Source organism: Salmo salar, chromosome 29, assembly GCF_965601325.2.
Source record: "Salmo salar chromosome 29, fSalSal1, whole genome shotgun sequence".
In the NCBI taxonomy this organism is placed as follows: Eukaryota; Metazoa; Chordata; class Actinopteri; order Salmoniformes; family Salmonidae; genus Salmo; species Salmo salar.
In genome coordinates, this window is record NC_138319.1 from 2,881,194 (window position 1) to 2,953,282 (window position 72,089).

Here is a 72,089-nt window from a genome sequence, read left to right on the forward strand (position 1 = left end):
TCTAGAGCTGATTATTGTCCATTAGTCTGTTTAGGGCACTGTGGTGGGGCACAACACGATTACAGCTGATTCAAAGAGACTGAAATGGGGATTTTAAGAATCATCTATGTGTGTGTGATAAGGTTTTTGTGCAAGACTGATGCAACATTTTGTCTCTCATTAGTCTTAGCAATCCATGCTCCCTGTTCTGGGTTAGCTAAGTGACTCTGTTGTTGCTAGCGATATTATGCAACTATGCAAACATGGCACCCTCATGAAAGTATTCTGACCTCAATGAGACTTGGTTAAATAAAAACAGACAAGCCAATGTTATGTGCTTAGTAGACTAAGTTCTTAGTAGACTAAGATCAGTGGTTTAAAACTTCTTCGGGATAGGGGGCGGTATTTTGACGTCCGGATGAAAAGCGTGTCCAAAGTACACTGCCTGCTACTCAGTCCCAGAAGCTAGGATATGCATATAGATTTGGATAGAAAACACTCTAAAGTTTCTAAAACTGTTAAAATGATGTCTGTGAGTATAACAGAACTTATTTGGCTGGCGAAACCCCGAGGACAAACCATCCAGGAATTTATTTTTTGAGTTGACTGTGTTTTCAATTGGTTTTCTATGGTAAACTAGATTTATGAGGCACCTGCTTGCAGCTCCTATGGCTTCCACTAGATGTCAACAGTCTTTAGAAATTGGTTGATGTTTTTCCTTTGAGAAATTAAGAAGTAGCCCTTTCCTTTCTGAGTGTCAAGCCAAGTGGACTCTTTTGTTTGGGGCGTGCGACCTGCAGCTCGCTCACTTTGATTTTATCCGCTATTAAACACAGTATATTCCGTCTTAAAATGTATTGATTATTTATGTTTTAGGATACCTAAGGATGGATTCGGAAAGTTGTTTGAACTGTTTGGACAAAGTTTACAGGTAACTTATTAGATCATTTGTTGTCATGTTGGGCGAGTTGGAACCGATGTTTTTCTGAATCAAACGCGCCAAATAAATGGACATTTTGGGGATATAAAAAGGAGTTTATCGAACAAATAGACCATTCGTGATGTTTCTGGGACATATTGGAGTGCCAACAGAAGAAGATCTTCAAAGGTAAGGCATGAATTATATCAATATTTCTGACTTTTGTGTCGCCACCTGCCTGGTCGAAAATGATTGTTATGCATTTGTATGGTGGGGTGCTGTCCTCAGATAATCGCATGGTTTGCTTTCGCCGTAAAGCCTTTTTGAAACCTGACACCGCGGCTGGATTAACAAGAAGTTAAGCTTTATTTTGACATATTGCATGTGTATTTTCAAGAATGTTAAATATTTACAATTCTGTAGTTTGAATTTGGCGCCCTGCACTTTCACTGCACTTTCACGCCCTGCACTTCCACCTAGCCTAGAGAGGTTTTAAGATCAGGGAGGACAATTATATTTTTTATGAGCATGGCCTTTTTTCTATTACAGCATATTGGATGACTGTCATTCATATTCCATTCACCCAGCTCAATGTAACATCGATAGGTTTGGGCTACTAAATGATACTATAATTTGCCCTAGACCCGTCATGAGGTTGCTACAACCTATGAATGACAAGGTTGAGAGTCAAATTGGAGTAATCAAGGTGACAGACAGTAACACATTCAATACCACCGTGCACACTCTTGCCTGCATCTAGCTGATCTGGGGTGTAATCATTAGTCTAAAATTAGAGTTTCTATTCGACAAATTCAGTTATGTCCCTCCTTATTTGGTTCCTTTCGCTTCCGTTTAAGAAATGTTTTGCAACAGAATCGACGGAATGAAGACACTGCTTATCACCCACACACAAAGTTCACTTACATAGCGTCCACATAGAGCATCATGACTTTGCTCAGACAACAAACCCGAACTAACGCTTTAGTAAACCCACAATCCAATACATGTGTACAATCACACAGTACTTTGTGCAGCAATTGACAGGTATAATTGACATGTAAACTAAGAAGAAAAAATACACTGAAAGGTTTTGGTTTTGTATTGAAGTCAATGTACCCACATTAGGATGGAAAATAGATGTCCTCCGGCTACACCATGGTGCTTCCCTAGATGGTACTGTTGAACATACTGATACTTGATTGCAAAACAGTATGTTTTAATCAGTTATTAGGTGACGTGAATATATTTAGTATATTTGTGTCTAAAAAGGACAACATTTTTCATGTTTTACTATTTACATTTTATTAAATTCACTGGTCTAGATCTACAAGCAATCTGGCGTTTGCTTATTTATCCTTTAATCATATCCTTTTTCTGAATAAACACCAAAACATTAAAGTCTGGTGTCCCGGACAAAGATTAATCCCAGTTCTACTCTAAAAAGCATGCTAAACAGAGAATCTCCATTGGAAGTACTTTTTGTCAAGGACTAAGTTTAGACCTAGCAGTATGTGTTGAAGTGGTTATCATCCGAATACTGAGTATACTGAGTATATTGTGTCATATATGGATAGTGTTGACGAATCGAAACATAGCTACTATATGTGCACCTCCTGGTTTGGATTGCAACCGTAGTAAAAGACACAAAGGCCTCAGTGTGAAATGTACAAATTCTTGTCACACCTCGGCAGAGGCAGAGGCTACAAACACTCTAATGAGTGTCTATTTAGTAGAGGACAACTTGTCTTCTCCCCTTCAACACAGGGGAAAAGCTACTGTGAGACTCTCTGTGGTCCAACCAGCAACCAACCTTATCATTGCTGAGAGCAATTCTGCAGGATTTAGCTACAAACACACACACACACACACACACACACACACACACACACACACACACACACACACACACACACACACACACACACACACACACACACACACACACACACACACACACACACACAAATCAAATCGCATTTTTTTGTCACATGACCCGAATACAACAGGTGTAGACCTGCTTAATTACAAGCGATTAACCAACTATTTTTTTAAACAGTAAGTAAGAAAATACTTTAAATAAATAATAACAATAACTAAAGCAAGAAAAAAAAAGTAACACAATATAATAACAATAACAAGGTTAAAAACAGGGGGTGCCAGTACCGAGTCAATGTGCAGGGGTACAGGTTAGTCGAGGAGATTGAGGTAACATGAACAGTGCATTCTGAAAATATTCAGACCCCTTGCCTTTTCCATATTTTGTTACGTTACAGCCTTGTTTTAAAAGGCTGTGATAATGACAAAGCAAAAACAGGCTTTTAGAAATGTTTGCAAATTAAAAAATGTACATAAGTATTCAGACCCTTTCTTCAGTACTTTGTTGAAGGACCTTTGGCTGCAATTACAGCTGAGAGTCTTCTTGAGTATGAGGCTACAAGCTTGGCACACCTGAGTTTCTCCCATTCTTCTCTGCAGATCCTCTCAAGCTCTGTCAGGTTGGATTGGGAGAGTCGCTGCACAGCTATTTACAGGTCTCTTCAGAGATGTTAGATCAGGTTCAAGTCCAGGCTCTGGCTAGGCTTCTCAATGACATTCAGAGACTAGCCCCGAAGCCACTCCTGCATTGTCCTGGCTGTGTGCTTAGGGTCATTGTCCTGTTGGAAGGTGAACCTTCGCCCCAGTCTGAGGTAATCATCAATGATCTCTCTGTACTTTGCTCCATTCATCTTTCCCTCGATCCTGACAAGTCTCCCAGTACCTTCCACCGGAAAAAATCCTCACATCATGATGCTGCCACAACCCTGCTTCACCGTAGGGATTGTGCCAGCTTTCCTCCAGATGTGACGCTTGAGTTCAATCTTGGATTCATCAGACCAGAAAATCTTGTTTCTCACGGTCTGAGAGTTCTTTAGAGCTGTCTTGTGCCGTTTACTGAGGAGTGACTTCTGTCTGGCCACACTACCATAGAAGGCCTGATTGGTGGAGGGCTGCAGAGATGATTGTTCTTCTGGAATGTTCTCCCATCTCCACAGAGGAACTCTGGAGCTCTGTCAGAGTGACCATCGAGTTTTTTGTCACCTCTCTGACCAAGGCCCTTCTCCCCTGATTGCTCAGTTTGGCCTGGCGGTCAACTTCTTCCATTTAAGAATTATGGAAGCCACTGTGTTCTTGGGAACCTTCAATGCTGCAGAAATGTTTTGGTACCCTTCCCCACAAGTGTGCCTCGACACAATCCTGTCTTGGAGCTCTACGGACAATTCTTTCGACCTCATTGCTTGGTTTTTGCTCTGACATGCACTGTCAACTGTGGGACCTTATATAGACATGTGTGTGCCTTTCCAAATCATGTCCAATCGATTGAATTTACCACAGGTTGACTCCAATCAAGTTGTAGAAACATCTCAAGGATGACCAATGGAAACAGGATGCAACTGAGTTCAATTTCTGTTTATTTTGCTTTGTCATTTTGGAGTATTTTTTGTAGATTGATGAGGAAAAAAATGTAATCAATTTTAGAATAAGACCGTAACGTAACAAAATGTGGAAAAAGGGAAGGGGTTTAAATAATACACTGTACATGTAGGTCGGGTAAAGTGACTTTGCATTGATAATAAACAGTGATTAGCGGCAGCGTAAAAATGGGTCAATGAAAATAGTCCAGGTAGCCATTAGATTAACTGTTTAGCAGTCTTTTGGCTTGGTGGTAGAAGCTGTTAAGGAGCCTTTTGGACATAATTCGTAATTGTTTGCAAGCCCTGCACATCCTACGAGCGTCAGAGTCGGTGTAGTAGGATTTAATCTTAGTCCTGTATTGCCGCTTTGCCTGTTTGATGGTTCGTCTGAGGTCATAGCAGGATTTCTTTCCGGATTAGTGTCCCCGCTCCTTGAAAGCGGAAACTCTAGCCTTTAGCTCAGTGTGGTTGTTGCCTATAATCCATGGCTTCTGGCTGCAATATGTACTTGCTTTCACTGTCGGAACAACATCGTCAACGCACTTATTGATGAAGCCTGATGTGACTGATGTGTTGTACTCCACAATACTTAGCATCCACATCATCAGACCACTTCCGTATTGAGCGAGTCACTGCTACTTCCTGCTTGAGTTTTTGCTTGTAAGCAGGAATCAGGATGATAGAATTATGTTCAGATTTACCAAATGGAGGGCGAGGGTCTCTGTGTGTTGAGTAAAGGTGGTCTAGAGTTTTTCTTCCTCTGGTTGCACATGTAACATGCTGGTAGAAATGAGTTAAAACGGATTGAAGTTTTCCTGCATTAAAGTCCCCAGCCACTAGGAGCGCCACTTCTGGGTGAGCATTCTCTTGTTTTCTTATGGCCTTATACAGCTCGTTGAGAGCGGTCTTAGTGCCTGCATCAGTTTGTGGTGGTACAGTGGCTTGTGAAAGTATTCACTCCCTTTGGCATTTTTCCTATTTTGTTGCCTTTTGTTGCCTTGGCATTTTTCCTATTTTGTTGCCTTGTTGCCTATTTTGTTGTCTTACAAAATAGATTTTGGGGGGTTTTGTATCATTTGATTTACACAACATGCCTGCTACTTTGAAGTTGCAAAATATTTTCATTGTGAAACAAACAATAAATAAAACTTGAGCGTGCATAACTATTCACCCCCCCCCCCCCAAAGTCAATACTTTGTAGAGCCACCTTTTGCAGCAATTACAGCTGAAAGTCTCTTGGGGGTATGTCTCTATAAGCTTGGCACATCTAGCCACTGGGATTTTTGCCCATTCTTCAAGGCAAAACTGCTCCAGCTCCTTCAAGTTGGATGGGTTCCGCTGGTGTACAGCGATCTTTAAGTCATACCACAGATTCTCAATTGGACTGAGGTCTGGGCTTTGATGAGGATATTCTAAGACATTTAATAGTTTCCCCTTAAACCACTCGAGTGTTGCTTTAGCAGTATGCTTAGGGTCATTGTCCTGCTGGAAGGTGAACCTCCATCACATTCTCAAATCTCTGGAAGACTGAAACAGGTTTCCCACAAGAATTTTTAGCGCCATCCATCATTCCTTCAATTCTGACCAATTTCCCAGTCCCTGCTGATGAAAAACATCCCCACAGCATGATGCTGCCACCACCATGCTTCACTGTGGGGATGGGGTTCTCGGGGTGATGAGAGGTGTTGGGTTTGCGCCAGACATAGCTGTTTCTTTGATGGCCAAAAAGCTCAATTTTAGTCTCATCTGACCAAAGTACCTTCTTCCATATGTTTGGGGAGTCTCCCACATGCCTTTTGGCGAACACCAAACGTGTATGCTTATTTTCTTCTTTAAGCAATGGATTTTTTTCTGGCTGCTCCTCAATAAAGCCCAGCTCTGTGGAGTATACAGCTTTAAGTGGTCCTATGGACAGATACTCCAATCTCCACTGTGGAGCTTTGCAGGTCCTTCAGGGTTATCTTTGGTGTCTTTGTTGCCTCGCTGATTAATGCCCTTCTTGCCTGGTCTGTGAGTTTTGGTGGGCGGCCCTCTCATGGCAGGTTTTTGTTGTTGTGCCATATTCTTTCCATTTTTTATAATGTATTTAATGGTGCTTCGTGGAATGTTCAATGTTTCAGATATTTTTTTATAACCCAACCCTGATCTGTAATTCTCCACAACTTTGTCCCAGACCTGTTTGGAGAGCTCCTTGGTCTTCATGGTGCCGCTTGCTTGGTGGTGCCCCTTGCTTAGTGGTGTTGCAGACTCTAGGACCTTTAAGAACAGGTGTATATATGCTGAGATCATGGGACAGATCATGTGACACTTAGATTGCACACAGGTGGACATTTTTTAACTAATTATGTGACTTCTGAAGGTAATTGGTTGCACCAGGGCTTGTTTGGGGGCTTCATAGTCAAGGGGGTGAATACATATGCACGTACCACTTTTCCGTTTGACATTTTTTCGAATTTTAGAATTTTTTTCATTTCACCAATTTAGACTATTTTGTGTATGTCCATTACATGAAATCCAAATAAAATTACAGGTTGTAATGCAACAAAATAAGAAATACGCCAAGGGGGATGAATACTTTTGCAAGGCACTGTAAATAGACACCTACAAAAATATAGATTAAAACTTTCAGAGTAAATAGTGTGGTCTACAGCTTATCATAAGGTACTCTACCTCAGGCGAGCAAAACCTCGACCACACACACACATACACGCAGTGTGGAAGGAAGGTGTTAGGAAAGTCTATGACATCCCTGTCAATACCTCCTCAGGGAGAATCTAAAACTTTTACATCTAGTCTGGCTGACTATCTGAAAACCATCTTTGTCCCACAGTCCTCTTTCCTCTTACATTGACTCTCTCCATTGGTCATGTTAAAACCATTACTGTCTCTTTGTACAGAAAAATGTCACCTCAAAAGATGATAGTATGTGTCACACTTTAACCTGTTGGGTCTAGGGGGCAGCATTTGCACGTCTGGATAAAAAAAATGTACCCGATTTAATCTGGTTACTAATCCTACCCAGTAACTAGAATATGCATATACTTATTATATATGGATAGAAAACACTCTAAAGTTTCCAAAACTGTTTGAATGGTGTCTGTGAGTATAACAGAACTCATTTGGCAGGCAAAACCCTGAGACATTTTCTGACAGGAAGTGGATACCTGATGTGTTGTATTGACTTTAAACCTATCCCATTGAAAAACACAGGGGTTTAGGAATATTTTGGCACTTCCTATTGCTTCCACTAGATGTCACCAGCCTTTACAAAGTGTTTTGAGTCTTCTGGAGGGAGATCTGACCGAACAAGAGCCATGGAACGGTGATGTCCCATTAGACACCTGGCGCGCTACTTCATGTTGGGTACCCTCGTTCCAATACGTTATAAAAGACTATGCATTCGTCCACCTTGAATATTATTCATGTTCTGGTTAAAAAAGGCCCTAATGATTTATGCTATACAACGTTTGACATGTTTGAACGAACGGAAATATATTTTTTCCCCTCGTTCATGACGAGAAGTCCGGCTGGCTTACATCATGTGCTAACGAGACGGAGATTTTTGGACATAAATGATGAGCTTTTTTGAACAAAACTACATTCGTTATGGACCTGTGATACCTGGAAGTGACATCTGATGAAGAGAATCAAAGGTAATGGATTATTTACATAGTATTTTCGATTTTAGATCTCCCCAACATGACGTCTAGTCTGTATCGCAACGCGTATTTTTCTGGGCACAGTGCTCAGATTATTGCAAAGTGTGATTTCCCAGTAAGGTTATTTTTAAATCTGGCAAGTTGATTGCGTTCAAAAGATGTAAATCTATAATTCTTTAAATGACAATATAATATTTTACCAATGTTTTCTAATTTTAATTATTTAATTTGTGACGCTGACTTGACTGCCGGTTATTGGAGGGAAACGATTTCCTCAACATCAATGCCATAGTAAAACGCTGTTTTTGGATATAAATATCAACTTGATAGAACTAAAAATGAATGCATTGTCTAACATAATGTCCTAGGAGTGTCATCTGATGGAGATTGTAAAAGGTTAGTGTATCATTTTAGCTGGTTTTATGGTTTTGGTGACCCTGTCTTTGACTTGACAAAACATTACACACAACTCTTGTAAATGTACTGTCCTAACATACTCTAAATTTATGCTTTCGCCGTAAAACCTTTTTGAAATCGTAAAACGTGGTTAGATTAAGGAGATGTTTATCTTTCAAATGGTGTAACATAGTTGTATTTTTGAAAAATTTGAATTTTGACATTTATTTGGATTCAAATTTGCCGCTCTTGAAATGCACCTGCTGTTGATGGAGTGCACCACGGGTGGCACGCTAGCGTCCCACCTAGCCCCAAGAGGTTAACATTAAAGAAAAGGAAACAGAAGAGGTATTTTCCTCATCTGGATGTGTTTGTCATTGGGAATGAGAGGTCCACATCGACGGGACCACAGTGGAGAAGGTGGAAAGCTTCAAATTTCATGGCGTTCAAATCACTGACGATCTGAAATGGTCCATCCACATAGACAGTTTGGTGAAGAAGATGCAACACAGCCTCTTTAACCTCAGGAAGCTGAGGATATTTGTCTTGGCCACTAAATCCCTCACATACTTTTAACCTGTTGGGTCTAGGGGGCAGCATTTGCACGTCTGGATAAAAAAAATGTACCCGATTTAATCTGGTTACTAATCCTACCCAGTAACTAGAATATGCATATACTTATTATATATGGATAGAAAACACTCTAAAGTTTCCAAAACTGTTTGAATGGTGTCTGTGAGTATAACAGAACTCATTTGGCAGGCAAAACCCTGAGACATTTTCTGACAGGAAGTGGATACCTGATGTGTTGTATTGACTTTAAACCTATCCCATTGAAAAACACAGGGGTTTAGGAATATTTTGGCACTTCCTATTGCTTCCACTAGATGTCACCAGCCTTTACAAAGTGTTTTGAGTCTTCTGGAGGGAGATCTGACCGAACAAGAGCCATGGAACGATGATGGCCCATTAGACACCTTGCGCGCGAGTTCATGTTGGGTACCCTCGTTCCAATACGTTATAAAAGAGTATGCATTCGTCCACCTTGAATATTATTCATGTTCTGGTTAAAAAAGGCCCTAATGATTTATGCTATACAACGTTTGACATGTTTGAACGAACGGAAATATATTTTTTCCCCTCGTTCATGACGAGAAGTCCGGCTGGCTTACATCATGTGCTAACGAGACGGAGATTTTTGGACATAAATGATGAGCTTTTTTGAACAAAACTACATTCGTTATGGACCTGTGATACCTGGAAGTGACATCTGATGAAGAGAATCAAAGGTAATGGATTATTTACATAGTATTTTCGATTTTAGATCTCCCCAACATGACGTCTAGTCTGTATCGCAACGCGTATTTTTCTGGGCGCAGTGCTCAGATTATTGCAAAGTGTGATTTCCCAGTAAGGTTATTTTTAAATCTGGCAAGTTGATTGCGTTCAAGAGATGTAAATCTATAATTCTTTAAATGACAATATAATATTTTACCAATGTTTTCTAATTTTAATTATTTAATTTGTTACGCTGACTTGACTGCCGGTTATTGGAGGGAAACGATTTCCTCAACATCAATGCCATAGTAAAACGCTGTTTTTGGATATAAATATGAACTTGATAGAACTAAAAATGCATGCATTGTCTAACATAATGTCCTAGGAGTGTCATCTGATGGAGATTGTAAAAGGTTAGTGCATCATTTTAGCTGGTTTTATGGTTTTGGTGACCCTGTCTTTGACTTGACAAAACATTACACACAACTCTTGTAAATGTACTGTCCTAACATACTCTAAATTTATGCTTTCGCCGTAAAACCTTTTTGAAATCGTAAAACGTGGTTAGATTAAGGAGATGTTTATCTTTCAAATGGTGTAACATAGTTGTATTTTTGAAAAATTTGAATTTTGACATTTATTTGGATTCAAATTTGCCGCTCTTGAAATGCACCTGCTGTTGATGGAGTGCACCACGGGTGGCACGCTAGCGTCCCACCTAGCCCCAAGAGGTTAAAGACAGACAATTGAGAGCCTGGTATGGCAACTGCTCCCTCTGCAACTGCAGGGCTCTCCAAAGGGTGGTCTGCACAACGCATCACAGGGGTCAAACTACCTGCCCTCCAAGACACCTACAGCACCCGATGTCACAGGAAGGCCAAAAAAATCATCTTGGACATCAACCACTCGAGCCCCGGCCTGTTCACCCCGCTGTCATCCAGAAGGCGAGGACAGTACAGGTGCATCAAAGCTGGCACCGAGAGACTGAAAATCATCTTCTGTCTTAAAACTTCTTAGGGCTAGGGTCCTTTTTTCAGAATTTCCGCCTGACTCACTTGCCCAAAGTTAACTGCCTGTTACTCAGGCCCAGAAGCCAGGACATGCATATAATTGGTACCATTGGATAGACAACACTTTGAAGTTTGTAGAATTGTTTTGGGGAGATCCCATGGTCTTTCAATGGAAAGCTATGGGTCCTGTGCAATTCCAGCTCCCAGATTGCAATTCCTATGGCTTCGACTAGATGTCAACAGTCTTTGTTCAAGGTTTCAGGCTTGTTTCTTCCAAAACAAGGAAGTATTTTGAGGTTTGGTACAAGGAGTCACAGTCGGAAGTCCGTGTGTTGGCGTGCAATGAAGAGGACGCGTACTTGCTAATTTTACTTTTCTATTGAACATACTTCTATCCGTATGAAATTTGATAGTTTAATTTGATTTTAGGGTACCTGAGGATTGAATAGAAACATAGTTTGACTTGTTTTAACAAAGTTTAGTGGTAGCTTTTTGGATTCCTTTGTCTGCGGGTTGAACGAGTGGATTACTGAAATTGATGGCGTCAAACTAAACTGACTTTTTGGGATATAAAGAAGGATTTTATCTAACAAAAAGTAAGTGATTATTTAATCGCTATTTGTGATTTTATGAACCCTGTGCTGGTTGAAAAATATTTTGATGTGGGGCGCCGTCCTCAAACAATCGCATGGTATGCTTTCGCTGTAAAGCCTATTGTAAATCGAACAATGCAGCTAGATTAATACGAATTTTAGCTTTTAACCGATATAAGATACTTGTATGTTCATAAATGTTTAATATTACAATTATTTATTTGAATTGCGTGCCCTCCAATTTCACAGGATGTTGTCAAATAGCCATCACTAGCCGTCTTCCACCCGGTTTCGCAACCCTGCACCTTAGAGGCTGTTGCCCTGTATACATAGACTTGGAATCACTGGCCACTTTAATAATGGAACACTAGTCACTTTAATAATGTTTAATTATGGTTTTACTCATCTCATATCTATATACTGTATTCTATTCTACTGTATTTTAGTCAATGCCACTCCGACATTGCTCAATCTAATATTTATATATTTCTTAGTTCCATTCTTTTACTTTTACATTTGTGTGTAATGTTGTGAATTGTTTTTAGATACTACTGCACTGTTGGAGCTAGGAACAGAAGTATTTTGCTACAACCGCAATAACATCTGCTAAATATGTGTATGTGACCAATACAATTTGATTTGATTTTATGTTACTACCCTGTTTGACTGAAGGGCAGCACAGAAACTCTGACCTGTAGTGAGAGCTAGTGACAGGACTAATAGATGGACTGCTAGGTTCATCTGGACTGAGTGACTCCCTCCCCATCTTTTTAATTACCTGATGTTTTTATTTGCTGGCTTTCTCAAGATCTACGCTAGGATGTATAAAACAATGTGTTATATAAAACAACGTTTAGAGATCCGATGAATCGATGTTATTCGTCAAGACAGCTTTGTCAAGACATAACATCTCCACTCAAATTAAACAGTGTATGAAATGATATATTCAATTAAACAATGTTTAGAGACCCGGTTATAAATCCCTGTTACACTGCATTTGTCAGATTATGAGAAAATGAGTCCCAAATGGCACACTATTCCCTATGGGCCCTGGTCAAAAGTAGTGCACTATACAGGGAATTTGGAATTTACCCCCTGTTTGTACGAGTTATAAAAAACAGACCGACAGGACCAGTTTATTGTTCTCACCTCATAACAGTCACTGTGATACAGTATTAACTTTTCTCAGAGCCCCTTTTGTCAGGGTGTTGACAAAATAACTAGCCTCATTATATTCCTTCCCACACTGTCTCCATATAACCTTGAGGAGGAATAAAAATACTGACTGTGAGGGTTTAGATTCTAAAGACACCAGGTTTAAAGGTGTTGGGAAGGAAAGAGAGAAAAAAGCTGTTGTCCTTGAGTATCCATGGTTACCTTGGCTTTATCACTGTTTGTCTTGGAGAGCCAACGCAATGCAATAAAAGTCCAGGAGAGGAATGCTTGGTCTGGTTGCTGGGCGAGAGGAGTGTGATTGCAGAAACCGGGTTGGTTGATTTCTTCACACAAAACACAGTTAGGTTGGGAGACAATGCAAGGCAAAGGCCAAGGTTCTGTACACTCTCTCTGTCTGTCAGAGGTATGTAAGGGGCCCGGCCAACTCTCAAATCAGCCCCATCTGGTTTACATGTTTATTACTGCCACGATTGGATTGGATAGCCTCTGAACAGTCTAGAGCTTCTCGACTCACACCATATTTCAGCCAGCATTTTCCAATTACGATTTAGAGGCTTCATCTAGGACTCTCAGGTTGTTATTAAAAAAATGAAATGGAAAATTAAGTGTCTCTCTCAGCAGCATAGCACCCTTGATCAGGCTCGGCCGTGGTAAGTGATAATGAAATATTGAGGTGGTAACTCCCTTCCCATGGAGGGAGTGGCAGGGAGAAGAGGGAGTGAGGGGAGGAGAGAGGGATATATGGGCTGCCCACACACCGCCCGTCGTCTCCAGGTGCAATGGCAATCTTGCTTGTTGTCAGGTCCCGTGCAGTCAGCAATTTTCCATGCTCAAACCTCTTCCTCCTCATCCTCTTACCCTTTCAAATCAAATGTTATTGGTCACATGCTTCGTAAACAACAGGTGTGCTTTAAAAGTGAAATGCTTACGGGCCCTTCCCAACAATGCAGAGAGAAAGAAAATAGAGAAATAATAGAAAAGTAAAACATGTAATAATAAAAGTAATAATAGATACAAAGTGAGTAACGATAACTTGGCTATATACAAGGAGTACCAGTACAGAGTCAGAGTTTTAGCAAGAGAGCCCTTGTATATACAAGGAGTACCAGTACAGAGTCAGAGTTTTAGCAAGAGAGCCCTTGTATAGCCTAAGAAAGTAGCAGAAATTTGCAGAAAGTAGTTTTGAATGCATTTTATTGAACAATAACAGTCTTGAACTTTTTTGGCAACATAGTGATATATTCCTATATACTGTACAATGAGGAATTAAACTACAAAATACCAGTCTTCTCCCATTTTATGAACCATTGCCCCCACCCACAAGGTGTATAAACAACAACAATAAATACAAATAAAATAAAAACGTGAAGAACATAAATCAATCAACTCTAATTAGCACATGTAGGACAGTATGCAAATGTGTGTGCATGGAATTTGCAGATGTATTTCTCACATGTGCAGCACATAGTATTTGTTTTATAGTCCTTCTTTGGGGGACAGAATTGGCATCTCCTCCTCTTGCCTGCCCCAGCTACAGCCTTAGGTGGATCAGGACAAGATTCAGCCCCCTGAACAGCTTTCACAAGTGCTGCAGAGGCTGCTGTGTGGGGCAGGTGCTCCCTTGTTTTAATGTGTTGGGTTACAAATGCCTTTCCCAGCTGCTCCAGGAAAACCCTCCTCTTGTTCCCCTTATCAGGCATCCAGGTAGGGTTGATCGTGTTCCATATAACGAATGCATTATATGACGACACTTCAATTATGTTATGGAAGATGACCAGGGGCCAGTGGACAGTCATCCTCCTGCAGCTGTAAGTTCCAATCACCTTGTCCAGGTTGTCCACGCCTACTTTGCTGTGGTTTTAGTCCAGGATGATGGCTGGCTTCCTGTCCTCACGATCACTGATCTCACCCATTTTGTGTTCCTCTCTGGGAGGTAAGAAACTAGAGTGGTGGTGGGGATGAAGGCAAACATTGATGAGAAGGTCTCTCTCCCCCTTATTGTGAGGAGTGCAGGGGGGAGCTCAGGCTTGCTCTTTCTAACTGTGCCAACCATGGTGATCTTCCTCCTCAGGAGCTGTGGGCTGAGTTCATAAGAGGTGAAGAAATTGTCACACATGACATTGTGCCCCGTCAATCCATCTGTCACATCAAGCACAACTCGCATCCCCTGGTTCTTCTCCGGGCCTCCACTTGTCAGTTTCCATTTGTAGACTTGCATCTTCCAAGCGTAGCTAGATTGTGCGTCACAGGCCACCCCTATTTTGATGCCGTATTTTGTTTCCTTGCTGGCAATATACTGCTGGAAAGGACTGTGACCTTTTGACAAAAGAAATTACTATCAGTAATTAGTATCACCGTCACAGAAAACAATCACATAAATCAATGATGTCACAGCAATACATAATCAAATCAACGGTGAAAATCACTTGCATTACAGATATGAAAATAAAAATGTACCTCTGAATGGTTCCAGTTGCTCATCCACTGTTACTTCAGGCCCAGGGTTGTGGAGGTATGGCAGACGCTCCACTAATTTCTCCCAGACCTCTCTTATGGCTGCCAGTTTGTCTCTCACATGTCTTTCAGATCTTGACTCACGTTCAAATCGTAGCATTCTTGAGAAAATGTGGAATACTTTCAGTGGCATCGTGGCATGGAAAATCGCCCTTCCACTCTCTGCATCCCAAACCCGCTAAAATTAGCAGCCCTATGTAGGCATGCAGGTCAATCTCATCCATCCATTTTCCAGTTGTCTCCATATTAACGGGAACCCTCCAAATTTGTCATCTCCAGGATGATTTTTTCGATGGCTGGTGTGATGAACATGTAGAATGTTGAGGTGAGGTCCTGGGCATGGGCAACTGCATGTCTTGTGGGCCCTGGGGTCACCCTTATGATATTTTGCGCTGCCATCCTGCCCAGATTGTCATATGGTGACAAGGACCATGTTATTTTGCTGTTCTTTGACAAAAATGTATCTTTCAGCTTGTTGGATTTCTTCTTCATCTGAAGATGATGCATCATGCGCTGGGTTGTATTCTTCCCCATCTTCTTCTTCAGATACCACCTCCTCTTCTAAATCATTGTTATTTTGACGTAATAAAAAGTAAGTTTGAATGACACTGAGGGGCAAGGATTTTACAGCTAATGCCGGTTTGCCTGAGGCTGATGCCGTGCAGGTGTTTGTACACATGCAGATACACACACTCTCATTCAAATAAACACATACACGGACACACACGCATGTAATATATGTCGTGTCTTTGGGGTACCATTAAACTGAAGACATGTTTATCAATTAACTCCCTGTAATTATTATCACGCGATTAAACTGATTAACCTCTCTGGGCTAGGCAGGACGAATTCGTCCCACCTACGCAACAGCCAGTTGAATCCCGTGGCGCGATTTTCAAATACCTTACAAATGCTATTACTTCAATTTCTCAAACATATGACTATTTTACAGCATTTTAAAGACAAGACTCTCGTTAATCTAACCACACTGTCCGATTTCAAAAAGGCTTTACAACGAAAGCAAAACATTAGATTATGTCAGCAGAGTACCCAGCCAGAAATAATCACACACCCATTTTTCAAGCTAGCATATAATGTCACATAAACCCAAACCACAGCTAAATGCAGCACTAACCTTTGATGATCTTCATCAGATGACACACCTAGGACATTATGTTATACAATACATGCATGTTTTGTTCAATCAAGTTCATATTTACATCAAAAACCAGCTTTTTACATTAGCATGTGACGTTCAGAACTAGCGGGGGGCAAACCTCCGGTGAATTTACTAAATTACTCACGATAAACGTTCACAAAAAACATAACAATTATTTTAAGAATTATAGATACAGAACTCCTTTGTGCAATCGAGGTGTCCGATTTTAAAATAGCTTTTCGGTGAAAGCACATTTTGCAATATTCTCAGTAGATAGCCCAGCCATCACGGCTAGCCATTTAGACACCCACCAAGTTTAGCCCTGACCAAACTCCGATTTACTATTACAAAAGTTTGATTACCTTTGTTGTCTTCGTCAGAATGCACTCCCAGGACTGCTACTTCAATAACAAATGTTGGTTTGGTTCAAAATAATCCATCGTTATATCCAAATAGCGGCGTTTTGTTTGTGCGTTCCAGACACTATCCGAAATGGTAAATCAGGGTTACGAGCATGGCGCAATTCATGACAAAAAAATTCTAAATATTCCATTACCGTACTTCGAAGCATGTCAACCGCTGTTTAAAATCCATTTTTATGCCATTTTTCTCGTAAAAAAGCGATAATATTCCGACCGGGAATCTGCGTTTAGGTAAACAGAGGAAAGAAAACAAAGCATTCGGTCGACGCGGGCACGCGCCTGAGTCTCACAGTACTGTAACCAGCCACTACCCAAACGCGCTACTTTGTTTCAACCAGAGCCTGCAAAGCCACGATTCAGCTTTTTGCCGCCTTCTGAGAGCCCATTGGAGCTGTAGGAAGTGTCACGTAACAGCAGAGATCCTTTGTTTTGGATAGAGATGACAAAGAAGGCCAAGAAATGGTCAGACAGGGTACTTCCTGTACAGAATCTTCTCAGGTTTTGACCTGCCATTTGAGTTATGTTATACTCACAGACACCATTGAAACTGTTTTAGAAACTTTGGTGTGTTTTCTATCCAAAGCCAATAATTATATGCATATTCTAGTTACTGGGCAGGAGTAGTAACCAGATTAAATCGGGTACGTTTTTTATCCAGCCGTGTCAATACTGCCCCCTAGCCCTAACAGGTTAATCGTTTAATTGTAATTAGCTAGGAGATCGGGGCACCAAGGAAAATATTCAGATTACAAAGCTATAATTTTCCTAATATAACTTTCCTACATTATAACATTATATATTATAATCTATTATAGTATAGGCCGATTATCTTCTGGTTTAAATGGTGTATTTTACCTCGCGTCCAGTCTCATTCCAAATGTCGTGAATTGTTGTATCTGCACGAACCCAGTCTTTACTAAGAGTCATCCATACATCAATTGTCTTAAAATCATTTATTTACTAAACTAAGTAAATCACATAAAGTATACAAACAGTAATTATCATCACAAAGAATTGGTAGGGTAATGTGTCCTAGTGAGTTAAAACAGGCATGGCTGGTCTGTTAGACAATGGGTCATAAACGGTCAGCTGAGGAGGTACACAGAGTTCATTAATATTAACAATTGACAATTGAATGCTCACTCATTCGGGAACAATTGCAATCAATATATATTTACGCTCAGCGTGTCGTCGGGATCCTTGTTGGAGCGTCGTTCTATTGGAGAGTTCTCTCTCTCTCTCTCTCTCTCGGTTAGAATGGATGTTTCAAAGCGACATTCATTAATGTCGTCATAGAATGGATGTTTTGTTGGTCTTCGCGTTCAATGATATAATTTACTTAGCTGCAGACTAATAATTAATATCAAAGACTTGTTCTTATTCTGTCGGTATCGATAGTCTAAAAGTTAACCACGTGGTATAGTTCACTTTCAGTAGAGTACTTGGATGGTCAAACCTATTGGCCAACTCGCAATGGAGTGGAGGCCGGGTCTGAAGAAAGTAGATCAGGCTATGGTTTTATAGTGAACATGTCACATGACACCTGGTCCTGTCTGTGTCCCTGGGGGCGTGCCGATGACTGAGTTAAGCTTGGTACAGAAATATAATTCTATCACATTAACATCAGTACATAGCATCTCAATGTATTACAAATAGCTTTATCCTTATTAATACATTCTATAAAACCATGTGAATTCAAGTCTCAAGGCTGAGGCTATTATATAAACAGTTTTATGGTAATATGGCTATATTGTCTCTTCTGAGTATCACAAAATTGTACCAAGCGGACCAGTTCGTAGCTGGATTCTTCACCAGTCTTCCATACCTTCTCCAGAACACAAATGTCGCTTGGCTCCCCAATTCTGTGAGTTGGAAGAATTTCCTGTGTCTCTCTATGGGCCATGTGGCCAGAGACTCTCCTGGAATTTTACCACTCCTTCACACAGGGACTGGGTGGGGGAAGGTAGGTTGGGGGATGGTGCAAAGGGGGGGAGGGGGTCAACGTGCCTCCCTGTACTCAAAGAGGCCAACGTCATGACATAGTGCCAGACATGCACTCAAACATATACAGTTGGCATTGCTGTTATGATTTTAGATGTCCTTGATGTCCTTTGACAGCTATTGGGGAACTGTGGGGGGGATCTTGGAGGGTTCGGGTCCCCGGTTTTTTGGCCTGGTGGGAGATCTGTCGACGTGCCCTTGAGCAGAATGTTGACCCTGGATTCTTCGGTGTGTTGCTCTGAGTGTGAGTCTGTTGGATGACTTGTGTGGTGTAGTTGATGAGCGGCTTACCTGGAAGTATATTGTATGTTTTGGATATATATATATTTTTTAAAGCATAAAAAATTATAATCATTGTTCTCTTGTTCCTCCTGGACATTGTTCCTCTACGACCTGTTGGGCACTGAAATGTGCGCTCATGGCTTCAGCAAAGAGAGAACTGGGGGGACTGTCATCTGCAGCACTTTTATAGCCTCTGACTGCATTCCCCATTAGTGAACAATACATTCAAAAAATGTTTGTCTGAAATTTTGTTTATTTTGTATGAAATTTTGTTCATTTTGTCTGTGAACTTGAGTCATGTGTGGGGTTGTGGAGTTCAATCAGTGGCAAACAATGTCAATTTCTTGTGTGTGTGTGTGTCTTTGTGGTTTTTGTAATGTGTAAATGATTTTATAAATGCAGGGTCAAAAATGACCCTAAGACAATTTTTGTACCCTGGTGGTGTACAGCTTTCATGGAAATGTGAACAAAGGTGATCTTTCACTTTTTCTAATGTTGGGGTCACTCTAGGAAATGTCATCAAATTTCAAGTTTAAAAAATACAATTTAGGGGGTTTTCTCTGCTGTTAAACATAGTGGCGGGTCATTTTTGATCCTTAAGACAACACAAGGGCTAAAGGTCTTATTCACGTCGGCTACAGAGAACGTGATCACACTGTCCTCCAGAACAGCTGGTGGTCTCAAGCATGGTTTGATTTGAAATGGTAAGAGGAGGAGGAGGAGGAAGAGGATCCTTGGATTATACACCTACCTCTGCAACTGGATCCTGGACTTCCTGAAGGGCCGCCCCCAGGTGGTAAGGGTAGGCAACAAAACATCTGCTATGCTGATCCTCAACACGGGGGCTTCTCAGGGGTGCTTACATTGTCCCCTCCTATACTCCCTGTTCACCCATTACTGCGTGGTCACGCACGACTCCAACACCATCTTTAAGTTTGCTAACAAAACAACGGTGGTAGGCCTGATCACCGACAAGGATGAGAAAGAGGTGTGAGCATGGTTCAGTGTTGCTTGCCTCGATGTTAGCATAGAAGGCATTTAGCTTGTATGGTAGGCTCACATCACTGGGCAGCTCACGACTGGGTTTCCCTTTGTAATCTGTGATAGTTTGCAAGCCCTGCCACATCCAACGAGCTTCAGAGGATTCAATCTTAGTCGTGTATTGATGCTTTGCCTGTTTGATTGTTTGTCAGAGGACATAGCGAGATTTTCATATAAGCATCTGGGCTAGTGTCCCGCTCCTTGAAAGTGGCAGATCTAGCCTTTAGCTTTGATCAGATGTTGCCTGTAATCCATGGCTTCTGGTTGGGGTATGAACATACGATCACTGTGGGGACAATGTCATTGATACACTTATTAATGAAGCCAGTGACTGATGTGGTAAACTCTTCAATGCGAGGAGGATTGTTCAAGTGGATGGGCTGATGCCAAACAGCATCAGTCTATTTTCTTCGCTTTTTTCTTTCTCTCCGACTCTCCGTCGGTCGGCGCCTTAGTGAATGTTAAATTAAATAAAGACAGAAAGAAATGTTTCACCCCACGGTGGTCCTGCCAGTTCCATATTCTAGGCTGCAGGCTCCAAAGGAGGGACATTATCTCCTATGGTGTGGCTGACTTAAACATCATCTCCCCCACCTCCATCCCACCCTCCATCCTCTCTAAAGTGACTGGAGAAAATTGGACAATCAGCTATTATTAGCTAGTGAAAAGACACTGTTTAGAGGAGCCATTTGCTGAAAACTGGAGAAGGGAAGAGAAGGAGGGAGCGAGGGAGGGAGGGAGATTATTTCCCCCTTTCATTTTCTGCATGGATATAAATAAAAAATAAATCCCTGGAAAACATGGTGGGGCCATACTTGCAAACAATTGGAAATGTTTAAATTTAATCTGGACCTCCGTCTCAAAATGCGCATCAGCCAATTAAAGTTGTCGATTTACTTACACTTGGTAGAATGCTACATTGTAGCTGGTCCCATCAGATAACCTGACACACGTTAGCCCTATGCTAACCTCACCAGGTGGCAGTGATTATTTCCTGTAACAAATTCCGAGTCATCCTATTAAAGATTTAAACTTTTTTTCCGCAAACCAATAGCAATTCTTAACCTGTTGGGGCTAGGGGGCAGTATTTTCACGGCTGGATAAAAAAACGTACCCGATTTAATCTGGTTACTAATCCTACCCAGTAACTAGAATATGCATATACTTATTATATATGGATAGAAAACACCCTAAAGTTTCTAAAACTGTTTGAATGGTGTCTGTGAGTATAACAGAACTCATTTGGCAGGCAAAACCCTGAGACATTTTCTGACAGAAAGTGGATACCTGATGTGTTGAATTACCTTTAAGCCTATGCCATTGAAACACACAGGGGTTGATTAATGTTTTGGCACTTCCTATTGCTTCCACTAGATGTCACCAGCCTTTACAAAGTGTTTTGAGTCTTTTACTGTGAGATCTGACCGAACAAGAGCCATGGAACGGTGATGGCCGATTAGACTCTGGCGCGCGAGTTCATGTTGGGTACCCTCGTTCCAATACGTTATAAAAGAGAATGCATTCGTCCACCTTGAATATTATTCATGTTCTGGTTAAAAAAGGCACTAATGATTTATGCTATACAACGTTTGACATGTTTGAACGAACGTAAATATATTTTTTCCCCTCGTTCATGACGAGAAGTCCGGCTGGCTTAGATCATGTGCTAACAACACGGATCTTTTTGGATATAAATGATGAGCTTTTTTGAACAAAACTACATTCGTTATGGACCTGGGATTCCTGGAAGTGACATCTGATGAAGAGAATCAAAGGTAATGGATTATTTACATAGTATTTTCGATTTTAGATCTCTCCAACATGGCCGTTTGTCTGTATAGCAAAGCATATTTTTCTGGGCGCAGTGCTCAGATTATTGCAAAGTGTGATTTCCCAGTAAGGTTATTTTTAAATCTGGCAAGTTGATTGCGTTCAAGAGATGTAAATCTATAATTCTTTAAATGACAATATAATATTTTACCAATGTTTTCTAATTTTAATTATTTAATTTGTGGTGCTGACTTGACTGCCGGTTATTGGAGGGAAACGATTTCCTCAACATCAATGCCATAGTAAAACGCTGTTTTTGGATATAAATATGAACTTGATAGAACTAAAAATGCATGCATTGTCTAACATAATGTCCTAGGAGTGTCATCTGATGGAGATTGTAAAAGGTTAGTGCATCATTTTAGCTGGTTTTATGGTTTTGGTGACCCTGTCTTTGAATTGACAAAACATTACACACAGCTATTGTCAATGTACTCTCCTAACATAATCTAACTTCATGCTTTCGCCGTAAAACCTTTTTGAAATCGGACAACGTGGTTAGATTAAGGAGATGTTTATCTTTCAAAGGGTGTAAGATAGTTGTATGTTTGAAAAATTTGAATTTTGACATTTATTTGGTTTCAAATTTGCCGCTCTTGAAATGCACCTGCTGTTGATAGGGTGCACCACGGGTGGCACGCTAGCGTCCCACATAGCCCCAAGAAGTTAAAATAGGTCAACTATATTTAAACCTCCAAATTCCTCTCCTGTCTGCTACTTTTGTTCCTCTTCATTTGGTCTGTCTCAAGTGAAGAGTGTCAATATTGCATGATCCTAGCATCCTGACTAGGTTTCTAACCTGTTGGGGATAGGGGGCAGTATTTGCACGGCCGGATAAAAAACGTACCCGATTTAATCTGGTTAATCTGGATAGAAAACACCCTAAAGTTTCTAAAACTGTTTGAATGGTGTCTGTGAGTATAACAGAACTCATATGGCAGTCAAAACCCTGAGACAAATCCTGACAGGAAACTGAAATCTGATGTGTGGATATCACTTCAAACATTTGCCATTGAAACACACAGGGGCTTGTGAATCATTTAGCACTTCCTATGGCTTCCACTAGATGTCCCCAGTCTTTACAGTGTGGTTTGAGTCTCCTACTATCACAATTGACTGAAAGAGAGGCTGTGGAACTTGGTCACAGGGAATGGGACATTACCATTGTGACGTCGGCGCCCATGGGTACTCTCCCTTTTCGAAACGTTTTGAAAAACAATGCAACCGTCCCAATGGAATATTATTGAAGCCCTGGTTGAAAAAGCCCCTAAAGATTTATGTTATACAACGTTTGACATGTTTGAACGAACTTAAATATATTTTTTTTGCTCATTCCTGACGACAAGTCAGACGCACACGGTACATTTTCACTAGCCTTCGGAGCGCGCTAACACTATTGGGACATAAATTATTTACTTTTTTGAACAAAACTACATTTGTTATGGACCTGGGATTCCTAGAAGTGCCTTCTGATAAAGATAATCAAAGGTAAGGGATTATTTACAATAGTATTTTTGATGGTTGATCGTTCCAAGATGGCTCCAACATTTATAGCCTAGACTTTTTTTCTGGGCATACCACGTCGTTTATTGCAAAGTGTGATTTCCCAGTAAAGTTATTTTTAAATCTGGCAAAGCGATGGCATTCAAGACATGTTAATCTATAAGTCTTTGAATGACAATATTACATTTTAACAATGTTTTCGAATAGTAATTTTGTAAATTGTAGCGCTAATTCACCGGAAGCATTTGAGGGAAAAGATTTTCTGAATGTCATGCGCCGATGTAAAATGCTGTTTTTATATATAAATATGAACTTTATCGAACAAAAAATGCATGTGTTGTGTAACATGATGTCCTAGGAGTGTCATCTGATGAAGGTTGTCAAAGGTTAGTGCTGCATTTAGCTGTGTTTTGGGTATTTGTGATGCATGCTAGTTGCTTTGAAAATGTCTGTGTGATTATTTCTGGCTGGGTACTCTGCTGACATAATCTAATGTTTTGCTTTTGCTGTAAAGCCTTTTTGAAATCGGACAACGTGGTTCGATTCAGGAGAGGTGTATCTATAAAACGGTGTAAAATAGTCATATGTTTGAGAAATTGAAGTTATAGCATTTATGAGGTTTTGCATTTAGCGCGACGCGATTCCACTGGCTGTTGATTAGGGTAGGATGCAAGCGTCCCACTGGCCCAGACAGGCTAACTAACGTTATACAATGCTAGTTTTTGCCCATCCATTTCACACACATTCACACACAGCAATAAAGATATAGAAGGATTATACAACATGTATATATTCGTTTATACAACATGTATATATAAAGTTTATATTAGTATATCGTAAAAAAAATACGCTCATGGTGTAAAATAGCTGTAATTTACCCCTTATTGCTATCACTAATTGGTGGTGGTAAGCCCAGATACAGCGACATACGATGGACGGAGTTTGAATAGCCCTCGGGTCAAGGTTTTTATTTGAGGAAAAATGCTCCACTGTTGGCCCTCAAGTCAAATAACACATATGTGATTAAGTAAATGGTTATAAAAAATGTATATAAAGTGTTGTACATGTACTGTAAGTGTAAGAATGTACATCTATGTAATAAAGTCTATAGTAGTAACAACTATTTATGTGTCGGTCTGCAAGAGGGACTCCAACAAGAAGCTCCTCATTAAATGTATTCGTAATCTTCATTTACAAGGTTTAGGCTGCACTTCACAACACGCTAACACAATAAATGTAAATCTACATTTCATAGGAAAAAACATCTCAACTGGTATTAAAAAATCACCAGGACCCAGGCTCGCAACACTGAGGTAATCGTCCAGTTAAAAAATGTTATGTATTTTAGTAACTTTGATTAGCAGATGGTGCCGTTTGACTGCTGTAAAGGACACTCTCATGGAAAAGTGTTCTATCATGTCCAACTACATCGACAATTTTTATTGGCTAACACAGAATTTTAACCGGATACAATCACGGCCACCTGGTGAGGTTAGCATAGGGCTAAATTGACCAGGTTATTTAATTGTCACAGCTAACATTTAGCCTTTGATCACCTGCAACTATTTCAACAATTTGAATTTGAACTAAAACTTCCCTATTCTGTGTGTTCCCCATATTTCAGAACTGTACAGTTGGGGACATGAGGTTGAACCCTAACATACTCCATCTCCCTGTGCTATTCCAAGTTTCTGTTATATACTGTATACCATTTAGCATTATATAATTGTATTCCAATTAGCAGACGCCGTTACTGTTCGAGTCTGAGATGATTGCTACAATATTGCCGTCACTCTTCTTGGATTTATTTGGATATGATATAACTGGATATGTTGGATACTTAGATAATTGGATATACTTGGATATTATTTTCAATTGAAACTTATAATTGAAAATTATAAATACTTATAGCAGCATGTCTTAATAGACCACACATTGGCATTCGTTTCGGCTTGCTCCCTCCTCAGTGCATGTTACAGTTCCAGTCCCAGACCATCATTACAGTTTGGCTTCATCAGGCAGAGTGTGTCACCATTAGGGAATGGAACCCGGGGGACCAGCAGCTGATGACACACCAGTATCGTTATTTTTAAACTGTCCCCAGGGGAACTCTGACTTCCTGATGTGACAGGGCCTGGGCCAACTGTTACCATAAACAATAACCCATCAAAATAAAAAGCATCATTACTACTATGTGTTTGTGCAATTACTGTGTGTTATGTTTTTGTGTAATTATCAGTCCTGTGAGTGTTTCGGCTTTCTGTGTGACTTGTTTATTCACTTTCCTCATGCAGACAATAGCAAGAGTTATCAAGCTAACCCATGTCATCGCTCAAGCTGAAGGAAGGTTAGACAAATTGGACTGGCTAAGTGTCTCTCCAATTATACAGCAGCATCTCTGCAACAGCATTACAAGTGACTGCATTGATCATCTCAGTCCAGTAGCATTTATCAAACCAGAAACTGACAACAGTGTCAGGCATACAAATACTCTGAATAAAACGCAGCCACTCATCTCACTACATGAGTTTACCACAGACAGACAAACCACAAAAAATTGCTCTGCCAGTCGATCGAAATGAGTTGTTGTAATTGATGCTCCTACATAAAAATTTTACTTTCAAATCAAAAAGGGAAGACAAGGAGACAAACTGTTTAAATGTGTAACTTGTATCAGTTGATGTATTATCTCTTAGGCCCTGTAGTGGAGGCATTATCCAGGTTAGTCATGACAAAGGGGTGTGTGACTACAAATAATTACCAGGCCTGCAGTATCTCTATAATCTTATACTATTATATTTTTCAATTCTGACAAACCTCAAGGTAATCCTGATCACTTGTCATAGATCTGAGCATCCCAAGTAGCACCCTATTCCCCATGCAGTGCACTACTTTTGCCAGGACCCTGTGGGATAAACTATGCAGACAATTTATTTCCTGTCAGGACCTTTGTCTGTAGGGTAAGCTATTTTTTATTGGCTATCTCAAACCTCTGAGCAGTGGTGGCTGGTGGCATGCTATCAGGCTGGCCCCGCCTGGCTTTCAGACACACACATACACACACACACACAACACCCACACACACAAAACACTCAGCTGTCTGGCTTTGGCCACCTGTCTGCTGTCACTAGTATCTTAGGACCATGAGCAGCCATCGCAAACATACCCTACTTTCTTTTCTTTCCTCTCTCCTTCTCTCTGTGTCTATGTCTCTATCTCTCCCTGTCTCTTCCCTCCAGCGGAGTCCATCAAACCTGTACCAAGATCTAGGGTGTTCACTCACTGCTCTAGAATGAAGTGAAATACAGGTAATTTCAAGAGGGTGCTACTAAATGATTGTCTAAACCTAGTTATGAATCACAAAAAAACTCAGATTGTTCTCTACAATTTGACAACCTTAACCTCTATGGGCTAGGTGGTAACATTAGGAGGCATTTCCGCGCTTTGGACCAATCAAAAGCAAATTGATAACCTCTTCATTTTTATCTCCAGAGCCGTAGCGTTTGGTTCCTCTAACCTCTGTCTATCAATGTGAGAGGGGGCGTTTCTATGATAATTTAAAGGGGAAGACTCAGAAATTCTCAATTGGACAGCCTCAATTTGTCAGGGCATGGTTTTGAAAGGGTTCCACATGGATGCTAACCCATGTTGACTCCAATGTTTCCCACAGTTGTGTGAAGTTGGCTGGATGTCCTTTGGGTGGTGGACCATTCTTGATAGACACGGGAAACTGTTGAGATTGAAAAACCCAGCAGCATTGCAGTTCTTGACACAAACCGGTGCACCTGTCACTTACTACCATACCTTGTTCAAAGGCACTTAGGAACAGATTTACATTTATTGGGGGAAAGGGTGGTCCAACATAGGCGAGGGTTGTCAAACTTTTTTTTCAGCTTTGGGGAGGGTTGTGTGGGTTGTTATTGGGCACAGGGGAGGGTAGTGCATTTGTTCCTTGGTTTACATTACAGTCTGTTTCAGGCCTACCAGAGTTACTCCTATAATCTAAAAATATAATGCTCATCTTTATAAAAAATATTTGGATCGAATATGTACAAATTAGCATCCTTCTGTATGTCTATATCTACAGTTAAAGACGGAAGTTTACATACACCTTAGCCAAATATATTTAAACTCAGTTTCACAATTCCTGACATTTAATCCTAGTAAAAATTCCCTGTCTTACGTCAGTTAGGATCACCACTTTATTTTAAGAATGCGAAATGTCAGCATAATAGTAGAGAGAATGATTTATTTCAGCTTTTATTTCTTTCATCACATTCCCAGTGGGTCAGAAGTTTACATACACTCAATTAGTATTTGGTAGCATTGCCTTTAAATTGTTTAACCTCTTGGGGCTAGGTGGGACGCTAGCGTGCCACCTGTGGTGCACTCCATCAACAGCAGGTGCATTTCAAGAGCGGCAAATTTGAATCCAAATAAATGTCAAAATTCAAATTTTTCAAAAATACAACTATGTTACACCATTTGAAAGATAAACATCTCCTTAATCTAACCACGTTTTACGATTTCAAAAAGGTTTTACGGCGAAAGCATAAATTTAGAGTATGTTAGGACAGTACATTTACAAGAGTTGTGTGTAATGTTTTGTCAAGTCAAAGACAGGGTCACCAAAACCATAAAACCAGCTAAAATGATACACTAACCTTTTACAATCTCCATCAGATGACACTCCTAGGACATTATGTTAGACAATGCATGCATTTTTAGTTCTATCAAGTTCATATTTATATACAAAAACAGCGTTTTACTATGGCATTGATGTTGAGGAAATCGTTTCCCTCCAATAACCGGCAGTCAAGTCAGCGTCACAAATTAAATAATTAAAATTAGAAAACATTGGTAAAATATTATATTGTCATTTAAAGAATTATAGATTTACATCTTTTGAACGCAATCAACTTGCCAGATTTAAAAATAACCTTACTGGGAAATCACACTTTGCAATAATCTGAGCACTGTGCCCAGAAAAATACGCGTTGCGATACAGACTAGACGTCATGTTGGGGAGATCTAAAATCGAAAATACTATGTAAATAATCCATTACCTTTGATTCTCTTCATCAGATGTCACTTCCAGGTATCACAGGTCCATAACGAATGTAGTTTTGTTCAAAAAAGCTCATCATTTATGTCCAAAAATCTCCGTCTCGTTAGCACATGATGTAAGCCAGCCGGACTTCTCGTCATGAACGAGGGGAAAAAATATATTTCCGTTCGTTCAAACATGTCAAACGTTGTATAGCATAAATCATTAGGGCCTTTTTTAACCAGAACATGAATAATATTCAAGGTGGACGAATGCATAGCCTTTTATAACGTATTGGAACGAGGGTACCCAACATGAAGTAGCGCGCCAGGTGTCTAATGGGACATCACCGTTCCATGGCTCTTGTTCGGTCAGATCTCCCTCCAGAAGACTCAAAACACTTTGTAAAGGCTGGTGACATCTAGTGGAAGCAATAGGAAGTGCCAAAATATTCCTAAACCCCTGTGTTTTTCAATGGGAGAGGTTTAAAGTCAATACAACACATCAGGTATCCACTTCCTGTCAGAAAATGTCTCAGGGTTTTGCCTGCCAAATGAGTTCTGTTATACTCACAGACACCATTCAAACAGTTTTGGAAACTTTAGAGTGTTTTCTATCCATATATAATAAGTATATGCATATTCTAGTTACTGGGTAGGATTAGTAACCAGATTAAATCGGGTACATTTTTTTTATCCAGACGTGCAAATGCTGCCCCCTAGACCCAACAGGTTAACTTGGGTCAAACGTTTCGTGTAGCCTTCCACAAGCTTCCCACAATAAGTTGGTTGAATTTTGGCCCATTCATCCTGACAGAGTGTCATGTCCTGATCAGAATAAGGGGTTATTTGTTATTGTAGTTTGGTCAGGACGTGGCAGGGGGTGTTTGTTTAGAGTGTTTCAGGGTTTGTTGGGCTATGTTCATATTTAAGAGGGGTGTTTGTTTAGAGTGTTTCGGGGTTTGTTGGGCTATGTTCTTTGTTAGTCTATTTCTATGTGATGTTTGTTGGGTTGACCTTCAATTGGAAGCAGCTGCTCCTAGTTGCTTCTAATTGAAGGTCCTATTTAAGACAGGTGTTTTTCTATGGGATTTTGTGGGTAGTTGTTCCTTGTATAGCTGTAAGCCTTACAGGACTGTTTATCGTCGTTGTTTTTGTATACGTGTGTTTTGTTTTTTCCTTCTTTCTGCCTAATAAAAAGAAGATGAGTATACACATTCCCGCTGCATTTTGGTCTAATCAATACGACGCCCGTGACACAGAGCTGGTGTAACTGAGTCAGGTTTGTAGGCCTCCTTGCTCACACTTTTTCAGTTTTGCCCAGAAATGTTCTATAGGATTGAGGTCGGGGCTGTGTGATGGCCACTCCAATACCTTGACTTTGTTGTCCTTAACCTGTTTAGGATAGGGGGCAGTATTTTCACGGCCGGATAAAAACACGTATCCGATTTAATCTGGTTATTACTCCTGCCCAGAAACTACAATATGCATATAATTGTTTGATTTGGATAGAAAACACCCTAAAGTTTCTAAAACGGTTTGAATGGTGTCTGTGAGTATAACAGAACTCATATGGCAGGCCAAAACCTGAGAAGATTCTATACAGGAAGTGCCCTCTCTGACCATTTCTTGGCCTTCTATAGCCTCTTTATCAAAAACAGAGGATCTCTGCTGTAATGTGACATTTTCTAAGGCTCCCATAGGCTTTCAGAAGGCGCCAGAATGGGGAATGATGACTCTGCAGTCCCTGGCTGAAAAACAGTAGCGCATTTGGAAAGTGGTCGATCTGAGAACAATGACATGGGTGCGCGCGTGCACATGAAGACACCATTTTCTTCTTTCAGTCTTTGAACGAAAACAACTTCTCCTGGTTGGAATATTATCGCTATTTTACGAGAAAAATCGCATACAAATTGATTTTAAACAGTGTTTGACATGCTTCGAAGTACGGTAATGGAATATTTTGAAATTTTTTGTCACGATATGCGCCGGCGCGTCACCCTTCGGATACTGACCTGAACGCACGAACAAAATGGAGGTATTTGAATATAACTATGGATTATTTGGAACCAAAACAACATTTGTTGTTGAAGTAGAAGTCCTGGGAGTGCATTCTGACGAAGAACAGCAAAGGTAATCCAATTTTTCTTATAGTAAATCTGAGTTTGGTGAGTGCCAAACTTGGTGGGTGTCAAAATAGCTAGCCTGTGATGGCCGGGCTATCTACTCAGAAAAATGGGTGTCTGATTATTTCTGGCTGGGTACTCTCCTGACATAATCTAATGTTTTGCTTTCGTTGTAAAGCCTTTTTGAAATCGGACAATGTGGTTAGATAAAGGAGAGTCTTGTCTTTAAAATGGTGTAAAATAGTCATATGTTTGAAAAATTGAAGTTTTGGGATTTTTGAGGAGTTTGTAATTCTAATTCTAACGCCCTATCATTGGATATTGGTGAGGCGTTCCGCTAGCGGAACATCTAGATGTAAGAGGTTAAGCCATTTTGCCACAACATTGGAAGTATGCTTGGGTCATTGTCCATTTGGAAGACCCATTTGTAACCAAGCTTTAACTTCCTGACCGATGTCTTGAAATGTTGCTACAATATATCCACAAAACTTTCCTTCCTCATGTTGCCATCTATTTTGTGAAGTGCACCAGTCCCTCCTGCAGCAAAGCACCAACACAACATGATGCTGCCACCCCTGTGCTTCACGGTTGGGATGGTGTTGTCGTGTCTTTGGCATCATTAAACTGAAGACATGTTTATCAAATAACTCTCTGTAATTATTATTATGCGATTAAACTGATTAACCTCTTGTCGTTCGCCTAGGATAGGGGGCGCTACAGCGATTTTAGAAAAAAATTCGTGCCCATTTTAAACGGCCTCCTACTCAAACTCAGAAGCTAGGATATGCATATAATTAATACTTGTGGATAGAAAACACCCTAAAGTTTCTAAAACTGTTTGAATGGTGTCTGTGAGTATAACAGAACTCATATGGCAGTCAAAACCCCGAGACCGATCGTAACAGGATGTGGAATTCTGAATTGCGGACTCAACTTCATCACTTTGCCTGTAAATTACACAGTGAGCAATGGTTCATTGAGCACTTCCTATTGCTTCCACTAGATTTCCCCAGTCTTTACAAAGTGATTTGAGCCTTCTACTGTGAAAACTGACTGAATGAGACGCTGTGGAAAGTGGTCACACGGAGAGGGCCATCACCATTATGACGCTGGCGCCCCTGGCTACCCTCCCCTTTCAAAACGTTTTGAAAGACAATGCAATCGTCCCCCTTGAATCTTATTGGAGCTCTGGTTGAAAAAGGCCCTAAAGATTTCTGTTATGCAACGTTTGACATGTTTGAATGAACCTAAAAAAAAATAAAAAATGAATTTTTTCGAAAGAGGAGTCCCGCGCACGACGGAACTTTTGGTGCAGCCTTCAGAACGCGCTAACAAGAACAAGCTATTGGAGAGACACACTAAATTCCATAAAGAACTACTGTACCTAAGAAGCATTATGCTCTCGGTCTGCTTTTGAACACCTGATTAAGCTCCACTCATTGCACTGGTGCCGTCGCAGCCATGACCATGGCATTTGTTCAAATCTCTTTTCAATCAGTAAAATGTTTTCATTGACATTCCTGAAGCCCAAGAAACAAACTCTTAGCTTCCTAGTACATATGGAAATGAAATTTTTTTATGACTGAGGGTTATTGTCCCTCCCAGTTATATAGCTGTCTACAACTGAAGTTTTGAGAAACTCATGTACGTTTCTCTAACTCATCACCTTGGAACGAGCCCAAATAAAGGCAAGCAGTAACCAAGTTGTACTTACCACAGACATCTTTGATTTCAAGGTGAAATCAGGGAAATCGAGAGCATCATGACGGGTTGCATCACTGCCTGGTATGGCAACTGCTCGGCCTCTGACAGCAAGGCACTACAGAGGGTAGTGCATATGGCCCAGTACATCACTGGGGCAAAGCTTCCTGCCATCCAGGACCTCTATACCAGGCGGTGTCAGAGGAAGGCCCTAAAAATTGTCAAAGACTCCAGCAAGCAAGCAATACCGGAGCTCCAAGACTAGGTCCAAGAGATTTCTTAGCTTCTTCAGGATTGGTGGTTCCCCTGCGGGATGGTTGAGCTAACGTAGGCTAATGCGATTAGCATGAGGTTGTAAGTAACAGGAACATTTAAGGACATGGACATATCTGATATTGTCAGAAAGCTTAAATTCTTGTTAATCTAACTGCACTGTCCAATTTACAGTAGCTATTACAGTGAAAGAATACCATGCTATTGTTTGAGGAGAGGGCACAGTTTTGAACATAAAAAGTTATTAATATACAAGTTAGGCACATTTGGGCAGTCTTGATACAACATTTAATTTTTTGGGCAAATCCAACACAACACATCACTGAGTACCACACTTCATATTTTAAAACATGGTGGCTGCGTCATGTTATAGGTATTCTTGTCATCGGCAAGGACTAGGATGTTTTTTATGAAGCAAAGAAATAGGTTTTTAAACTAGGCAAGTCAGTAAAGAGCAAATTCTTATTTACAATGATTACCAAGGAGCAGTGGGTTAGCTGCCTTGTTCAGGGGCAGAACAACAGATTTTTACCTTGTCAGCTAGGGGATTTGATCCACCAACCTTTCGGTCACTAGCCCAAAGCTCTAACCACTAGGCTAGCTGCCGTCCCAGAATAGCTAAGCACAGGCAAAATCTGGTTCAGTCTGCTTTCCAACAGACACAGAGAGACAAATACAATAACCTAATACACAAGTTCAAATATACACTGGGGTTGCTTTCCAAGATGACAGTGAATGTTCCTTGAGTGGCCTAGTCACACTTTTCACTTATATCAGCTTGAAAATCTTTGGCAAGACTTGAAAACGGCTGTCTAGCAATGATCAACAACTGGACAGAGATAATACTTTTTTTAATTCTTCAATGTGCAAATTTTGTTTCAATCCAGGTGTGGAAAGCTCTTAGAGACTTACCCAGAAAGACACACATCTGTAATTGCTGCCATGTGTTGACTCAGGGGTGTGAGTACTTATGTAAATGCGATATATTTCATTTTCAATAAATTTGCAAAAATTACTAAAAACATGATTTCACTTCGTCATTATAGGGTATTGAATGTAGATAAGCAAGGAAAAATATATTTAATCCATTTTGAATTAAGGCTGTAACACAACAAAATGTGGAATAAGTCAAGGGATATGAACAATTTCTGAAGGCACTGTGTGTTGATGCGTTCATGCCTGAGTATAAAAACTTAAATATATCAGCATGTTGACACATACCCTTAACTGTGTTAGAATACTCTTCAAAATGTAAATGGGTGCACGCACATCAGGAGTGTGTTTTCAAAGTACACTGTATTTACAAAAGTATGTGGACACTCCTTCAAATGAGTGGATTCAGCTATTTCAGCCAAACCCATTGCTGACAATATAAAATCGAGCACACAGCCATGCAAACTCCATAGACAAACATTGGCAGTAGAAGGACCTTACTGAACAGTGACTTTCAACTTGGCACCGTCGTAGGATGCCACCTTTGAAACAAATCAGTTCATCAAATATCTGCCCTGCAAGAGCTGTGCTGGTCAACTGTTAAGTGCTGTTACTGTGAAGTGGAAATGTCTAGGAGCAACAACGGCTCAGCCGCGAAGTGGTACGACACTCTAGCTCACAAAACAGGATCACAGAGAGCTGAAGTGCGTAGCGCGTAAAGATTTCCTGTCCTCGGTTGCAACACTTACTACCGAGTTCCAAACTGCCTCTGGAAGCAACATCAGCATAATAACTGTTCTTCGGGAGCTTCATGAAATGGGTTTCCATGGACGAGCAGCTGCACACAAGCCTAAGATCACCATGAGAAATGCCAAGCATCGTCTGGAGAAGTGAATCACACTTCACCATCTGGCAGTCTGACGAACTCATCTGGGTTTGGCGGATGCCAGGCGAACGCTACCTGCCCCAATTCCTGTTTCAGCATGACAATGCCCCTGTGCACAAAGTGAGGTCTGTACAGAAATGGTTTGTCAAGATCGGTGTGTAAGAACTTGACTGGTCTGCACAGAGCCCTGACTTCAAACCCATCGAACACCTTTGGGCTGAACTGGAATGCCGACTGCGAGCCAGGCCTAATCACCCAACCAAATCTCGCTTAAGGCCCCCAAAATCTAGAGGCGGCACTGGCTGGGCTCCACAACGCTGTAAGCCAGGCTATCAGAACAGACCTCCATGAGATGACTGGCCCTGCCAAGTGATTAGATCAGAAGGAGACAGAGCCATCTCAGATTATGGAAGGAAAGGAAAGGAAATAAAAGGAAAGGGGAGGATAGGAAAAAGGTGTACTGTACATGGTTGGGGTAGGTGAGCTGGTAATGACCAGGAATGTTGTGTTCATTGTACTTTCCAGGTGTACGTATATCACAGCACACTAGATTTCTCAGAGCAGAGAGAAATGCATAACTTGATTTGAGGGTAAAAATGCAAACATATAATTTGTGTTTCCTTTATGTTACTCGATACTGTTGTGCTGCATTTGCCTAATCTTGTAGCAGACACTTGCACTATCCTTTGTCCAAGAGAGGTGGGTAAATGAACACTGGAATATTAAACATATTTTACTTTGCCTACTGTGATCATTTCTACTAGGGTTGACGGAGGCTATCGCCTTTCCTTTCCCGAGCAGCACAGCAAAATACTTTTCCCAAAATCCTCCAATACTCTTATATTTTCTGCTTTCATTTTTTACCATGTGTATATTTTCCTATTTATCTTTCTCTATGTCTGTTTGTTAGAGGCACAAACTCTTTTGCATTTGCTCACATACACTCAAAGCATAAATATTGGATTAAGTTGAGAGAGAGAGAGAGAGAGACACAGAGAGTGTGCCCCTCAGGTTCTAGCTGTTTGTGAGGTAAACATTAGCTCTTAACACCTTAGCCTCTTAGTCTTAAACAGTCTATTATGGATATATACAAGTGTTTAGCATATTAGAGTATCTAACATTAAAGTCAATTGGGATGGATATATCAAACACAGACACAGTACTAATACAACTTAACTGTGTTTGAGATTCTTAAATAAAGGTTACATTTAAAAATTAAATTCTGTGAGTATAAGTCTCCTCATTTCCCTGGCTGCCCCCTGTCAGAACCAGATGCTCTGTTCTGCTGAGACCACTGAACAGTTAGAAAGACAGAGTATAAGAAGGAGATATAATTGCAGCATATACAGAGGAACACACAATATAGCAGAGTGAGTTTATAACAAAATAAATAATGACTAATGCATTTCACACAATACAATTAGCAAAAAAAAACTTCCTCCCCTAGACCATGCTCTATACCCACAGGTATATAGTTACATTTGTGTTGGCATGGTCTTTAGATGTTTTCCTGACTGAGTTAGAAAAGATTACCTGCAGTACAGTCGTGGCCAGAAGTTTTGAGAATGACACAAATATTAATTTCCACAAAGTTTGCTGCTTCAGTGTCTTTAGATATTTTTGTCAGATGTTACTATGGAATACTGAAGTATAATTACAAGCATTTCATAAGTGTCAAAGGCTTTTATTGACAATTACATGAAGTTGATGCAGAGTCAATAACTGCAGTGTTGACCCTTTTTTTCAAGACCTCTGCAATCCGCACTGGCATGCTGTCAATTAACTTCAGGGCCACATCCTGACTTATGGCAGCCCATTCTTGCATAATCAATGCTTGGAATTTGTCTGAATTTGTGGGTTTTTGTTTGTCCACCCGCCTCTTGAGTTGTCAATGGGATTAAGTTCTCAATGGGATTAAGGTCTGGGGAGTTTCCTGGCCATGGACCCAAAATATCGATGTTTTGTTCCCCGAGCCACTTAGTTATGACTTTTGCCTTATGGCAAGGTGCTCGATCATGCTGGAAAAGGCATTGTTCAACACCAAACTGTTCCTGGATGGTTGGGAGAAGTTGCTCTCGGAGGATGTGTTGGTACCATTCTTTATTCATGGCTATGTTCTTAGGCAAAATTGTGAGTGAGCCCACTCCCTTGGCTGAGAAGCACCCCCACACATGAATGATCTCAGGATGCTTTACTGTTGGCATGACACAGGACTGATGGTAGCGCTCACCTTGTCTTCTCCGGACACGCTTTTTTCCGGATGCCCCAAACAATCAGAAAGGGGATTCATCAGAGAAAATGACTTTACCCCAGTCCTCGGCAGTCCAATCCCTGTACCTTTTTGCAGAATATCAGTCTGTTCCTGATGTTTTTCTTGGAGAGAAGTGGCTTCTTTGCTGCCCTTCTTGACACCAGGCCATCCTCCAAAAGTCTTTGCCTCACTGTGCGTACAGATGCACTCACACCTGCCTGCTGCTATTCCTGAGCAAGCTCTGTAATGGTGGTGCCCCGATCCCGCAGCTGAATCAACTTCAGGAGACGGTCCTGGCGCTTGCTGGACTTTCATGGGCACCCTGAAGCCTTCTTCACAACAATTGAACCGCTCTCCTTGAAGTTCTTGATGATCCAATAAATGGTTGATTTAGGTGCAATCTTACTGGCAGCAATATCTTTGCCTGTGAAGCCTTTTTGTGCAATGCAATGATGACAGCACGTGTTTCCTTGCAGGTAACCATGATTGACAGAGGAAGAACAATGATTCCAAGCATCACCCTCCTTTTGAAGCTTCCAGTCTGCTATTCAAACTCATTCAGCATGACAGAGTGATCTCCAGTCTTGTCCTCGTCAACACTCACACCTGTGTTAACGAGAGAATCAGCTGGTCCTTTTGTGGCAGGGCTGAAATGCAGTGGGAATGTTTTTTGGGGATTCAGTTCATTTGCATGGCAAAGAGGGACTTTGCAATTAATTGCAATTAATCTGATCACTCTTCATAACATTCTGGAGTATATGCAAATTGCCATCATACAAACTGAGACAGCAGACTTTGTGAAAATGTATATTTGTGTCATTCTCAAAACTTTTGGCCACGACTGTACATATGATGAGCCGAGCTGTAATAGGAACAACCCCTGAGCCCTTCCCAGTTTCCCCCTGGAATCAGGTGTCCTTCAGTTTAAGGCTCTGGTCAAAAATTGTGAACTATATAGGGAATAGGGTGCCATTCGGGACATACACTTTGTGTTACTGACTGGCTCCAGGTTCGGGTGTCCAACCGCCACCGCGGAAAGCGGTTGGATGTTTTATTGGTGCTCAACGTTGATTCATCCCCTGTGAACATGTAATACAGCTTCAGTGGAGCAGGGGAGATGTAGGGTGCATCCAAAAAGTACCCTATCCCCTATATAGTTCACTACTTTTGACCAGAACCCTATGTGCCCTGTTCAAAAGTAGTGTACTAAATGGGGAATAGGGTGTAATTTGGAATGCATTCATGGAGAGAGGTGTGAGAGAGGAAAGGCCTAGCTGATTAAACGAGAGTACGTCTCTTATGTGAGATTAGTCTACATGATCCATATTTTCGAATGGTAATAGAGCAGTCATTTAGGGGCCTGGAGAGAGGGAAATGACTATCAGTCAGGATGCTGGATGAGTGTGGTGGGGCCAGGCATGGAGGTTTATTGAGTGCAGTGTGTGTGTGAGCGGGAGGGAGGGAGGTGTGTGTGTGTGCTTATGTGCATGTGTGTGTGAGCACGTGTGTGACTGTGTGTGTGTGTGTGTGTGTATGCACGTGCCTGTGTATGTCAGACAGGGTGTGAGGCTACAGCCTCTAGGTCTAACACTCTTACAGGTCTAAAGAGGGATGTCGTCTCCCCGGCCACCGTTAGCCAACACCACACACCATCTGGTATATCAGGGCCCTGGTGACGCACAGTATCTCTCACCAGGTAATGGCTAAGTCGTTCTGACAACAGTGTGAGACACACATTAGATCAGAGAGAGGGGCTGTTCAAAGCACTTGACTCCCTGTGGCCCTGCATTATGAGAAACGGATGTCAGGGACAAATGAGATACGCAGTTGGAGGACTGTTCTTTCATTATGTTACAAATCTCCACAGACCCTCCACCTATTCAACATCTCCTCATATCCGACAAATGCATTGTGGAAAGTCATAACCATTACGTCTCTCTCTCGCTCTCTGTCTCTGCATGCAAGCCATAACCACTTCACTAGCTACTGCAACAGGGGTTGGAGGTTACAGTTACAGGCACACAATTCCCTATTTCCAGGATAATAGTGCTCTTAATAAGGAGATGGGCTGGACTCATACCAATGCACATGTATAGGGGTGAGTGCCTGATTGTAATATGATCTCCTCGCCTGGTGAATATAACATCCAGTTCTCAGAGGCTAGGATTAGCTAGGACCATTGAGAATCATGCATCCTAAATCGCACCCTGTTCCCTTTATAGTGCATTACTTTTGACCAGGGCTCTAGTCAAAAGTAGTGCACTATATAGGGAATAGTGTGTCATTTGGAGACAAACACACCAAGTCCTGCTGCTGAGATTGCCATCAGGATGAGAGGAGGGAGAAGAAGATAAACAGACAGAGTGGAGAGAAGGGAAGAAGCTTAGAGGAGAGGAGTCAGATAAGACCTGGAGTGATTGACTGAGAGGATGAAGGGAGGGAGGGAGGGAGGGAGGGATGGATGATGGCTTGGGGAAGGTCTGGATCTAGTGTTGAGATTTGAGCAGAGCTATAGTACAGCTAAGGTCATATCTGACCCTTCATGGGTAAGGTTTCATAATTATGTTAACTTTCCCAAGATTTTAAGGTTTCTAGAAATCTAGGTTGGAAAATTCATGGATTAGCTGCTTATTCACTCCAGATTCAAGGAATTTTCCAACTGTCGGACTGCTTTAGCATTGGATTGGGGTTGAGGGTCTGAGCCCCTAATCCTAAAGAGTCAAATATACGGTTGCTAAATTCCAGTAACGTTCTCAGTTTCTGTTGGAAAATTCTCGGATTAGCTGCTTATTCACTCCAGATTCAAGGAATTTTCCAACAGAAACTGAGAACGTTACTGGAATTTAGAAACCGTATATTTGACTCTTTAGGATTAGGGGCTCAGACCCTCAACCCCAATCCAATGCTAAAGCAGTCCGACAGTCTAAACAAATGTCCCAAAAACATTTTGTCCATCCATTCAGAAAATATGGTTCTGCCCAATCTCTTTCTATTTGGCCCGGATATCAAATCAACTTGTATTCATCACATGCTTCATAAAAAACAGGTATTGGCTAACAGTAAAATGCTTACTTACGAGCCCTTACCAACAATGCAAATAGAAAGAAAATAGAAAAATATACGGAACAAAAATATAAACCCAACATGCAACAATTTCAAAGATTTTACTGAGTTACAGTTCATATAAGGAAATCAGTCAATTGAAATACATCAATTAGACGCTAATCTATATATTTCACATGACTGGCAATACAGATATACATCTGTTAGTCACAGATACCTTCAGAAAATGGGCCTCACACTTGGCCTCAGGATCTCATCACAGTATCTCTGTGCATTCAAATTGATAAAATAGCTTTAGCCTGCCCGTACCATAACCCCACTGCCACCATGGGGCACTCTGTTCACAAGGTTGACATCAGCAAACCGTTCGCCCAAATGACACCCTACACCCAGTTCTCAAAAATGACCCAGCTTATGGTAGAGAAATGCACATTACATTCTCTGTCAACAGCTCTGGTAGACATCCCTGCAGTCAGCATGCCAATTGCACGCTCCCTCAAAACTTGAGACATGGGTGTCATTGTGTTGTGTGACAAAACTGCACATTTTAGAGTGGCCTTTTATTGTTCCCAACACAAGGTACAACTGTGTAATAATCATGCAGTTAAATCAGCTTCTTGATATGCCTGTCAAGTGGATGGGTTATCTTGGCAGAGAAGAAATGCTCACTAAGAGGGATGTAAACAAATGTGTGCAAAAAAATTTAGAGAAAAAAGCTTTTTGTGTACTGTATATGGAACATTTCTGGGATCTTTTATTTCAGCTCATGAAACATGGGACCAACACTTTACATGTTTCGTTTATATTTTTGTTCAGTGCAATATAAAAGTAAAACACGTAATAATAAGTACACAATGAGTAACGATAACTTGGCTATATACTCGGTACCAGTACCGAGTCGATGTGCAGTGGTACGATGTCATTGAGGTAGATATGTAAATATACAGTAACTACTGTATGAATAAGTGACAGATAATAAACAGTAGTAGCAGTGTATGTGTCAAAAAGGGTCAATGCAGATAGTCTGGGCCGCTATTTGGACGCTAGCGTGCCACCCGTGGTGCACTCCATCAACAGCAGGTGCATTTCAAGAGCGGCAAATTTGAATCAAAATAAATGTCAAAATTCAAATTTTTCAAACATACAACTATTTTACACCCTTTGAAAGATAAACATCTCCTTAATCTAACCACGTTTTACGATTTCAAAAAGGTTTTACGGCGAAAGCATAAATTTAGAGTATGTTAGGAAAGTACATTTACAAGAGTTGTGTGTAATGTTTTGTCAAGTCAAAGACAGGGTCACCAAAACCATAAAACCAGCTAAAATGATGCACTAACCTTTTACAATCTCCATCAGATGACACTCCTAGGACATTATGTTAGACAATGCATGCATTTTTAGTTCTATCAAGTTCATATTTATATCCAAAAACAGCGTTTTACTATGGCATTGATGTTGAGGAAATCGCTTCCCTCCAATAACCGGCAGTCAAGTCAGCGTCACAAATTAAATAATTAAAATTAGAAAACATTGGTAAAATATTATATTGTCATTTAAAGAATTATAGATTTACATCTCTTGAACGCAATCAACTTGCCAGATTTAAAGATAACCTTACTGGGAAATCACACTTTGCAATAATCTGAGCACTGCGCCCAGAAAAATACGCGTTGCGATACAGACTAGACGTCATGTTGGGGAGATCTAAAATCGAAAATACTATGTAAATAATCCATTACCTTTGATTCTCTTCATCAGATGTCACTTCCAGGTATCACAGGTCCATAACGAATGTAGTTTTGTTCAAAAAAGCTCATCATTTATGTCCAAAAATCTCCGTCTTGTTAGCACATGATCTAAGCCAGCCGGACTTCTCGTCATGAACGAGGGGAAAAAATATATTTACGTTCGTTCAAACATGTCAAACGTTGTATAGCATAAATCATTAGGGCCTTTTTTAACCAGAACATGAATAATATTCAAGGTGGACGAATGCATACTCTTTTATAACGTATTGGAACGAGGGTACCCAACATGAACTCACGCGCCAGGTGTCTAATGGGACATCATCGTTCCATGGCTCTTGTTCGGTCAGATCTCCCTCCAGAAGACTCAAAACACTTTGTAAAGGCTGGTGACATCTAGTGGAAGCAATAGGAAGTGCCAAAATATTCCTCAGCCCCTGTGTTTTTCAATGGGATAGGTTTAAAGGCAATACAACACATCAGGTATCCACTTCCTGTCAGAAAATGTCTCAGGGTTTTGCCTGCCAAATGAGTTCTGTTATACTCACAGACACCATTCAAACAGTTTTAGAAAATTTAGGGTGTTTTCTATCCATATGTAATAAGTATATGCATATTCTAGTTACTGGGTAGGATTAGTAACCAGATTAAATCGGGTAATTTTTTTTCATCCAGACGTGCAAATGCTGCCCCCTAGCCCTAACAGGTTAACAAAGAGACACACACCAACCCCTTGATTTTACCCGACGCTGCCGATATGTCCTGCCAATTCATAGAAACATTTGCTAGATGTCTATTATTCATGTCCTTGTTGAGCCACGACCGAACAAGGACATTTTAAGCCACGAAACATAGTATATTACAGTTCTTCAGGTCCCGTTGATAGGATAGTCTCGAAAGGAGCTTGTTTAGTTTGTTCTCCAGTCATTGCATGTTCGCCAATAGAACGGAAGGTAGAGGCGGTTCATGTACTCACCGAGGTAGTTTAGTCAGGGTGCCTCCACGTCGGCCTCTCCTATGCTGCCTTATTATTTTTCGCATCTCGGGGATTAGGGCCTGATCCGGGTGAGTATGTCCTGCGCCTCGTTGAAGCAGAAATCATCATCCATATCGAGGTTAGTGATCTTTGTTCTGATGTCCAGAAGCTATTTTTCGGTCATAGCAAATGATTACAGGAACATTATGTGTAAAAAAAGTTAAGATCAGAACAAGCCTTGAGTAAAAGGTTACCATGCAGAGCAGATATGGGCAGGATGAGGACTTGATGTGGGTAGAGCAGGACTGTGTGGCAGAGTCCTGGGAGAGAAGAGAGAAGCTAACCCTACACTTGTAGAAAAAAAGGTGCTATCTAGAACCTAAAAAGGGTTCTTCGGCTGTCCCCATTGGAGAAGCCTTTGAAGAACCTTTTTTGGTTCCATGTAGAACCCTTTCCACATAGGATTATACATGGAACCCAAAAGGGTTCTAGCAGGAGCCAAAAAGGGTATACCTGTGGAGATAGCGGAATAACCCATTCACTGATGATACTGTATGTGTAAATTGTATTGGGGAGATGGCGCCAGGGGGATCGCTTGTCGAATGGAATGTTCACATTTTCTCAAATGTCTCTCTCTCTCTTTCTCTTTCAATCAATCAATCAAATGTATTTATGAAGCCCTTTTTACATCAGCCGATGTCACAAAGTGCTATACAGAAACCCAGCCTAAAACCCCAAACAACAAGTAATGCAGATGTAGAAGCACGGTGGCTAGAAAAACTCTCTCTCTCTCTCTCTCTCTCTCCTCTCTCTCTCTCTCTCTCTCTCCTCTCTCTCTTCTCTCTCTCTCTCCTCTCTCTTCTCTCCTCTCTCTCCTCTCTCTCTCTCTCTCTCTCTCTCTCTCTCTCTCTCTCTCTGTCCATGATTGCTTGTCCCTGCTATCTGCTGGCAGCAGCTCTGTTTGTGCAGCGCCACTGAATGTCAAAAACGGTCTGTTAATTTTATGCATCTGTCACACGTCTGCTTTTCGGCAGGAAGCCGCTGGCTGGATGGCATCTGGGGCCGAGCCAGGCTCCTTATCACACTCCTCACTCCGAGTCCACCTTCTGCCATCCATCGGTCAGTCTACATACTGTCTGCGTCCCAAAAGGTACCATATTCCCTTTAAAGTGCAATACGTTTGACCAGGGCTCTGGTCAAAATTAGTGCACTAAAGATGGAATAGTGTGCCATTTGGGATGCACTTACTATCAGGAATGAGAGCTAAGTTCATGGCATTTGCTTGAATAGAGTATGTGTTTTGCTTGTGTTGTGACTTGGGACTGCTATAGTACTCCTGATTAGGAGTAGATTTTATAGAGAGTATTTTGTAAGTCTTTTTATCCTTTCTCTAAGGTACTCATTTTATATTCTGATAAATATTTATAAATAAATCAGAAAAAAAATGTAGACCTCCACAAGTCTGGTTCATTTTTGGGGAGAAATTTCCAAAAGTCTGAAGGTACCACGTTCATCTGTACAAACAATAGCACGCAAGTATAAACACCATGGGACCACGTAGACGTCATTCCGCTCAGGAAGGAGACACGTTCTGTCTCCTAGTGATGAACATACTTTGGTGTGAAAAGTGCAAATCAATCCCAGAACAACAGGAAAGGACCTTGTGAAGATGCTGGAGCTAACAGGTACAAAGGTATCTATATCCATAGTAAAACGAGTCCTATATCAACATAACCTGAAAGGCCACTCAGCAAGGAAGAAGCCATTGCTCCAAAACCGCCATAAAAAAGCCAGACTATGGTTTGCAACTGCACATGGGGACAAAGATCGTAATTTTGGAGAAATGTCCTCTGGTCTGATGAAACAAAAATAAAATTTTTTGGCCATAATGACCATCTTTATGTTTCTAGGAAAAAGGGGGAGGCTTGCAAACCGAAGAACACCTTCCCAACAGTGAAGCACGGGGGTGGCAGCATCATGTTGTGGGGGTGCTTTGCTGCAGGAGGGACTGGTGCACTTCACAAAATAGACGGATTCATGAGGGAGGAAAATGATGTGGATATATTGAAGCAACATCTCAAGACATAAGTCAGGAAGTTAAAGCTTGGTCGCAAATTGGTCTTCCAAATGGACAATAACCCCAAGCATACTTCCAAAGTTTTGGCAAAATGGCTTAAGGACAACAAAGTCAAGGTATTAGAGTGGCCATCACAAAGCCTGACATCAATCCTATAGAACATTTGTGGGCAGAACTGAAAAAGCGTGTGCGAGCAAGGAGGCCTACAAACCTGACTCAGTTACACTAGCTCTGTCAGGAGGAATGGGCCAAAATTCACCCAACTTATTGTGGGAAGCTTGTGGAAGGCTACCTGAAACATTAGACCCAAGTAAAAAAATCTAAAAGGCAACGCTACCCAATACTAATTGAGTTTGTGAACTTCTGACCCACTGGGAATGTGATGAAAGAAATAAAAGCTGAAATAAATCATTCTCTACTATTATTCTGACATTTCACATTCTTAAATTAAAGTGGTGATCCTAACTGACCTAAGACAGGGAAATTTACTGGGATTACAGTTTTTCGATTGTTTAAGCACAATTTTGAAAACAGGGCCCGGTTTGTCAAAACACTACACACAATTAGCACAACCCTACACCAAAGTAGCACAACACTTCAGATCATTTGCAAAATGGAACACTTGTCAAAACTATACACGACTTCATAAAAACAAGATTTTGTTACCATACGAAACACACACATTTCATATGACTTCAATCTTTTTGAACCAGTTACACACTGCTGTTGCTAACCTAAAACACTTTTAGCAAGTCTAATTGTCAGTGATTAGAGTACTGTAAATGAAGTACACAGAGAAAGTGCAACTATACAAACACTACACAAGACCAATGCTGCAGACTGAGGAAAATGTCATTTATTTCTCTCCATATACCCAAATCAGTCAACCTGTAGACATGGAGAATCACAACAAAACATGTCCCAGTTTTCATGCTACTACAGTAGTGTGCATAACACTGTTAGCTCAGCAAACAGACAAACGTAAAACACTGTATCCAGTACAGGTTACAATTACAGTAAATAACAACAAACATCAAAAATAATCTAAAAAAAACTGACAATATTGTACAGAAAATATTACAGTAGGCATACTATACATTATCTCTTCGCCTAGCTGGATCTGGCCAAGAATTTCATCAACATCACAAGCAATATCCTCATTAGCAAGACAACGCGGGAAGAACCGTCTTGAAGATCGAATCCATCCTTGCACAGCTGCGGCGTCGACTTGGTCACAGGCGTCCTCCATGGCCTGAATGAGGGGTACCTGAGCCTGGGGCTGGAGATCGTAAACCTTCCACCGCCATGCAGAGAAAAACTCTTCGATAGGGTTTAGAAACAGAGTATGGTGGAAGGTATAGTACTGTCAACTGTGGATGGTGTTGAAACCAGTTCTGGACCAAAGCAGAGCGGTGGAATGACACATTGTCCGGGATGACAGTGTATTGCATCTGTTGCATTTCATTACCTGCTGTGACGATGTGGTGCAATCGGTCCAAAAATGCGAGAATGTGAGGTGTGTTGTAAGGGCCCATTTTGGCATGATGGAGGAGAACCCCATGATGTGAAATGGCAGCACAAAGGGTGATGTTACCCCTACGTTGCCCTGGGACATTGATTATAGCCCTTTGGCCAATGATATTTCTGCCTCTCTTTCTTGCTTTTGTGAGGTTGAACTCTGCCTCATCAATATATATGAATTCATGCAGGATTTTCTCAGCATCCATCTGCAAAACTCCCTGAAATACAGTGAAAGACAAAATTGTGTAGTTCAGGATAGGTCTAGTATACAGTCAATGTAAAAAAGTAATGTGTGCAGTATGCAACATCACAGTGCTAAAGTGAACAATACAAACCTCCACATACTCATGCCACAGCCGTTTGACCCTCTCTGAATTCCGCTCAAAAGGCACTCGATAAAGTTGTTTCATTTCAACCTGATGTCTTTTCAGGATGCGTGCCAGTGTTGACTGAGAGACCTGATGGACATTATTGAAAATGGCATGGTCACCGATAATGTTGGCTTGTAGTTCTCTGAGCCTGATTCTGAGCATTATTGGCCAAAACCATGTTTATTATCTCTTTCTCTTGTTCTTGCGTGAATATGGGCCCCCTTCCTCCTTGTCGTTCCTGACCCTCAATCCTATGTAACTTACTGTACAATGTCACAGGAAGGGGTATCACAAGTGTTGATATGGTACATACAATAAGCGGCTGATTACTGTAACTGTAGACAGATCTTCGTTTACCTGTTTTCCTGTCGAAAAGTCCTTATGACAGATGCCACTGTATATCTGCTAAGATTTGGCTGAACTCTCAGTCTAGCCTCCCTCAGCGTCAATCCGTGGTTCACAACATGGTCCACTAGTGTTGCACGAATGTCATTTGATAAGTTTGGTCCTCTTCTTCTTTGTGCACGTTCTCCTCCTGCTTCAGGTCTTCCTCGACCTCTGGCTCAGCCTCTGCCTCTTCTTCTACCTCCTTCTCCTCTACCTCCTTCTCCTCTACCTCCTTCTCCTCCTCTGTGTACTCCTCCTCGCACCCTCACTCTTCTTCTGACTCCTTCTATTTTGGTTGAAGGCAGGTGAACCTACCTGCTGCATTTTTATAGTGCTTAAACCTGATTGGTGTGTCTACAATTTAGCAATCATGTGTTTGTGCACCTGGCGGTTGTGTTTAACAGATTGGCTCATAGGTGTGGTAATTTGACAGTCAGTGCTTTGGAATTGCAAGGAAGTGACATCATGATATACTTCTGTGTCTGATGTATACAAGTGTGTTTAGTGTTTTGCAAATCACTGTGTGTAATGTTTTGCAAATAGTGTGAAGCTGACAATGTGCTTACAGTTGTGCAAATCTAGCCTTGTGTTTTGCTCCTTGAGTGTAAGGTTTTGCTAATTGTGGTTAAAGTTACATTTGAGTGTGTAAGCAATCGTAAAAAACTGTAAATGTAAGAAATTTTGAAAAACTGAGTTTAAATGTATTTGGCTATGGTGTATGTAAAATCAATTGTATATTGTTCTCAGACTGAAGTATTTGCAATTCATTTCTTGCCTGCATCAATCACTTGTTCCTTGCAGTGGTATAGGTAATATTGCTATTGTCTTTTAGAGTGATACAATCCTGTTGAGTGTCCCTATCCATCTACCCATTCACTCTACATTATGAAATGAGTGCTGCAGTCCCACAGGGAGAGAATAAGGTGAGAGGCTCTCATTCAGAGAGAGAGAAAGAGAGATAAAGAGAAGAGATAGAGATAGAAAGAGAAATAGAGTAAGAAAAGGAGAAAAGGAGAAGAGAGAGTGAGAGGCCTCTCTAAACAGCACATTCATCAGACAGAGAAATTAGAAAATGATCTGTGGTACATTCCCACTGTCAACACACTGTCCCTGTGTGTGTGTGTGTGTGTGTGTGTGTGTGTGTGTGCGCATGTCTGTGTGTGTATGCGCATGTCTGTGTGTACCGATCATGAAACGCTAACAAAAATTTGGACAAAAGAAAGAGAAAACGGCGTCCTGTTTGAGGCAATAACCCATCTCTGTATGAACAAAGCTGGAGATCCCAGACAGTAGAGGAAGAAAGTAAAAACTTGAAGATCAATAAGATCAATTAATCAAACAATGTGCATGAGGAAACATAGACATTAAAACAAACTATTCTAAAAATCAACCTGCAAAATAGGCTGTTGGGAAATATGATAATAAGGCCCCTCCTACATCTTTTTCACTCTGAGAGAGTAATCGGAAATTAACGGAACAACAACACCACGCGATTGAAAATGATTATTGAATCAAATGCCCTGTCCAGTTGTGGTGAAATGTAGGTAAGGTGACAGACATTTCCAACACTGATCTGAATAAAAGGCATGGAAAGTCACATCAATTTCTAATGACTAAATGCACTCTAAACAAGACAATTGGAAAGTTAACACAAGTGTTTAAAATCTAAACACTTGGGAGATATAGGTGTTCTCCTGGTTGGAAACTGACTGGAAAAAGCTGACTATCATGTTTAATCTTGCAGTCTAAACATCTCATGTTTAAGATGAACACTTATAAACAAATCTAATGCCTAATGTTTAACTTTTAAACACTGTCATTTAGGTTACAAACGTGTCAGGCTTCATGGTTTTACAGTGTAATACATGCACTTTGTGGAAGAACTAGTAATCCTCTAATCATTGGACAATGTTTAAACAGAGCCACTGTATCCCTCTCTGTATCCCTCTGTTCTCTTATACAAATAGAGAACAGGTGAACAGAACAGAATAGTATGTACATCAAAAGCCCATCAACTGAACTTGAGCCACAGCCACAAAACCAAGGGAGGGTTTGTCAAAAATCAAGACAGTCATCACCTAAATTCAAAGCATACTGACGAGAATCTGTAATCAAACAATGTCATACAGGGAAACATGCTGAATATATGCAGAAAGCAATCTTAAATAACTACAGAATCCTTTAAAAGAGGGAAGCAGCAAAGCACAAGCCACGAGGCAAAACCGAAACCATTCCTTATAGTGCATGTTAAGAGTTTTGGGTGACTATGGTTCATTGGAAACACATTTCTGAGAACCAGGGAATACATCCCAAATGGCAACATATTAACTATGTAGTGCACTAATTTTGATGAGGCTCCATAGACTATCCAATCGCTGATGACTTTGTTTTGTACAATGCCCATCGTGCCCCTCATCACCACAAATGACTTCAATGATGGTAGTCTCAGGCTAAAGTATGTAGCGAACGACAGAGCAGTGGAAGAATTTAGTGTGAGTAGTCAGGCTAGTGCAAAATGACATTGCGTGGCAGATCAGAGTCCTGGCCTCTGTCCCAAATGGCCCACTTTTCCCTATGGTCCCTGGTCAAAAGTAGTGCACTATATAGGGAATAGGGTGTAATTTGGGAGGTACCCCTGGTATAAGAAAGCAGGGTGAAGATGTATTAGGTGGGCCAGAGTATGCCGGTAAGGCTGCAGCTGCAGTCATCACGACAATAAAGGTCATCACGATTCGTAAGGTCACTGCTCCCTTAGACTGCTAAGAAGAAAGAAAGAGAGAGAGAGAGAGAGAGAGAGAGAGAGAGAAAGAAAGAGAGAGAGAGAGCGAGAGATGCATGGATAGAATGTGTGCCCCCCCAGGTTTGTTTCGCATACACATACCAAATGGTATTTGAATTACCATGCCCAGTTTTGCCAATGTAGCAACACTGGGCCTGCCAGTAGCGCAGACCGGAACAAACGCTATATGTGCGCTCATGATCTGAGGAAGGGGGAGGGGGGTGTAACAATGTAATATTTAGTAGTTAAAATAAAAAAATGCATTCTGATTGGGCATCTAGCAATGCAGTGTCATAAGGTACCGCCTTCATTACCTTGTTTAGGAAGCTTCCATGGCTGTTTAGGAAGCCCCCATTGGATCCCATGGCAGGGTCAAATTGACAGGAGAGGGAAAAAGGTTGTTCACTTTTGCAGACAGCTTAAGCTACCTTCGTTAAGTTTTGGTAGTGGTGCACTGAATAATTATAGCTAATTGGCTAATCTTTGATCAGCATCGATATCCAAAAATGGCTGGGCTCTGAGAATAGCAAAACAAAATTGGACCAGCATGTTAAGACCGTTGCCGAGCTCACTGAGCAGCCTGCTAACCTAACCACCGAGGTTGAGGAGATTAGCAGCAAATGAAATACCCACCCATCCCACGCGCCGGCTGCTGACCAACAAGCTCAAGAGGAGCCATGGTCTAGCACCAGCAGCACGAGAGTAACATCACAACAAGCACCTGCACCTCCGTTACCCCAGCCAATAGCACCTGATGACCTCGGTGATGTGGAGACAGCACAGGTTTGTCTTGACGTTTACCTGAGCCATATTTTCAGTGGGAGAAAGCGGGCCTTTTGTAGTGCCTGCTTCAAGGTGTGCATTTGGTTGCGGTGCACGCTATTTTGTCTGAGGAGGCGACAGAGGACTTTTTCTAAGTGTGTAGCTCCCTGTCCAATTTCTTTAGGAAACCCACAGTGGCTGCACAGTACACTGGGGAAAAACGGAAAAGACTTGATCAGAGATGGACTAGCCACCACGCCACATTGACAACACCACAGAGATGCTCAGTGAAATCGAATCTACTTGTGAATGTGGTACAGATGTGAAACTTGAGGCCACAGGCTTATGCTAACATGACTCACAAAATCAAATCAAATTTATTTATATAGCCCTTCGTACATCAGCTGATATCTCAAAGTGCTGTACAGAAACCCAGCCTAAAACCCCAAACAGCAAGCAATGCATGTGAAAGAAGCACGGTGGCTAGGAAAAACTCCCTAGGAAAAACTCCCTAGAAAGGCCAAAACCTAGGAAGAAACCTAGAGAGGAACCAGGCTATGAGGGGTGGCCAGTCCTCTTCTGGCTGTGCCGGGTGGATATTATAACAGAACATGGTCAAGATGTTAAAATGTTCATAAATGACCAGCATGGTCAAATAATAATAATCATAGTAGTTGTCGAGGGTGCAACAAGCACGTCCGGTGAACAGGTCAGTGTTCCATAGCCGCAGGCAGAACCGTTGAAACTGGAGCAGCAGCACGGCCAGGTGGACTGGGGACAGCAAGGAGTCATCATGCCAGGTAGTCCTGAGGCATGGTCCTAGGGCTCAGGTCATCCGAGAGAAAGAAAGAAAGAGAGAATTAGAGAGAGCATATTTAAATTCACACAGGACACCGGATAAGACAAGAGAAATACTCCAGATGTAACAGACTGACCCTAGCCCCCCGACACAAACTACTGCAGCATAAATACTGGAGGCTGAGACAGGAGGGATCAGAAGACACTGTGGCCCCATCCAATGATACCCCCGGACAGGGCCAAACAGGCAGGATATAACCCCGCCCACTTTGCCAAAGCACAGCCCCCACACCACTAGAGGGATGTCTCCAACCACCAACTTACCGTCCTAAGAAATCCTGGAGCTCCTTGACCCTCCTAACAAGTTACTGCAGTCTGAAGCTATTGATCTGCACACCAGTGTCAAACTTGTCCACAGTACGTATGGGTGCGATGAAAAACTGCGATGTGATGCTGAATTTGAAAAGCTTTGGGATGCATGCCAGGAGGGCACGAGCAGACCAGCTCCAAGCAAACGACAGACTCATGAGTAAAACTTTGCAAGAGTATGTAGTTGAAAGCACAGTGTGTCATGATGATGGAGACGAGAGGGAGTGTTTTTCAGCACTTTGGATACTGTGCTGGCGGAAATGTCATCACAATTTAGCGTAATAAATAGTCAACTGCTGGAATTTCTATGTGCCATGGATCCCGAGAGCCTAAACGTTTTGGATGTGAACAAGATCAAGTCATTGTTGGATCTAACCAAAACTGAACCAGTAGGAGCGGAGTTTATTGTGGCTCACACATTCTTGCAAAGTGAAATCTCAAACAAAGCCAGCAACAACAAATTGACCACACTCAGTTTTCTTCAAAAATACGGCGGGCCTTTGTCAGCAATAATGATTGTGCTGTTGTCACTGAAACATGGATTAACATTTGGGGCAGCTACAGCAATTTGTCAAAAATTCCTCCGCCACCCTGAAGAACGTATTCGGTGAACACAAACGCAACATGTTAGATCAACAAAAGCCCAGCTTGTCCAGCTGACAATTGAGAGGGACCTGACAAGTACATTTTGCCAAGAAGAAGAATGAAATCAGAAACTTCTCAAGAGGTTTGACATATCATTGAGGGGGATGCAGCACGTCTAAATGGTAAGCTACAACCTTTATGGCTCTGGTCACGGTGCCAGAATGATTGGTTTTCCCTCATGTAAGCCTGGTTGTTTGGCAGATTTTTGAATGTAATGTACAGTTACTTTAGGCCTTTGCTTTTTACTTCATTGCATGTTACATTCATCTGTGATTCTTAATATCATTGCTTGCTTTGTCTAATTGCTATTGATAGATATACAGCTTTGTGTAATTTTATGGGTATAGGGACAGTGACCAATGTAGCCTATTGGTTGTGCTCTGAGGTGAGCCCTGGCGCAGAGCTCCTATTGTCCTGGCTGTCCACTTCAGTGGTGCTGTCATCGCGCTGACTGCTGGTAGCCTTCTGTCCATGGTCCTGAATTGATGGTTACGGTGTGTGCTGTTTTAATGAGCGTATCTTGGCCTACCAGTTTTCATGGGGCTTCTCTTCAACATCGCATGCTTTCTTGTGAGCAAAGTGACTGTTGTGTATGTGGCTGCATTTCGGATAGGTCTACATTTTTGTACATTTTGTATGCCGTAGTAGTATAGGACCAATATCGTGTGTAGCCTACTAAAAGAAGTGGGCAAACATTCACTCTGTTATCATTAATTTGCATTACACACAGTCATTGTGTGATAGGCTACTGTAAAAGTCAATACTATGAAAACCTCACATAGTCTACATTTTTCACCTTCTCCCTGCTCTCTTGCTACAGTGTGTGTGTGTGTGCGTAGGTGTGTGTGCGTGTGTTGCTCTCTGAATGGGCATTTACTCTTATTTACGGCCGATTCACATTAGCTACTGCCATGTAGGACATTTCACATCAGCTATGAATATAGAATATGCACTTAGTTTGATTTTGTTTGCTTTTCTGAAACTCCCACAGAAAATATTGCGCACCTGGAGAAGTGTTGCATAGTGTCACAAATGTAACAGAAATGTAGTCTATAGTTCTAATTATTAAAGTTTAAGCCATGAAGCCTGTAAGAATTGTTGAATGCCTAGTGGTACTCATCCTGTCGAGCTGATCTGTGCGTGTTGGTTGCCACAAATTATGTCTAGGCCTACGGCAGCTACGGCTCCATTTCAGATACACTTGTATAGTGGAGCCATATCTTTATTGTGTTATTATATAAAACAATGGTTGTGATGTTGGCTCCCTGGTTCGATTCAAGGCTGTATCACAACCGGCCGTGATTGGGAGTCCCATAGGGCGACGCACAATTGGCCCAGCGTCGTTCGGGTTAGGGTTTGGCCGGGGTAGGCCGTCATTGTAAATAAGAATTTGTTGTTAACTGACTTGCCTAGCTAAATGAAGGTTAAACACAAAAAATTCTAAAAATGGTTCAGATACATTTTTGTACATTTGATCAGCAGAAGGACCAATCTACCTTGTTTTATTAGAGCTCTAAAGCAACACTAGTTGTACACCCCCATGGATTTAAAAAGCCCCTCAGGCTTGTCATCCTGGAGCTGGGCCTGGGGAAGGAGGGAGGGAGGGAGGGAGGGAGGGAGGGAGGGAGAGAGAGAGAGATGAAATTAAGGACAAGAGCTCTCCCACTCACACAAGAACTGTGGGAAGGGTGAACGTACTGTGCTCTCCACCCTTTACCTTGCCAACTGTTGTGTTTGAATACATTTCTATATTTCAGTTTCCATAAGCAATTGCATTGTTGGAGATCTTTACAACTGGAGGGATGACTTGACACAATGCTCAAGGCAGAACCAGTAGAAATCCTTTTTGGACATGTTTTTTTGTGAATGATTTAAAGTCACTACAATATGCTATGTACTATAACCACAGTTCAACACATACCCACACAACACTATACATTTGGTTCACAGTTTAATGCACTTCAAATGGCTTGGTAGTTTCTCAAATATCACAGCTAAGGCGTTGAATATGGATGTGTGGATGTTAAACTTTGTGCACACAACACACACACACAAGTGTCTACATCTACATCACTTTTTTACCCCCACCAGAATTCCCACAAAATATTTCTTCACAATAACACTGTAATTAGAGAAAACAGAGAGGCATGGAGGCAATAGCCTGATGGACCACAGGGACAGGGGTCCCCTTATTCATCTAACCTAGCCTAGAGTACCACCCTGATTCCCAGCCCACCTGACCCTAGGCGGAGGAAAGACTGTGTGACCACCATAGCCAGTTGTTTATATTAAACTGCTCTTCAGGAAGAGAGTTGGCAAGATATGTTTTGTGGAGGATGCTTCCTTCAGCCTGCACCACACCCTATGCCCTCCACTCTCTATCCTACTCCCTTCACCATCCGCTCTCCACCCTACACCCTCTTCCCTCCGCCTTCCACCTTCCGCCCTTACACTGTCAAGTTTAGTGGCTCTGTAGAAAATACACTATATTTACAAAAGTGTGTGGACACCCTTTCAAAATCGTGGAATCGGCTATTTCAGCCACACCCGTTGCTGCCAGGTGTATAAAATCGAGCACACAGCCATGCGATCTCCATATACAAACATTGGCAGTAGAATGGCCTTACTGAAGAGCTCAGTGACACAGTCATATGATGCCATCAAGTCAGTTCATCAAATGTCTGCCCCGCTAGAGCTTCCCCGGTCAACTGTAAGTGCTGTTATTGTGAAGTGGAAACATCTAGGAGCAACAACGGCTCAGCCACAAAGTATGGCCACACAAGCTCACAGAACCGGACCGCTGAGAGCTGAGATCCAAACTGCCTATGGAAGCAACTTCAGCACAATAACTGTTTGTTGGGAGCTTCATGAAATGGGTTTCATTGGCTGAGCAGCCACACACAAGCCTAAGGTCACAATGTTCAATGCCAAGTGTGGGCTTGGGTGGTGTAAAGCTTGCCGCCATTGGACTCTGGAGCAGTGGAAATGTGTCACGCTTCACCATCTAGCAGTCCGACGGACGAATATGGGTTTGGCAGATGCCAGTGCATAGTGCCCCAAAGCATAATGCTAACTTAAAGTTTGGTGGAGGATGAATAACGGTCTGGAACTGTTTTTCATTGTTCAGGCCCCTTAGTTCCAGTGAAGGGAAATCTTAATGCTACAGCATACAATGACAATCTAGACAATTCTGTGCTTCCAACTTTGTGGCAACAGTTTGGGGAATGTCCTTGACAATGCCCTTGTGCACAAAGTGAGGTCCATACAGAAATGGTTTGTCGAGATTGGAGTGGAAAAACCTGACTGGCCTGCACAGAGCCCTGACCTCAACCCCATCGAACACCTTTGGGATTAATTGGAAAGCCGACTGCAAGCCAGGCCTAACCGCCCAATATCAGTGCCCGACCTCACTAATGCTCTTGAGGCTGAAGTCCCCGCAGCAATGTTCCAACATCTACTGGAAAGCCTTCCCATAAGAGAGGAGGCTGTTATAGAAGCAAAGGGGGAACCAACTCCATATTAATGCTTATGATTTTTGAATGAGACAAGCAGGTGTTCACATACTTTTGGTCAAGTAGTGTATTTTTATAACTAACCTAGATAGGACACAGCTTGTCATTTCCTGTAATAATAGTGAACAGAACAAGCAACGAGGTGTGCAGAGCCAAGCACGAGTTCTAGCATGTATTTGCATATTTTCATTAGTTGACTATGTATTTGCATATTTCTACTCCTAACAATGCTATTTTTTTAAACTTTGGTAATGGGTCAAGTATACAAAACTTACTCCACTCTGTTCGTAACAGATTGTAGTTTTAGAAACAGAAAACTGTATTGAGATCAAATGTTTCATCGATGAGAACATTTGCATAATGTCTACCGCTCATTCTCCTCCCACTGCCGGCCACTGGGCATCCTCTCACCACCATATTTGGAAGTGAGTGGAAACACCAACAGCATGCTTCACATTTATACAGTACCAGTCAAAAATTGGACACAACTACTCATTTAATGATTTTTTTTTATTTGTACTATTTTCAACATTGTAGAATAATAGTGAAAACATCAAAACTATGAAATAACACCTACGGAATCATGTAGTATCCAAAAAAGGTTTAAACAAATCAAAATACATTTCAGATTTTAGATTCTTCAAAGTAGCCATCCTTTGCCTTGATGACAGCTTTGCACACTCTTGGCATTCTCTCAACCAGCTTCACTTGGAATGCTTTTCCAACAGTCTTGAAGGAGTTCCCACATATGCTCAGCACTTGTTGGCTGCTTTTCCTTCATTCTAATCCAAGATGGCATAGCAGTCAGACGTCCTTTGTCCTCGTCTTGTCGTGTCCCGTGTATATATATATTTACATATTTTCTTCGCATATCTTTTTATGTATTTTTTTTCTAAAAACTCAACTTCAAAACACTCTCCTGCAACCCGCCTCACCAATTTAAAAAAAGTATTATTTACTTCAAATCTGAAATCCACAACAGAAGCTAGCCAGAAGTTAGCCAGTTCACTAGCTAACGTTAGAATTCAGCTAACCATGGTTGGCGGTCATCAGCTATCCCTTAGCTCGAAAAGCTATCGGCAGTTTTGTACAACGCGATTCAGACCAGAACACACCGGACCTATTTTCTCTCCATATCCCCGGATTTCTATCGCAAGTTCTGGACATTTACACCTGGATCTTACAGCTAGCTGCTAACCGAGTGACTATTGGCTAACGTCAGTCCCGGAGCTAACATCAATTATTCCGGAGCTAGCCAGCTGAAGAGTTTACATTTTACATTTACATTTCCATCAGCCACTCCTGGGCTACAATTACCTATCCGGAACCGTTTTACTGCCAATGCGGAGCCCCATCGGGCCTTCATGACTGGACTACCGATGTTATCTGCCCGAGGGAGTTAGCCAACTGGCCCCTCCGTCGCGACGTAACCTGAACCTAATCGTTAGCTGTCTTATCAGCTGCTATCTGAATAGGTCTATCGGGCAATTTTCTTGGGCCACTATAACTGTAACTATTTTTGCCAATTGGATTGGTCCCCTCTACCACACGGAACCCCACTAATCTACCGACGGAAACGCACGAGGTGGCTAAAAACAGACCATCTTCTGCCAACTTGCTACCCATGGCCCGGCTAGCTGTCTGAATCGCCGTGACCGCAACCGACCTCACTACTCACTGGACTCTTTTGATCACTTGGCTAAGCATGCCTCTCCTTAATGTCAATATGCCTTGTCCATTGCTGTTCTGGTTAGTGTTTATTGGCGTATTTCACTGTAGAACCTCTAGCCCTGCTCATTATACCTTAACCAACCTCTCAGTTCCACCACCCACATATCTGATGACATCACCTGGTTTCAATGATGTTTCTAGAGACAATATCTCTCTCATCATCACTCAATGCCTAGGTTTACCTCCACTGTATTCACATCCTACCATACCTTTGTCTGTACATTATACCTTGAAGCTATTTTATCGTCCCCAGAAACCTGCTCCTTTTCTATCTGTTCCGGACATCCTAGACGACCAATTCTCATAGCTTTTAGCCGTCCCTTATCCTACTCCTCGTCTGTACCTCTGGCAATGTAGAGGGGAATCCAGGCCCTGCAGTGCCTAGCTCCACTCCAATTCCCCAGGTGCTCTCTTTTGATGACTTCTGTAACCGTAATAGCCTCGGTTTCATGCATGTTGACATTGGAAGCCTCCTCCCTAAGTTTGTTTTATTTACTGCTTTAGCACACTCTGCCAACCCGGATGTCCTAGCCGTGTCTGAATCCTGGCTTAGGAAGACCACCAAAAACTCTGAAATCTCCATCCCTAACTACAACATTTTCAGACAAGATAGGACGGCCAAAGGGGGCGGTGTTGCAATCTACTGCAGAGATAGCCTGCATAGTTCTGTTCTACTATCCAGGTCTGTACCCAAACGATTTGAACTTCTACTTTTAAAAATCCACCTCTCTAAAAACAAGTCTCTCACCATTGCCGCCTGCTATAGACCAACCTCTGCCCACAACTGTGCTCTGGACACAATATGTGAACTGATTGCCCCCATCTATCTTCAGAGCTCATGCGTCTAGGTGACCTAAACTGGGACATGCTTAACACCCCAGCCACCCCACAATCTAAGCTTGATGCCCTCAATCTCACACAAATTATCAATGAACCTACCAGGTACCACCCCAAAGCCGTAAACATGGGCACCCTCATAGATATCATCCTAACCAACTTGCCCTCTAAATACACCTCTGCTGTTTTCAACCAAGATCTCAGCCTCATTGCCTGCATCCGTAATGGGTCAGCGGTCAAACGACCTCCACTCATCACTGTCAAACGCTCCCTGAAACACTTCAGCGAGCAGGCCTTTCTAATCGACGTGGCCCGGGTATCCTGGAAAGATATTGACCCTATCCCTTCAGTAGAGGATGCCTGGTTATTTAACCTGTTATGGCTAGGGGGCAGTATTTTCACGGCTGGATAAAAAACGTACCCGATTTAATCTGGTTACTACTCCTGCCCAGTAACTAGAATATGCATATAATTATTGGCTTTGGATAGAAAACACTCCAACGTTTCTAAAACTGTTTGAATGGTGTCTGTGAGTATAACAGAACTCAAATGGCAGGTCAAAACCTGAGAGATTCCTTTACAGGAAGTGGCCTGTCTGACCATTTCTTGAACTTCTTTGCCATCTCTATCTTTTACAAAGGATCTCTGCTCTAACGTGACACTTCCTATGTCTTCCATGGGCGCTCAGAGCCCGGGAAAAAACAGAATGTCGTCATCCCAGCCCCAGGCTGAAACACATTATCGCCTTTCTCAAGTGGCCGATCAAGGGACTGTGGTCATTAGGCGCGTGCCCTGGCCGCCCCCGTCTTTGTGATTTTTGTAATTCGCGCCACGCCTATCATTGGATATTGGAGCAGGTGTTCCGCTAGTGGAACGTCTAGATGTAAGAGGTTAACCTCTATGGGCTAGGTGGGACGCTTGAACGTTATTCAAATTCCTCAAAAATGCAAAAACTTCCATTTTTCAAACATATGACTATTTCACAGCATTTTAAAGACAAGACTCTCCTTTATCTAACCACACTGTCCGATTTCAAAAAGGCTTTACAGCGAAAGCAAAACATTAGATTATGTCAGCAGAGTACCAAGCCAGAAATAATCAGACACCCATTTTTCAAGCTAGCATATAATGTCACAAAAACCCAGAAGACAGCTAAATGCAGCACTAACCTTTGATGATCTTCATCAGATGACACACCTAGGACATTATGTTATACAATACATGCATGTTTTCTTCAATCAAGTTCATATTTATATCAAAAAACAGCTTTTTACATTAGCATGTGACGTTCAGAACTAGCATACCCCCCCGCAAACTTCCGGGGAATTTGCTAACAATTTACTAAATTACTCACGATAAACGTTCACAAAAAGCATAACAATTATTTTAAGAATTATAGATACAGAACTCCTCTATGCACTCGATATGTCCGATTTTAAAATAGCTTTTCGGTGAATGCAATATTCTCAGTAGATAGCCCGGCATCACAGGGCTAGCTATTTAGACACCCAGCAAGTTTAGCACTCACCAAAGTCAGATTTACTATAAGAAAAATGTTATTACCTTTGCTGTCTTCGTCAGAATGCACTCCCAGGACTTCTACTTCAATAACAAATGTTGGTTTGGTTCAAAATAATCCATAGTTATATCCAAATAGCGGCGTTTTGTTTGTGCGTTCAAGACACTATCCGAAAGGGTAAATAAGGGTGACGAGCATGGCGCAATTCGTGACAAAAAAATTCTAAATATTCCATTACCGTACTTCGAAGCATGTCAACCGCTGTTTAAAATCAATTTTTATGCCATTTTTCTCATAAAAAAGCGATAATATTCCAAACGGGAATCTGCGTTTAGGTAAACAGACGAAAGAAAATAAAGCATGGGGTCGACTCGGGCACGCGCCTAAGCCCATAGTTCTCTGATCGGCCACTTGCCAAACGCGATAAAATGTTTCAGCCAGAGGCTGCCTCGATATCGTTCAGCTTTTTCCCGGGCTCTGAGAGCCTATGGGAGCCGTAGGAAGTGTCACGTTATAGCAAAGATCCTCAGTCTTCAATAAAAAGAGCCAAGATGAAACACAACTTGTCAGACAGGCCACTTCCTGCATGGAATCTTCTCAGGTTTTGGCCTGCCATATGAGTTCTGTTATACTCACAGACACCATTGAAACAGTTTTAGAAACTTTAGGGTGTTTTCTATCCGAAGCCAATAATTATATGCATATTCTAGTTACTGGGCAGGAGTAGTAACCAGATTAAATCGGGTACGTTTTTTTATCCGGCCTTGTCAATACTGCCCCCTAGCCCTAACAGGTTAAAAAAAATGCCTTCCTCACCATCTTAAATAAGCATGCCCCATTCAAGAAATATAGAACCAGGAACAGATATAGCCCTTGGTTCTCTCCAGACCTGACTGCCCTTAACCTCTTGGGGCTATGTGGGACGCTAGCGTGCCACCCGTGGTGCACCCTATCAACAGCAGGTGCATTTCAAGAGCGGCAAATTTGAAACCAAATAAATGTCAAAATTCAAATTTTTCAAACATACAACTATCTTACACCCTTTGAAAGATAAACATCTCCTTAATCTAACCACGTTGTCCGATTTCAAAAAGGTTTTACGGCGAAAGCATTAAGTTAGATTATGTTAGGAGAGTACATTGACAATAGCTGTGTGTAATGTTTTGTCAATTCAAAGACAGGCGTCACCAAAACCATAAAACCAGCTAAAATGATGCACTAACCTTTGACAATCTCCATCAGATGACACTCCTAGGACATTATGTTAGACAATACATGCATTTTTAGTTCTATCAAGTTCATATTTATATCCAAAACAGCGGTTTACTATGGCGTTGATGTTCAGGAAATCGTTTCCCTCCAATAACCGGCAGTCAAGTCAGCACCACAAATTAAATAATTAAAATTAGAAAACATTGGTAAAATATTATATTGTCATTTAAAGAATTATAGATTTACATCTCTTGAACGCATTCAACTTGCCAGGTTTAAAATAACCTTACTGGGAAATCACACTTTGCAATAATCTGAGCACTGCGCCCAGAAAAATACGCTTTGCGATACAGACAAACGGCCATGTTGGAGAGATCTAAAATCGAAAATACTATGTAAATAATCCATTACCTTTGATTCTCTTCATCAGATGTCACTTCCAGGAATCCCAGGTCCATAACGAATGTAGTTTTGTTCAAAAAAGCTCATCATTTATGTCCAAAACGCTCCGTGTTGTTAGCACATGATCTAAGCCAGCCGGACTTCTCGTCATGAACGAGGGGAAAAAATATATTTACGTTCGTTCAAACATGTCAAACGTTGTATAGCATAAATCATTAGTGCCTTTTTTAACCAGAACATTAATAATATTCAAGGTGGACGAATGCATTCTCTTTTAAAACGAATTGGAACGAGGGTACCCAACATGAACTCGCGCGCCAGAGTCTAATCGGCCATCACCGTTCCAAGGCTCTTGTTCGGTCAGATCTCACAGTAAAAGACTCAAACACTTTGTAAAGGCTGGTGACATCTAGTGGAAGCAATAGGAAGTGCCAAAACATTAATCAGCCCCTGTGTGTTTCAATGGCATAGGCTTAAAGGTAATTCAACACATCAGGTATCCACTTCCTGTCAGAAAATGTCTCAGGGTTTTGCCTGCCAAATGAGTTCTGTTATACTCACAGACACCATTCAAACAGTTTTAGAAACTTTAGGGTGTTTTCTATCCATATATAATAAGTATATGCATATTCTAGTTACTGGGTAGGATTAGTAACCAGATTAAATCGGGTACGTTTTTTTTATCCAGCCGTGAAAATACTGCCCCCTAGCCCCAACAGGTTAACCAACACAAAAACATCCTGTGGCGTTCTGCATTAGCATCGAACAGCCCCCGGGATATGCAGCTTTTCAGGGAAGTTAGAAACCGATATACACAGGCATTTAGAATAGCAAAGGCTAGCTTTTTCAAGCAGAAATTTACTTCCTGCAACACAAACTCAAAAAAGTTCTGGGACACTGTAAAGTCCTTGGAGAATAAGAGCACCTCCTCCAAAGCTGCCCACTGCACTGAGGATAGGAAACTCTGTCACCACCAATAAATCCACTATAATTGAGAATTTCAATGACCATGCCAAGGCTTTCGACTCTGTCAATCACCACATCCTCATCGGCAGACTCAATAGCCTTGGTTTCTCAAATGATTGCCTCGCCTGGTTCACCAACTACTACTCTGATAGAGTTCAGTGTGTCAAATCGGAGGGCCTGTTGTCCGGGCCTCCAGCAGTCTCTATGGGGGTGCCATAGGGTTCAATTCTTGGGCCGACTCTTTTCTCTGTATACATCAATGATGTCGCTCTTGCTGCTGGTGAGTCTCTGATCCACCTCTACACAGATGACACCATTCTGTATACTTCTGGCCCTTCTTTGGACACTGTGTTAACTACTCTCCAGACGAGCTTCAATGCCATACAACTCTCCTTCCGTGGCCTCCAACTGCTCTTAAATACAAGTAAAACCAAATGCATGCTCTTCAACCGATCGCTGCCTGCACCTGCCCGCCCGTCCAGCAACACTACTCTGGACAGTTCTGACTTAGAATATGTGTACAACTACAAATACCTAGGTGTCTGGTTAGGCTGTAAACTCTCCTTCCAGACTCACATTAAGCATCTCCAATCCAAAATTAAATCTAGAATCGGCTTCCTATTTCGCAACAAAGCATCCTTCACTCATGCTGCCAAACATACCCTCGTAAAACTGACTATCCTACCGATCCTTGACTTTGGCGATCTCATTATCCAAATAGCCTACAACACTCTACTCAGCAAATTGGATGCAGTCTATCACAGTGCCATCCGTTTTGTCACTAAAGCCCCATATACTACCCACCACTTCGACCTGTATGCTCTCGTTGGCTGGCCCTCGCTTCATACTCATCGCCAAACCCACTGGCTCCAGGTCATCTACAAGACCCTGCTAGGTAAAGTCCCGCCTTTTCTCAGCTCACTGTTCACCATAGCAGCACCCACCCATAGCACGTGCTGCAGCAGGTATATCTCACTGGTCACCCCCAAAGCCAATATCTCTTTGGCCGCCTTTCCTTCCAGTTCTCTGCTGCCAATGACTGGAATGAACTGCAAAAATCACTGAAGCTGGAGACTCATATCTCCCTCACTAACTTTAAGCACCAGCTGTCAGAGCAGCTCACAGATCACTGCACCTGTACATAGCCCATCTGTAAATAGTCCATCCAACTACCCCATCCCCCATATTATGCTCCTTTGCACCCCAGTATCTCTACTTGCACACTCATCTTCTGCACATCTATCACTCCAGTGTTTAACTGCTATATTGTAATTATTTTGCCACTATGATGTAAGGCTCGGGTGTAGTGGAGGAGGAAACAGATGCAGGAAGCAGCGAGAAGGGTTATAGCTTTTAATGCTCGAAAAGCAAAACACCTGCCAACCCAACATGCGAACTTAGCGCACACAAAATGAAAGTGCCCCAAACACAGGGGACAAAATACAGTGAGCGCAACACGATGCACTATCACAAAATACAGACAGCGCTTACCCAAGCAACACACAGAGGAAACAAACCCGCACAAAGAGCAGGCAGGCCAGCTAGCTCATATAGCCCCGCTAATCAACCCAACTACGGACAGGTGCTAACAATAACAGAAAGGGGGAAAACAAAAAAGGAATCAGGTAACGACGACCGCCGAGCGCCACCCGAGCAGGAGGGGGCGCCACCTTCGGTGGGAGTCGTGACATATGACCTATTTATTGTCTTACCTCCCTTATCCTATGTCACGTCTGACCAGTATAAGGGGTTATTTGTCAGTGTAGTTTGGTCAGGGCGTGGCAGGGGTGTGTTTGTTTTGTGTTGTCTGTGTTTTGGGGTTTTGTTCTATGTTTTGTATTTCTATGTTGTATATCTCTTTGTGTTGGTCGGGTATGGCTCTCAATCAGGAACAGCTGTATATTGTTGTTGCTGATTGGGAGTCATACTTAGGTAGCCCTTTTTCACCTGTCGTTTGTGGGAAGTTGTTTTTGCATTGCTGTGTGTAGCCTGCAAGACTGTTTGTCGTCCGTTCGTTTTCTTGTTTTTGTTTTGTAAGTGTTCAATAAAAGTAAATATGAGCACTCAACCCACTGCGCCTTGGTCTACTCCATACGGCACTCGTTACATCCTACCTCATTTGCACACACTGTATGCACACACACCTTTTCTATTGTATTATTGACTGCATGTTTGTTTATTCCATGTGTAACTCTGTGTTGTTGTTTGTGTAGCACTGCTTTGCGTTATCTTGGCCAGGCCACAGTTGTAAATGAGAACTTGTTCTGAACTAGCCTACCTGGTTAAATAAAGGTGAAATAAAAACTAAATAAATAAAACTACGATTTCAGCATAAATATTTTTTTTTAAATAGTCTACAAAAGTAGGAGTCTCTGGCCCCCTCCCAGTTAGGGGGAGTGATGAGCTCTACAGCAGAGTCTCACAACTCAATCGCTGGATGAAAACTGTTTTCTACCCCTCCCAAAAGATAGAATTTGTAGATAATTGGCCCTCTTTCTGGGACTCACCCACAAACAGGACCAAGCCTGGCCTGTTGAGGAGTGACGGACTCCAACCTAGCTGGAGGGGTGCTCTCATCTTATCTACGAACATAGACAGGGCTCTAACTCCTCTAGCTCCACAATGAAATAGGGTGCAGGCCAGGCAGCTGGTTGTTAGCCAGCCTGCTAGTTTAGTGGAGTCTGCCACTAGCACAGTCAGTGTAGTCAGCTCAGCTTTCCCCATTGAGACCGTGTCCGTGCCTCGATCTAGGTTGGGCAAAATTAAAGATGGCGATGTTCGCTTTAGCAATCTCACTAGTATAAAGACCTCCTCCATTCCTGCCATTATTGAAAGAGATTGTGATACCTCACATCTCAAAATTGGGTTACTTAATGTTAGATCCCTCACTTCCAAGGCAGTTATAGTCAATGAACTAATCACTGATCATAATCTTGATGTGATTGGCCTGACTGAAACATGGCTTAAGCCTGATGAATTTACTGTGTTAAATGAGGCCTCACCCCCTGGTTACACTAGTGACCATACCCCCCGTGCATCCGGCAAAGGCGGAGGTGTTGCTAACATTTATGATAGCAAATTTCAATTTACAAAAAAAAAAAACAATGACGTTTTCGTCTTTTGAGCTTCTAGTCATGAAATCTATGCAGCCTACTCAATCACTTTTTATAGCTACTGTTTACAGGCCTCCTGGGCCATATGCAGTGTTCCTCACTGAGTTCCCTGAATTCCTATCGGATCTTGTAGTCATAGCAGATAATATTGTAATTTTTGGTGACTTTAACATTCACATGGAAAAGTCCACAGACCCACTCCAAAAGGCTTTCGGAGCTATCATCGACTCAGTGGGTTTTGTCCAACATGTCTCTGGACCTACTCACTGCCACAGTCATACTCTGGACCTAGTTTTGTCCCATGGAATAAATGTTGTGGATCTTAATGTTTTTCTTCATAATCCTGGATTATCGGACCACCATTTTATTGCGTTTGCAATTGCAACAAATAATCTGCTCAGACCCCAACCAAGGAGCATTAAAAGTCGTGCTATAAATTCTCAGACAACCCAAAGATTCCTTGATGACCTTCCAGACTCCCTCTGCCTACCCAAGGACGTCAGAGGATAAAAATCAGTTAACCTCTTGGCGTTCCCCTAGAGCGATTTTTGAAAAAAATGTGTGCCCATTTTAAACAGCCCACTACTCAAACTCAGAAGCTAGGATATGCATATAATTAATACTTGTGGATAGAAAACACCCTAAAGCTTCTAAAACTGTTTGAATGGTGTCTGTGAGTATAACAGTACTCATATGGCAGTCAAAACCCCGAGACAGATGGAAACAGGAAGTGGAATTCTGAATTGCGAACTCAACTTCATCACGTTGCACATTAATCACACCATGAGCTATGGTTCATTGAGCACTTCCTATTGCTTCCACTAGATGTCCCCAGTCTTTACAAAGTGATTTGAGTCTCCTACTGTCAAAACTGAATGAATGAGACGCTGTGGAACGTGGTCACACGGAGAGGGCCATCACCATTATGACGCCGGCGCCCCTGGTTACCCTCCCCTTTCGAAACGTTTTGTAACACAATGCAATCGTCCCCCTCGAATGTTATTGGCTCTCTTGTTGACGGAGCATTTTGATCAGCCTTCAGACGCGCTAACAAGAACAAACTCTTGGAACATAAAGGAGTAATTTTTTCGAACAAAAATACATTTGTTGTGGACCTGGGATTCCTGGAAGTGCTTTCTGATGAAGACAACCAAAGGTAAGGGATTATTGACAATAGTATACAAGACTAGATGTGATGTGCGATTGTTCCAAGATGGCGCTGACCTGTAACGTTAGCCTATTTTTCAGAGTATCGCATCCCCTTTCATCGCAAAGTATGATTACCCAGTAAAGTTAATTTTAAATCTGGCATTACAGGTGCTTTCAAGAGATATTCATCTATAAATCTTAGAATGACAATATTACATTTTAAAAATGTTTTCGAATAGTAATTTTGTAAATTGTAGCTCTGTTTCATCAGATGCATTTGAGGGAAAATAGTTAGTCAACGTTAGGCACCGATGTAAAATGCTGTTTTTATATATAAATATGAACTTTATCGAACAAAATAATGCATGTATTGTGTAATATGATGTCCTAGGTGTGTCATCTGATGAAGATTGTCAAAGGTTAGTGCTGCATTTAGCTGTTTTTTGGTTATTTGTGATGCATGTGGTTGGTCAGAAAATGGCTATGTGGCTACTTTTACGATATACTCCTCTAACATAATCTAATGTTTTGCTTTTGCTGTAAAGCCTTTTTGAAATCAGACAACGTGGTTCGATTCAGGAGAGGTGTATCTATAAAACGATATAATTTGAAAAAAATAATAATAATAATAATTATTAAATTTAGATATGCTAATGGCGATATGATTTTTCGCTGGCCGCACAGGGGTTAACCACCTAACCGAGGAACTCAATTTAACCTTGCGCAATACCCTAGATACAGTTGCACCCCTAAAAACTAAAAACATCTGTCATAAGAAACTAGCTCCCTGGTATACAGAAAATACACGAGCTCTGAAGCAAGCTTCCAGAAAATCTATGAAATCAGACACCAATGATGTGTTGTGCAATATTGCAACACACATTTTTCCCATTACAGTGTATGTTTTGGCGGGTCCGTAGCTATTTCTTTTGGATTCAGGCACGGCATTATCGTCAACAATAGCATGTATCATATTTGTATTGTATTTGTACTGTATGCACACATTATATGCACACATTATGCGTGCGCGCGTGTGTGTGTGTGTGTGAGAGAGAGAGAGAGAGAGAGAGAGCATGTGGGCCTGCATGCATATGTATGTGCCTGTTTTGTTGCATATATGAGTGAGTGAATGTCTACAATATGCCACATTTTCTGTCTTCCTAATGATGTTATACTATCTTTACAAAACTTTAGAAAATGACACTGGTCCTCCCGAGTGGCCCATCGTTGTCCATCGTTGTCCGGGTTAGGGGAGGGTTTGGTCGGGCGGGCTTTACTTGGCTCATCGTGCTCTAGCGACTCCTTGTGGTGGGCCGGACACCTGCACGCTAACTTCGGTCATCAGTTGAATGGTGTTTCCTCCTACACATTGATGCAGCTAGCTTCCAGGTTAAGCGGGCGGGTGTTAAGAAGCGCAGTTTGCCGGGTCATGCTTTGGAGGATGCATGACTCGGCCTTCGCCTCTCCCGAGCCCGTTGGGGAGTTGCAGCGATGAGACTAGAACGTAATTGGATCGCAATTGGATATCACGAAATTAGGGAGAAAAAGTGGCGTAAAATGTTGTTTCCTAAAAAAGAGAACTTTACCATTCTCTAAACTATGCAAAGAATAATTGCCACAGCTGTAGCATATGCATTGATTACAGATATTGACAACAGTGAAGACGAGAGGCCCACATTTATCTGCACTGCTAATTGAAGCATAGCTTTTTGGGGAGAAGAGAGACAAATGAGCTCTGATGACAATCAAGAAAGTGGAATTAGCCACACTACTACCAGGTGCTAAACCAAGTACTAGCTGCATGATCAGTGATACAGCTCTTTATTGATTAGCTGGCACTCTTTACTATAATAGCGTTGTACAAAATTATCACTACTACCCATATGCTGTCATAATGAGACATCTGTACTCACTCTCCTTCCTACAAAATGGCCGCCTCTTATTAAACTGGCCTATCGTAATCACTCTCATTCACAGAGCTGCTGTGGTAGTTCCGATAAAGTTTGGTTGCAGAAGACTGTTTGATTTCTGTGCTTCTGCTTCATGTCTGTGAAGAAGGTTTTGGGAGGAGGAAAAGCAGTGATCAGGCAGAAAGGAAGTCCTGTTTCAGATCTAAAGGTAATGCTTTATGTTTCCACAAGAAGAAGAACACAGCAGCAGGTGTATTTCGAGGTTATACCAGGTAGCATAGATAGGTATAAATATCTGAACATTTTAAAAACCTTTGACAACCCCATACTGCACAGGTTATGAAGGACAAATAACATTATAGTTTTAATCTCTGTCCAGGAAACCAGCCCATCAAGTTAAACATAGAAAGAGGACAATGTCACTCATGACAACATTTTTGTTCACCTAATGATATCCTTCTTTTCCAAACTGTAAAATATGTGAAATATTGCTGGGATAACTAAAGGTAATGTGTGAATATCTTCTGACCAGATCAATCTAATGACACACTAAGCCAAGGTATCTCAGAATCAGCAGCCATATTAATACCTTCATGTCAGACCACACCCTGCATCCTAAATGGCACCCTATTCCCTATAAAAACAGGGAATAGTGTGCCATTTGGGATGCAGTACCTGACATCTTGTGCTATGACCCATTTCTGCTCATTGGTCTGCTCCAGCATATGTATTTGTCCAGCTGAATAACAAAACCAATTGGATGATTGACTGCTTGACCTTTTTAGAGTTTGATGAGCTGCTTTATCGTCTTATGGGCAGATGGGAGGATTTAGTGGGAGATGGTGGGTGGGAGGGGAGGGGTTCAGGGCAGAAGTGGATTGAAATAGTATTTGTTTTCCTTCAAAATACTTGAGTGTTTGTTTGAGCCTACCTGGAGTGCCAAATGGACATGTTTGGCCCTTTTGGATCTATTCAATTGGTCAGCCTGGCCTCAGAGCCATACAAAATATAATTTACATATCTCTGAGCACCTCCAAGATGTATGATACCTACTTAGTTACTTGAGATAGAAACAAAAATATGGAGGTTGTGCGAGTGTAATCCGCAATAGTATAGCAATACAAAGGTTTCATGTTCAAGTCACGTCAGGGACAACTGTATCATTTTAGCTAACACTTATTCTGAACTTAACCCAATTCACCTCACCTTGTCACGTCCTGACCAGTATAAGGGTTATTTGTTATTGTAGTTTGGTCAGGACGTGGCAGAGGGTATTTGTTTTATGTGGTTCGGGGAGGTGTTTTTGTAGAAGGGTATTTGATTTATGTATTCCGGGGTTTTTGGGCACTGTTCATTGTTAACGTATTTCTATGTTTAGTCTAGTTAGTTGTAGTTCTATGTTTAGGTTAATGGGGGTTGGACTCTCAATTGGAGGCAGGTGCTTTTTCGTTGCCTCTGATTGAGAGTCCTATATATGGGTATGTGTTTGGTTTAGTGTTTGTGGGAGATTGTCTCTTGTTTTGTGTGTGTGAGCCTTACAAGACTGTTTGGTTGTTCGTGAGTTCTTCGTCGTTTGTTATTTTGGTGTTCAATAAATATCAAGATGAGCATCCACATTCCTGATGCGTTTTGGTCCTCCTTTCCCGACGACAACCGTGACACACCTTCTAAATAAATTAACCTAACCTTTGTTGTTTTAGTTCTCCTAACCTTTGTCGTTAGTTCCCCTAACCACCAATGTAAATTCTGCCTGTAATTCTCCTCCAAGACGTATGATAAGTTATGTCATCCAATTGTACGACTGCTATTCCATGCATAATGTAATGTAACATATCATACTAAATGGATTGTCACAGATTTACGTACAGAATAATACGAATTTCCCTGAGACCACATTGAATTGGTTTAATTGCGCCAGGCAAACTGTGTTTAACAAATACTATTTGAACCCAGGACTGGTTGGTGGTGGTGGTTGGATTTGGCCGAAGGGATCACCTGAGACACAGAAATGCCTATCTACAGTACCTGACTCTGAGGAGAGAAAACACAGGGTTGTAATTACAGTCCTGATAGCCATCATCTTTGAGTCGTGTTACTGCTGGGATGAGAATAAGGAGAGGACAGCAAGGGAGAGACACAGAGACACGCTGACACAAAAAGCAAAACATAGAAGAAACAAAGTCAAGGATTCCTGAGTCTCTCTCTGATTCTCTCTTTCGGTCTCTCCATGCGACAAAGCTATTTCAGGGCTGCATGGAATTTCTCGAAACAACATCTAAGTTAAACTGCGGTAAATGTATATCTCGTCCTGTTTTTTGGCATTGTGTTTGTTGGAACTATGACAGCAGCAGCTGAAACATGAGCTCTCCTCACAACCCCTGTGGACAAACAGACAGCATGGATGAAAGAACAGCCTCTGTGGGGAACAAGACAGCGACTCTCCATCGTACCTCTTACCTCTGTGTTGTTTTGTCTCTGAGTTCAGCTCTGTGATGCTCCTTTGTGTTAACAAAAAAAAAGGTGAAAAGTGAGTGTTGATAGTATAAGGTTTTTAATGTCCAAATAAATACACATGAGTGAGTGTGTGGGCTTTTACTTAGTATATTGTATGGGAGAAGAAATGGTAATGTGTTTTCAGCAACTTGGTGTTGTCTATGTCTTTGATGAGGTTTGACATATTCAAGGCAATGGATGAGAAATAAATAACAACTGTCCCACTCACATTCAGTTCTCAAAATAATCCTACTGTATTATATATTTTTTTATATATATTATATTTTTTTTGTATTAGTGAAAATATTGTTTTGGGCCATGTTTGTATAGTTTTGAATATGCAAGATTCTGTGTTTACTCTGATAAAGCTCATAGAGTATCATAGAGGCTGGTAGAGAATACAAATGGAAATACAAAGTACTAGAAATAACCCTTTTTGCGCTCGGCAGGATTTCCATGCTGAACCTAAGAGACGTCATTACGGAGAAGCTCTTTGCTATCTCTAATTAACATAACGCAATGCCGATAACTTATTTAATCATTTTCCCTCAGATCTATAGTCTAGATCGCAGACACTGGCACATACAAGCTGCACACAAGCTAGACGGGTTACTGTATAAGAACTTTATGAAAACTGTGGAGGTTCTAAGATGTTGAAAGGAGGTCTGTGGGATTTCAATGGCAGGTAGAAATGATAGGAATGGGTATACGAGATGTGTGGAATCCCAGGTCCACTTTTTAAAGAGCCAGCTGCAGCAGGAGCAGGACACAGTGTTTACCACAGCAGCCTTCACACAGCCTTCCCAGCGACAGGCGTTTGCATGAGAAGACTTGCTTGAAGAAAGATGTTGGCAATTCAATAGCAAGAATTCACCTCCGTTTGCAATGATCTACTGCATATATAGAGAGACAGGAATTGGGAGATGGAACATTTGGAGGGAGGGAGGCATGGGGAGGTAAAAAAGACAGAAAAGGAGACAGGAGTGAGAAAGAGAGATGGAGAGGGAAAGAAAGAGATAGCTAGAAAAGATGAGGGAGAGAGTGAGAGACAAAGAGGAGAGTGAGAGAGAAAGTGTGAAAAAAGAGCAGAGCTGTGCAGAGAGATGTTAATATTTACCCATTCTGTAAAGGTAGATTGCCAAACCAAATGTGTGTGTTTGTGATAAGGCATGCAGTCTTTCATCTGAAACAGAAAACTATGAACAGCAGATCATTTAGGGCACCCGTTCTTGGAGAAAAAGAAAGTAGTTGCTGCCTGTACAAAGGAAAATTGATTTTTTCATCCAAAAGAACCAAAACAACATGCCTCTTCTCATTCA